Source organism: Clupea harengus, chromosome 18 (genome assembly GCF_900700415.2).
Source record: "Clupea harengus chromosome 18, Ch_v2.0.2, whole genome shotgun sequence".
NCBI lineage: Eukaryota > Metazoa > Chordata > Actinopteri > Clupeiformes > Clupeidae > Clupea > Clupea harengus.
Window position 1 is genome coordinate 26413959 of NC_045169.1, and position 72089 is coordinate 26486047.

A 72089-nucleotide genomic window follows, 5' to 3' on the forward strand; every position below is an offset into this window, starting at 1 on the left:
TCACAGATTCTTTTAAATGATACACCACACGACCTGTCATTCCACTCTCCTCTTGTAATCATAACACAGTTTTCTCCATCTGGATCATATCCCTTGTAGTTATCTGGCTGGCGTGGTCCCCAAAAGCTGGAAGAAGAGCAGAGTCCAGAGAGCACATAAACATAATAAATGGTGCTCATAATCTGTAGAATTAAACCATGCCAGGTATCAGATTTCAGCTCTTTACTTTAGTTTTAGATCTGCATATATCTAACCAATAAAATTGCGTTAAATGTGAATTGTTCTGAGCAGACACAAAGGTAAATATGTTTGGATTGTACCAACTTTGGGTCTGTGAGGGGTGTGTTGTCCACCCAGCGCCATTTGCCCTCTTCCTGAGCATCAGTTAAACCAATCCAGTGATCTTCTCCCTTGGCCTTCAGGAAATCCTAATGTAAGAAACATCACTCAAGATCTTGATAAGCAACATAATGATGACTACTGCAATAACCATTTCATCATGCTGATTTCAATCACATTAGTCTTTAAAGCTTGTCTACTCTTAGTTCAAAGCTCTGCTGCATTTCGTTAATTTGTAGATTGTGAATAACATTGACCAATTCATCTTTTGGCATCTGATGAGTCTAGTTTTCATTTCCAGGTAAACTGGGATATGCAATTAGTATCATGTGAGGTTATAACTGCTGTAATACATTCATGTAGAAAATGTATTAGTCAACCAAAGATGACCTTTATTGATCCCACACAGGGAAATGTGCTAAATACCTGATAGTCACAAATAGGTAGTTATAATTGCTTAGAATATTGATGTTTATATGCGTATTACTACATAGAGTACCTGATGTTTATATGTGTATTACTACATACAGTACCTGATGTTTAATTGCGTATTACTACATACAGTACCTGATGTTTATATGCGTATTACTACATAGAGTACCTGATGTTTATATGCGTATTACTACATAGAGTACCTGATGTTTATATGCGTATTACTACATAGAGTACCTGATGTTTATATGCGTATTACTACATACAGTACCTGATGTTTATATGTGTATTACTACATACAGTACCTGATGTTTATCCAGGACTGTGGACCATAGTGTCCCTGCCACACCCCCTACTCCTCTACTCCTGCCACGCCCCCTCCTGCCACGCCCCTACTCCTCTACTCCTGCCACGCCCCCTACTCCTCTACTCCTGCCACGCCCCCTCCTGTCACGCCCCCTCCTGATTCAACTCACCTGCCTCAGTCAGCTTCCCAGTCCCCTGATTGCCTGATTACCTGCACCTGTCATGAACTCATCACTCCCCTCACTTCCCTGTCTGGCCTTCTTGTGAAAAGGACTAAAACCCCATGATCTTCCAGTTCCTGATTCTATGGATGGATACTTTATTAATCCCGAGGGAAATTTTAGGTCATCCAGTAGCTTATACAACTTACACCACTCACAGACACAACAAACTATGTCTTCAACTCACAGACTGTAGGATGGCCGGCCTCGCGGCAAGGTAAACAGAAATGGAGGCAGTGTCTCAGATGGTTGTTGGTAACTGGCAAAGGTTTTAATGCCGGTTGCAGCAGGCAAACACGCCAGAATGGAGAAAAGAAAAACGAACAAAAACTCCAAACCATAGAACTCAATCAATAAATAATTCCCTAAACAATTCAGCTTCAACAAGGTAAAAGTAAACTCTCAATTATCCTGAGTTACATAACCAGGTGTAGCACTCCAAACTAAACAATGCACATAGATCCTCTGGAGGGGTTGGAAGTTGTTCCCCTAACTCGTCGCTCCCGAACACTAGTTCTGTACCGGTATTTGTTTACCCCGGCCTGAACCATTACCCATCGCAAATCAATTAACGATAAAATACATATTCCAACTCATTATTCAATCCCTACGTTTCCCTATATAACTACAGACGGGTTTACACACATACAATACTATTATATTACACAGCACTCTAAATCATTTACAAGTTGTCACACCCCCTCTCATCACACCAACTTGGCCTGTGCACGTCTGACGTGGATGCGCCCAACGTTCAAAGGTCATTGCCGACTTTCTGATCTGGTTGTTCCTCTGTCGCATCTGCTTGCAAGCCACACGCTTTCAGTCCCAGTATGTTTTGGTGGATGTATGTCCAATATGAGGTAGGCCTACTGATCGTGGTTAAGTATGATTGTTGTTTGTGTGCCAATAAACAGTGTCCATGTACCCCGCGCTGTCAACTGTGTATGTTTTGGCCACGGAATGTAGTACCCTAGCAGTAACGGGCAGCCGCACCGTTACACAGACACAACAAACTATGTCTTCCGCGATCGTTCCTGGCCTACTCTCCGACTTCCAGGAATTTCGAAATCTCAGCATTCTTTTCCTTGCTCCTGAATTCTAGTTTTCTTGTGTACTTCTCAGGAATTGTGTTTTGTTAGACATTGAACTTCTGAGCTTCATCCCCTGTTTAGCTTTTGTGTTCATCCAGTTTTTCATCCTATTTACCCCTATACTATCCAATAAACTCCCCTATTTACCCCTGTACTATCCAATAAACTCCCCTATTTACCCCTGTACTATCCCATATGTTGTATGTTGTATTTGAGTTTAGGGTACAGTATGTTTTTACATAACCTTGGCTCAACACAAGCATAAGGTTATTATGTTGGCAAGAACTTGGAATTGAGTTGATAGGGAATGTTTGCATTAAAGTCATGTGTTTAAAAAGAGGATACAATCAGTGTAGAAAAAAAGTAGTTTTAGTACTCCAAGGCCACATTCCCTTATTAGTCTTTACATACGTAACTAAATATGTATGTTCCCAGTAAGGCCTAAAATATTCATCACTCATAATTATCACTGACCATTTCTGAAAAATGTCTGCTTCATACTTAAACCTAGATCTCACATTAAGTAAACTGATATATTAAATGGCATTAGAGAATGATGACTACATAATTTGCTTTGACAGAGATCTGACTGGTTACTGGTACAGATTTCTGCTACTGGTCAGTCATGTCAGCCAATTGAAAGAGCAGGGATTGCTGAATGATTTCCTACAAATTACATGTAAATAATGTACAATTTTAAAACAGAATGCTGTTGCTGATGTTATATCAGGTAAGGAAATGATCCGAGTGGCCCTCGGAAACACGTATCATTAACCTGGTGTTTAACACATAATATAAATAATGCTGTATATATGTGCAATAGCCATCCTAGCATTCACACAAATGGTCTGCACACTTGTAAACAAGTAAACAGTTGCTCTCAGGTATGTTGGAGGTATAGGACAGGGGGCTAGTGCACCAAAAATGAGTTCACCAGCCACTACTGATTAGAGTTTAGTACATTAGAGTTAGATAGTAGACCATGAAATATTTTAAGGGGTGAATATGTCATACCATTTCTTGTTGACTGGTAATGATGACCAGATGTCCTCCCATAGTCACACAGGCATCTCTGCTCTCAGTCCAGGTCTTCTTATCAGTGGAGAAGTGGTAACATGCTCCATCGAAGTACTCCCAGTCATCAGCACACTTTGCTCCTTTTTAAGGGATATAATTCATAATGACCACCAGAACTGACATTTAGTTTCTCATGATTTGTTGACGCACTGTAAGTATATACCGCTACTTTGACTGAAACAAAGATAGCTATTGCTACAGTCAGACTGATAAGTAGTCCTCGTGTTACATGGTCAAAACCTGGTATGGACAGACCTGTTGCTTTTTCAGTACTTTTGTGCACCAGAAGGAAGACAAGGTCGAGAAACCTCCAGTTCACCACAGATGTATTGGAAATCTCACCTTGTAGCTCAGTCTTCAGCTTTGTGTTTTCTGTTTTTCTGCTCCAATAACATCCTTTCAGTTTCTGTTGAAAGAAAAGAAATCAACAGTACACTATGCCATATCAAATGTCCAGAATAAATTATTCTATGGGCATGAAACATTTTAAATAAAAAAAAAACAGGGAACTTTCCTTTTTTTTTTTCTTCCTAGAAGATTATTACTAACTTGGAAACAGAATTTAGTAGGGCTGTGAATCTCTCATGAAAAAGACGATCCGATTCGTATCTCGATACATGGGAACGATACGATACAAGAAAAGATGCATGTTGATAAAAAACGATTCAGTGCGATTCAATGCGATGCGATTCAATGCGATTCGATGCAGTTCAATAATTGAAAACACTGCGTTGTGAGGAAACAATGGACCTCATTCTCAAACGTTTCTTCTTAAAAATCTTCTTACCAACTTCAAAAGACCAACCTAAGAAAAGATCTCCGCCGGATTCATGAACGCCTGGAAATATGTTCTTAAACCGCCAAAGTGTTCTTAGCTGTGCACTGATTCTTAAATTGGACGCGCACTCTCATGCACCTGAAATTGCATACAGAAACGCCCCGCCAGCATGCAATTGCAATTTTTGCACACTCCACAGGCAACTCAACTTCAGACTGATCAAAATCATGTCAAAGCAGAAAGCGATCACCCGTAAACGGAGACCTAATTTCACCGGTGCAGAGGTGGAGGTACTGTTGCAGAATGTAGATGTGTCCATTCTATTCCATTATGTGTAAGGAATGTGGCAACGTAGGATCCAAATGCTCGACTCGGAGACAGAGATGCAGAATAACAAGCTTTACTGAACGGGTTCGGTACACGGTAAGTCCAAATACAAACAAACAATTCCAATCAGGGACGGGCAGCGGGGATCGTCATTTATCCAGTCCAGGGTCGTCACACGGGTAGTAGTTTGTAGAGGCAGAGGTACCGGCAAGGAGGAGGCAATCACGTAGTCGAGTGAACAGTCCAGGTTCGTTATCCAGGTGTGAGGTTGTGGAGGCAAAGGTACCGGCAAGGAGAAGGCAAACACGGAGTCGATTATACAAGCAAGGGTCGTTATCACTAGAACTTTGGAAATCATGGGAAACGCTGGAACTCTTGAGACAAGGGGGAAACAAAGACGAACTGGCAACGAGACACAGGAAAAGACGGACTAAATACACTAGGTGATGAGGAACAGGTGTAAACAATCAGGGAGGGGCAGACAATCAACAAGGTGGAGCACACATGAGGCAGGGAGTGAGGAGTCTGAAACGAGAGGAGAGGTGAGTAAACAATCACAACACGGAACACAAGAATAAACAATCTATATAAGCAAACTTAACTTAGTATACTGGACTGGACGTAACACTATGGCTGTATACACGCGATTGAGTTTAGTGCTTATTTATTTATTCACTGCCATATGCAGTGTTCGTACAGTGCTTTTATTTATTTTAGGACATCACGATGCCTCGGTCTCGGAATCATGACTATAAATGTTACATTTATTAGTTAATGATACAAATATTCTCCTATTTATTATTATTATAGTTATTTAAATCCGAGGATGTCTGTAGAATTGATGTGAACGCAATCAACAACGATTTATCTTCCTTGGCTGAAGTAGCTAGCATAGCATTGGCCATTGAATTGAATGGGATTTGTAATCTGTCATTCTCCTCCATGTACCTCAGGGCGTTATTTGTGAGAATACAGCCTGATAGGCTTATGCTATGCGGGCTTTGGCCAATGACAGGTGGTTATTTTTCTGACTGAGATCAATGCACCAGGTCAGCAAGTGAGTGTTTTGCGTAGCAACTTAACGGAGAGACAGACGCTTGTGAACCGGTTCATGTACGCATCAATGTAGTTGTATCTTACATGCTAAAAAACGGATATCGATACATATCGGTTATTTTTTACACCCCTAGAATTTAGTCAAGTCAAGTCAAGCTGAATCAAAGTTCATGACTTAGTAATAATAATGTGGTGCTGGAGGGTTAGTGTTAAGTGTGGAGAGGTAAGGAATGGTGGGGTGTTGGGGACGAGTGTGTGGTGGAGGTAAGGAATGGTGGGGTGTTGGGGACGAGTGTGTGGTGCTGTGAGGCTGTGAGCGAACTATAGTTTGTAACTTAAACAAGTCACGCATGGAGCAGGGTTCCAGATGCTTTGCCTAGCGCATTGTCCTATCTATAACTAGCCTACCGATAAAAAAGGAATGCCCACCCGCGAAAATCACGTGCCGCTAACAATTGTCTGGTGCCAGGTCTGGGTAGGAAGCCTGTTGTTCCGGGGATATACTCAGGGCTGTAGTGGAGGGTAAACGCACGTAAACGCCGTTTACGCACCTCTGGAATTTTGGAAATAGCGTTTACGCACCTCTAAATATCGTTTACGCACCTTAAAGTTCCTGAATCATTTTCATCTGCGCTGTATTATGGTCTGTGACCTTGGCTGTGGCAGCGACACCAATCAGGATCCAGGAAGTATGTAAACACATACAAGTTGTGGATTAGCCTGCCTGCCTGCCTGCCTGCCTACCTGTTCGGAATGGATTAATTAGCCGTGGATATCAGGCGATTTTTGAAGAGACCATCAGTGCTCCTACTCCCACAGATGCCCGCAAAAGGCCTCAAGTACAAAGTAAGACTGAAGAAGATCAATTCACGTTTTTAAACGTTGTTTTGGTTCGGACAACATCGCATTAAGACAGGGACAAACTCTATTAATAACGTGCTTTCAAATACGATGATGCAGGTAACAAGCCAGCCTTCCCGGTGCCATCTAAATAGGCCTCATAAAACGTCAATTATTTCAGCAATTGAAGATGCATGAGTAATTATCCTCACGCATATCGCTGTAGATTAGGCTAATTCATTGAAAATTGTAGACAGATTCTTTGCAAACCAGTTAGACATAGCTAAGTGAATTGCTAAGTGAAATGTTTTAGTTTAGCTATAGAATCTTCCATTTTCGCGGTCAAGGTCAAATATAAGTGTAGCAGAAAAGAAACAGCAGAACAAGCATAAACCCGACCGGTGAGGCAGAGGTACTGTTTGCCTCGCCTCCGTGATTATTTTTTTTTATGTCAGATCAGCAATACTAAGAAGGTTCTACGCATGCGCTCAACCCAGTTTGTGAGGGATTGCGCAATCTGAGATGAGGCAGAGCCTCCCCTGCCCGTACGTCTTAATATAGCAATTGTGTTGTTGTGTTGTGTTGACATTGGAGGTTTCTCCAATGGTTAAAGAACAGGGGAAGTGTTTATTTGCAGCATGGTCAGCAGCAGGTCCTTTCTTTTGTCTCCCCCTCCACCCCCTTCATTGTTGTGAGGCCTACACATACTTTTCTTAACTGTTTTCTTGAAATTGAATAAACTACAAACACATTTATTCAATGTCATTGATTTAATATGACTTTAACTGATAACATAATGGAATATAGCCAGGACAGCCTTACAGAGTCGCGACGCTTTGTGTTGCGTTGCTTCGCGTCGAGGTCTGTCTGATCACAAAATTCATAGTTTACCCACCTCTAATTTTACCACTACAGCCCTGGATATACTATTTAGTTAGATGGTCCGCAAGTTTTTTTTTATTGGCTAAGTGGTTTGAGAAACACTGGTGTAGAGGTAAGGAATGGTGGGGTGTTGGGGACGAGTGTGTGCTGGAGGGTTAGTGTTAAGTGTGGAGAGGTAAGGAATGGTGGGGTGTTGGGGACGAGTGTGTGGTGCTGGAGGGGTTTTGGAGCAGCTTTGAGTCGGCCGCGGGTGCCAGAGGTAGTGGGTAGCTAGGGTAGTGAATGTGGGTGCAGCTCAGGTAGTGAGGTTGGGATAGGGGCCTGTGTGAATATGGTTTAAACTCTATCTGGTTTGACTGAAATCAGGGGCAGCTGAAATTTTAATCAGTGGGAGCCTCACACAGGTTTATTACAGTATGTTCACCAGAATAGATGTGAAATACTTAAATAGAATGATCGGTAGAGTAGGGTTAGCTTCAAGTTAGTAGACAGTTAGTTGACAGGTAGTTGAGAGTTAGAGCTAGTACTTGATATTTGACTGACTTCATGTTGGTTATCCATATTAAATCTTGATTAAATATCTCCAGATGTGTGTCTTTTTACCTGTAAGGTTAGCCTCCAAAGTCCTTGTCATGGCAGTGGCATTATCATACTCCTATCATACTATCAGCTATCCATATAAAATATAAATATACCTTTCAGCTAAGAATCCATGATAAACACGTCTATTGAAGTACAGTGCTTGTGCATTTCTCCCCACCTGACATATTAGCTTGTGAAGCCAGAGTAACATTGGCGTGCTCCACCCTCAGTAAGTCTAACTGTTCTTTAACACCTGTTGGAAAGTAAAGAACATGTGGCAGATCTTCTGTTCTACTTGTATAGTTAAGGACAAATGTCCTACATATGCAAACATGTTACTTGGACAACACGGTCATGAGTATAACACGGTTGACAGTTAGTTGACAGTTAGTTGGGAGCTCAGCTAAAGTCAGTTGACATTTGTCCTTTACTACACAAGTAGAACAGAAGATCTGCCTCATGTTCTTTACTTTCCATGCTAAAGAGGTGTAATGGGTAATGTAGTCTTTGCCACGTAGGACTGGATTTTCATGCAAACATAGAGTAAATGAAACACATTGTTGAGTTTCCGTGGTCGTTACTCAGAGAGAGAAAGTATTCCAAATGAGAGTCTCTCTGTCTTTTAATTTGACTATTTACTCAAATACTCACAAACATTTTCACTCATTCATTGTCAGATTGACTTATTCTGTCCTGGTATATCGCTGTCTTTCATCCTCTCACACCATGACTCACTCTCTCACTCATGCTCTCAGCTCACGGCAACTCACCTGCATTCTCCACCCTCAAAAAATCTGTAAATAGAATAAGGGTTATTTTGTTATATGTATCACAGTAATCTATTTCTATATAATTAACAAGACGAATAAATGTTGTTATCCTGTCATTTTCAGAATAACATATCACAGAAATACTAACATGGTATATGGTGGTAGTAGTTATTTATTGTTGACACATTTTGTAGATTTTTAAGCCAAGAACGGACTATAAAATACAGACTTTCCCACTTGCTAGCACACTAATGAACCCACTAGTTAGCCCTCACTTTTTAAAAACACACTCACATAGCACTTGAAAAGCCACAAGAAAAAATCCAAGGATGACACAGAGGACGGCCAGGATGGTTAACTTCAGTTTCTGGAGACCCATCTCATCCACGGTTACCTGGCAACAATTTGCTTCCTCAGAACTCTGATCTGGAGAAGAATAAAGACCTTTTAAATGAGTCTGCAGTTATCCCAGTGGTGCTTAACATATGTATTACAAATCTTTAAAATGATTTTTGTCAGTTACACTTGATTTACACTATCTAGTCATTAAGATGGATATACAAGCATTAAAGAGGATTAGATATTCACTGTGCACTTGTGGTGTATTCCCATGGTGTGCTGGTAAAACTAGTAGAATAGTTCCCCTTCATCCTCAGGGATGGACTAAGAACTATTTTAGAATGTATATCCATTCAAAGTGGGATTAAAGCAGCATTAAGGAGTTTTGGTCCAAAACAGGTGAGATTACCTCTTACAATGTATGCAAAAACCAAGGAAACGCTGAGAACAGCAAAGCTGAAATTGATAGAAACTTGCTAGCATGCTAACTGGTGTCTTTTGATGATATAATTGCCGATGTCATTCTGTAAAGTTTGTATCTTTTTCTTCACAGGGTGGTTTACATAGAACTGTATAGTGCTAGCCAGAACAAAAGGGGTCTCTATCTGTCCTTCACATGACCATATACCTTCAAAATGAATTTGAAGATGAAACTTAAGGTAGTTGTTTAGAAAAGAATAAAAGTGTTAAATTCTTGCATTAAAGAGTTTCTGTCATTAACCATTGAGTTGGTGTCTCAGCCTGAAGCCTTGAAACCTGGCACTGGTGAAAAACCAACAAATCATTTTTAAAATCCGATGTGGAACTAACCATTCCCTTTTGCCTGATCTTCACCGGACATCTTTTCTGACACGTTTGTACCTGTAGAGGGCAGCAGAGAGAGGGGGTATTTCAGAGTTGACAATAGTAGGAGATAGAATTTGGAAATAAATGATTATAACTAAATGATGGAGCTCAATGTCCACCTGTTAAAATGGGCCTCCAGTGTAACTCTATAGCTGTACAGGTTTTTTTAAGAGCCACATTCAGGCCATTTACCATGAGGGCTGATACATTACCCTTTTTATTTTTCAAACGTTCTCCAAAGTACACATAAATCTTTTTTCACCCTTTTAAAAAAAATCCTGGGGTGTGTAATTTAGACAAAAAAAGAAAAGGAGTTTAGGATTTAGCCTTCAAAATATCTGTGTGCCTTCATTCAACCTTCCTGAAATGTTGCCACATGAATGTAGGGACCACAGACTTTCGAGGCTAACCCAAGGCACCACCACCAGGTGGCCCCTCAAAACAGTACGTTTAGTTTTTTGGTGCCTCAGTCAGATGCCTCTAACGGCTTGCAACACCATAGAGCCGTGTTCAAACACAGTGACACACACAGTTACTGCGCTCACAGCACTTACTACACACGCAAGTTTCGGGAAGATTGAACAAAGGCCCACAGAGATATTACAAGGGGAAGTCCTTATTTTCCACTTTCTTCAAGATTACTTCTGAGCCAAATGACACTTTAAGGAAGTGTCATTTCCTTTTTTTAGGAAAAGTTGAAAAAATCAAATTTAATTTAGCAAATGTTTGGCATTTGTCTACTTTGGTAAAACAAAATTAGAATGAAAACCAAAGAAATCTTGTATCAGCCGCTATGGTAAACTTCCTGAATTTTACAGAAAGTGCCTCTTAATAGGCAATAATTCCACTAGACATTAACGTTACAATAAACTTTAAATAGCTTCATCTTTCGACACTGTTTATGATTTCAGGTGTTGAGGGTAACCATCATTGCACAGGCTCATATCCAGCTGATTAGGAGAAGATTATCTGAAGTAAGAGTCACTCAAAATGAATGAGTAAACTGTTTTTCTCTGCTGAAGTGATGATTAACTTGTAAATGAGTAACTTCATTGGCACTTGTAAGAATGTTTAAGCATAAGCACCTAGTAAAGTTAACAAATTTGTTTACTTTTAAGTTACAACTAGTATTTACAGTGTAAACATATACCAAACACGACACAAGCACTGAGAGACTTTGGCATGAAGGTTGACTAGACCAGAAGAGGAGGACAGCACTGGTAATAACATTACACCATCTGGTGATGTGGAACAAATGACCATGGACTGAACCAAAGAGAAGTGATAGGCCCATAGATCAACACATATACTGAAATGTAATCCACATCTCTATCAAGTAGCAATGCGGACATGAACTAAGACCATCTGCCCAGAAGTGTCTTCCTGTTGATATTGTGAGAGCTGTACCCACTGTGTCAAATATAAAATATGGCATCTTTTGGTTTTTAGAGAAGTATACATGCTTCAACACATGACACAGTCCAAATTAGGAGAACTACTGCAGTTGTCAAAAAGCCATTAATGTCAAGTAGAAGTAGAAGCATTTTGCCTTTCAAGTAAAATAAGAAATAAGACACAAACAAACAATTTCTAGGTAGGTTCAGTACAGCTTACAAACAATATGATGTGCAATATATAAAAATCAATTGGGCCGTTCAAAACCATTGAATGTACATAAAGTTACAGTTTTTTACGACTGGATAAACACTAAAATCAAAAGTATTACGCAATTATCAAAACCTTCACTCAAGGAGCAAAACAACGGCTCGGATTTGCACCACTATAAGCACATGTCAACATCACACTTTTTGCGAAACAATACACACAAGTGATTTGCAAAACACTAAACACACTTTTATGCTTTAGACACAGACGTATATCAAGATGTCACTTCCTTGCAATTCCAAAGCACTGCAAGTCAAATTACCACACTTTGTGCTTTCTCTGTGTACTTCACTTGCACTACTCTAATCACTGAGAAGTAGAATTGCTAAAAGTGTTTTAGGTTTATAACAGCAGTGTGTAAGTGGTACAAACAGAATTCCGTCATATGCAACGTGTGTGTTTCATATGGTAACAAAATATGGTTTTGTTAAATTAGTGTATAGTTTTTACAAGAGTGTTTCATTTTGCAATGGATCTGAGGTGTTTTGCTCATTGGGTGTGTGGTTGTGCTAATTGTGTGAGTGAAATGAAAAACAAAACAAAGCAGTCAAAATTGTGTTTAAGCAATCGAGAAAAACTGTAAAGCTCACTCGCTTTTTTAGTTACCTGTGGTAGAGTCCTTTGATGTGTCCTTCGGTGTTAAATTCAAGTAGATTTTTTCTTCTGACATCCTTGTGATCTGTAAGATTCAGTCAAGAGGTGATTGTGAGCTATAAGACAGAAGTCTGACTCCTGAAGTTCAGCTGTCAAACAGAGTTATTTGCAATTTGAGTGAGAGTTCCCCTACAAGCCCTCTTTCATAACCTCACAGGAAGTAAGCACTATTCTCGCAAGTTCCTCAAATAGAACTGAGGTTTTGAAATGTGGATCAGGATGTTGCCAAATATCTTAAGACATTTAATGTAGAAATGACATACCGCAACTGTTATCCGCGGTTTATATATTGATTTTGAAAAACTTTCTGCAGCCCTGCAGTTAATGCTCATGTGTGACCTATTGTATAACATGAATTATTTTAACAGATCCTTTTATCCAAAACATACTACAGATTGTCCTAATTGTAATGAAACAGTTCACCGATAGATGGCGCTTCCTATGCAAACAATATGCGAGGGCCTCGGGCCTTGTCCTTCAGCGAGGAAGAGAGACAGAGCCATGCATTGCAGTGCAAAGACATAACTTGATCAAGAGAATCTTTTTTAGGCGAGATGTGAAGCAGATTATTATCATGAGTATGTATGCTTCCTCGGTATGAAACCGCTGTTTCTCATTTTTATGTCCAAGACAATGCATGTTTTCACCTAACTATATCATGAATTGCATAACTGAGAAAATGTGTCACACATGGATTTGGCTAATGTGGTGAGTGCATCAGCATCTCTCTCAAATTGCAGAGTAAGTTTGCACTCAGATCTTCATTGTCACGTCCTGACAGCCACAGCTAAAGCCATGAAGGGTGCCTCAGTACATATGATACAAACGTGGGGAATTGTGTGTTTCTGTGTATTGTGCATGTAGTATACTGTCCTAAACTCTCCATGTGAGAATGAAAATTTGAGTGCAAACTTACACTGCAATTTGAAAAGCACCACATACCCTCCCAGGTACATGGCTCGATGTGGAGATAACATAAAATGGGGAGACCACACAGAGTTAAGATTAAAGAAAAAGGTAATTTATTAACTGATTAAAGGAAAATACTTACAAAAAGTCAGTAGATGGGCGGCAAGAGAAAGTAAAGCTCAATGTAGTGCAGATCAGCATAGTGTCTGTGTAGTGGTAAAATGACAAAAGAGGGAGCTGAGGAAAAGGTCTTGCAGCCCTGTGCAAGCAAAGAAGATCCGAGAAGAGCCCACTCCCAACTCACATCAGGAACTCTTTTTAAATGTCCCCGCCAATCAGCTGCCATCTAGCCACGTTGGCCAGACCAGACGGCTCCCCCTGTAGACTGGAGGGAGAGGGACAGCCCAAAGTCTTATTTACCAGGGTTTGAGTGAGACAGACCCAGCACGGCAAAGCCAGGCGTGACAATGACGCAGATAATCGCCATGATAACCAGCTTCAATCTCAGGAAAGGAAACTTGACACAGAGATGCTGATGCTGATTTCCTAACCACATTAGACACGTCTATGTGTGACACATTTTTTCACCATCTCTCTTGAGATATTCATGATATACTTAGGTGAAAACATGCATGGTTTAGGACATAAAAATGAGAAACAGACATACACATTGTATTCTAATTCTGATTTATAGGAAAGTGCATTACAAAGATATCAAAATAGGTTGATTTTTGTTATCTGTGCTGATATAAGACAGTTTAATTATCCAAAAGCCTCTCTGTTCAAGACAGAAATAGTTTGATAAGTAATACAAATTTCAATGTTAAAACAGGGATGTGTATGCAGGTATTTTTGGCTACTTATTTAAAATGGTAGCTTTCTCATATCGATTAGCGGAAGTGTGCGGTTCTATGCAGCCCTCTGGTAGCGATGAAGAAAAACTGTGGCCCTCTCCATCATTAAAGTTGCCCATCCCTGAACTGTATGGTGACTCACAGTTGGGTGGAATGTAGCAAACAGACAAACAAACACATGCATTTCCTCTAGGTTAGAATGTCCTAACAGACATGGCTCCTGCTTTCTCATTGGCTGTGCACACACTTACTTGTGGTGCAGCACACAGCGGTCGAGGATATTTGGACTTTTATGACACTGGACAATACTGATCTGACTAACGCAGTGAACTGAACCCTACTGTTGAGTGCAGCATTGAACTTGAAGGAAGTCGGGAGGGAATAGGCGAGGAAGTGGTATAAGAATGCATGCATACAAACACAAACACACCCACGCACACACACACAAACACAACACACAGACGCACACACGCAAACACACACAAAAACACACGCCCACGCCCACAAACACACACACACACACACACACACACAAAAGCACGCACACACTTACAAACACTAGGGAAAAATGTGTATCTGACTAATGAATGAATGAATACATACGTATGTTCATATATTGGACTAGTGTTCAGGTGCTGTTGGAGAACCTGGCACTAGTATACACATACCTACATAGTATACAATATATACGTATCCGTACATATAATGCTGCAAACTCAGACAACAGCAGCAGAGCACTAGTCCAACTGGCTTATTTACAGTTGATATGGAAAGCTACGGTGACTCACAGTTGAGTGCAATGTAGCAAACAGACAGACAGGCATTTCCTCTAGGTTAAAATGTCATAACAGACATGGCTCCTGCTTTCTCATTGGCTGTGCACACACTTACTTGTTGTGCAGCACACAGCAGTTGTGGATATTTGGACTTGTATGACACTGCACAATGCTGAGCTGACTAACACAGTGAACGCCTGTGCAGGTTTCTGAACGCCTGTGCAGGTTTCACCCTGAGGGAAAGGCGTGTTGGTGCACTGGTTCATCCAGGGTCAGCTGCTATGTTTCACCCTGAGGGAAAGCCGTGTTGGTGCACTGGTACATCCAGGGTCAGCTGCTATGTGAGCCGAGACTCCTTAGAGGTGATTGTTTGACATCCTTTAGTAACCAGTATGGTAACACTTAATGTATTTATTGACAGTTTTCTTTCTTAATGTGCAGTCTGCTATCTGAATAATACTGGCCTATACATGAAATTGAAATAAAACATTTCTATCCAACTAAAATGCTCTAAAAAGGTGGGTTATTTGTTAACCTAATTCCAAATGTATTTACTGTATGTTGGAGGCCAGAAATGTTCTATTCTCTCTCTCTCTCTCTCTCTCTCTCTCTCTCTCTCTCTCATTTTTGCAAATCACATACAATCCCTTACACACACCGCCTGTATTAACTTCCAGTAGCACTAACCACAAAACAAGGAAGTGATTTGTGTGTGTGTGTGTGTGTGTGTGTGTGTGTGTGTGTGTGTGTGTGTGTGTGTGTGTGTGTGTGTGTGTGTGTGTGTGTGTGTGTGAAAGAGAAAACAGTCATCACTAGAGTGAAATACCTGCAATGGAAAATTGTTCTGACAGTACATTTACTGTAAGTACTTTTCAATATATGAAACAATACGTTGACATTAAAATGTGTTTTCCATGTTGGAGATACACCAGCCTCAAATAAACTTCTTTTTAACTCTCACCTTGCCTCTTAACCTCGTATTGATCCTCTAACTCCACACTCGGCATTTTCTACATTCTGTTGTTAGAAAGTATACAAAATTATATAAACTCATTCCAACATTCAAAACGTGGCTGGCTTCGAGGCACTCAAATCATTCTTCCTCATTATTTGTCAGAATACATGGAACGGAAACCTATTCTCCTGGCACTAATGATCTGTCCTTGATTTAGCTATATTTGCTAGCATTGTACCTCACATTAGGCCATCTCTGGATTGAACAACTGTCAAATAACTAAATGTAACTGGGGCCATGTATCCAGATGGCGCTGTCCTCACAAATGTCCTCCTACTGCTAAGCATCATTAAGCTGTTATGTAAAGTTCATTGACAGGTTCCAAAAGCTGTGTTAAGAGACAAAGCATATTTGGCTATGAGTGTTTCCGGGGAATTGAAACGTCTACTGGATGACAAGAACAGTGGATCACATGTCCACTAACACTCCTACCTAACTCCCACTGAGAAGACCTGTAGTATCAATGCAACCACTAGGACAAAATATTTACACATGGATACACATTATAGATTATACTGTACTCTTGTGGGTAAAGAACTGCACAGTATGTCTTGTAAATATTATTCTGATTTAACATATTCCATGACATATTGTAGACTCTTTGATTTAGATCTAAAATGACAAGTCAGAATACTTGTGATGGTCAAAGCTGTCACATAAACGTCTCGGTTACTTACGTAACCTCGGTTCCTTAAGCAGGAACCAGACATAACAGTATGGTACATGACAATAGTCATGAGCCCAAATCGAAGCATTTATCCATTCACGCCTGAAAGGCCGCGAGATCTGTCAGCGCGAGCTCCTGAGCCCGCCCCTCAGGAGTCCTTATCTTACGACGACACAGATCTCCCTTGGAAAGAAAACTGAGCAAGACAATCAATCCAAGGTAACACTGTACACGCCAACTTTGTTATGTCTGGTTCCTGCTTAAGGAACCGAGGTTACGTAAGTAACCAAGACGTTCCTTTTCGCAGTTCACTGCGACATAACAGTATGGGACCCTATACATTCCCGTGTGATAATACAGTGGCAACCAATCACACACACCAGCTTTATTGAAGCCTTTGCCCTCATAGAGGTTCATACGGCTGCTGGCGGTGAACATATTAACAGGTTAACCTTTATCATAGGCGGCAAGGATCGCGATCCTGCGCCTGTAGGAAACCACCCTGGAATGTTTCATGTGCAACATAACATGTAGACACCAATGAACACACTTATCATATACATCGTTCTCAGACTAGGGGATTCAGAGATCGCTTGCCTGCAGAACGCTATGAAGAAAACTAAGTTCAGCCACATCTAACATATAGAATCTAATGAAAGTGTGGCGAGAACTCCAGCTTGCAGCTTTGCAAATATCTTCCACTGAGACGCCCTTTAGCAAGGCCCAGGAAGACAAGGCCCCCCGCGTAGAGTGCGCATGCAACTTCTCCGGGGGATCTAAAGACAAGCTCTTATAAGACAACACGATAGCCTCTACTATCCAACGGGAGAGGCTCGGTTTCGGCCCGAGTAGGGGGTCCCCCATGTCGCCTGCAGTTCCTCGTGCACCTCCTCGAAGAAGGGGATGCAGCTGGGAACTGGCGTGGCGGGGCCAGCATAAAACTCCCCGTCCAGCGGCGAGGACCGCACACTGGGAGGGGGAGGGAGAGGGAGCCCGAGGCAGCTGGCTGCTCTCACGCAACCTCGTGGAGTTGCTGGCCCAGAATCCGAGACGAGGTAGGGGGTTGGGACGGGTGTGCCCGCAGTCGGGGTAGTGTCTGGCCATCTTTTTTCAATCTGAAAGTAGAGAAGAGTGTTAAAACACAAGCACACTATCTGCAACGAACACGTTGTTAGCAAGGTAGCAGGCTAGTCAGAAACTTAGCCAGCCAGGCAGCCAGGATAGCAGCCACTACTTTCAAAATTAAGTTGAGCCAACGAATTTTGTAGCGCCCTGAGCTAGTGAGGCTTAAGGAACCCAGATAACTCACCAACCCGTAGAGAGCAAAAAGCACACAAAACTCTTTGACTGTGGTTTAGCGTTGAGGATATACTCGGAGCTGTGCACTTCGTCTTGCAAAGTTTTCAAAAGAGGGAGATCTGTGGGCACGTCGTAAGATAAGGACTCCTGAGGGGCGGGCTCAGGAGCTCGCGCTGACAGATCTCGCGGCCTTTCAGGCGTGAATGGATAAATGCTTCGATTTGGGCTCATGACTATTGTCATGTACCATACTGTTATGTCGCAGTGAACTGCGAAAAGGAACCCATTTGGTTAGCTTGTTTCTCAAATGATAACAAATTGCAGGAGGGTTTTCCCTTACAGCCAATTCTACCTGCTGTGTTCCTCTGTTGTGTGCTGTGTTCCTCTGTGCCAAGTGTTCTCCTGGAAGTGGCAGAGGAGCGTAAGTGAACATGTAGGGCACCCCTCAGTGTTCCTTTGACTTATCCCACACAGATGAATCATGAGGACCTCATACGGCTGTCTGATATTACCATTGAAAGTAGAGTCAGCTTTTGAAAAATAAAACCAGCTTTATTCAGATCAGAACATAGGTCTTTACACATATTATTACGCATATATGGGGGAGTATACAGTACATCACTCAGACTACAATGTGTGTATTTTACACATGGATGCATATATGGGGGGGTATATACCACTGAGACAACAATGTGTGTATTTTTCAAGACAGCATCCTAGACAATACTGGTGCAGATTATCCTAAAGTAGTCAAGGGTGACATCCTGAGTTCCTATAGGCAAGCTTGTCCACTCATCAGCTTGGGATGAGCACTGGCAGATATCCATTCATTATAACTCAGGCTTCAAAGTTCTTTGGACAGAAAGTCCTGATCATCAGAATTCACAAGCGGATATGGAGCTACGTTTCTTCTTGCATCATTTAAAGAAATACAATCAATGACAGATAATTTATTTACAGATAAAACCATTGATACATTTTCAACAAACTGTAGGAAGTGGATGCATAACCAGTACTAATCTCTAAAATCTGATCATGATTTGGCACAGTCTTAACTCATAGCTAATTCTATTAAAATATGTTTATGTATGTAAAGAAAATCTGAGCAAAAGAGATTCAAATCCATTGTCTATAATCGCCACTATCCCTCACCATTTTCACCTTTAAATCTCTTGAAATATGTTTTTTTCAACAATAGATTTAAGTTGACTTAATATAAATTAAATTCAGGTCCTACAGTTTCTAATCTCACAGATGCGCTTATATTCATTTTGACATGGGGCATTATTCCACTTCTGTACCAAAATCCTAACACAGTCCTCTGAATCTGGGTTATCTGGCTGGTTAGTTCCCCAAAACCTGAATGAGGAGCAAATAGAGTTCAGTAAACAAATACATGTGATGAATGGTAATCATACTCTATAAATACATTTTAAACCAGAAATCCCATTAGGTAACAGGTATCAGTTCATTATTGTGTTAAGCCAGGGGTTTTCAACTGGTTTTGTCCCAGGGACCACCATTCTGACTAGAAAGTCATTTGCGGCCCACTGATGTGCCTGCACGCGGGTGCGTGTTTGTAACCGCCGCCGCCACACCCCCTCCCCCTGCACAGATATTCTGCCTATAACACGATATTTTCACGGTATTTAAGAGTAATCTGGAAATGTGTTAAAAGATCAAAGCTAATTTATAAAAATAAAAAAATTCAATGGTGAACTGATCAACATAGGCTCATGTCGCGGACCCCCTGCAATGCTGTCGCGGACCACCAGGGGGCCACGGACCCCTGGTTGAAAACCCCTGTGTTAAGCAATCAGTAAATGGATAACTTAAGAGATGGCACAGTTTATTGTAGAGTACTGGTCTGTAAATTGCATTATGCAGTGACAAAGGTAAATATGTTTGGATTGTACCAACTTTGTGTCTGTGAGGGGTGTGTTGTCCACCCAGCGCCATTTGTCATCTTCCTGAACATCAGTTAAACCAATCCAGTGTTCTTCTCCCTTGGTCTTCACAAAATCCTAATGTAAGAAATATCACTCATGATCTTGATCAGCAACATAATGATGATGAATGCAATAACCACTTCATCATGCTGATTTCAATCACATTAGTCTTTAAAGCTTGTCTACTCTTTTTACTCATGCATAGTTTATTGCCTCTTAAAACTGTCTGCTTCATACTTAAACCTAGACCTCAACTTAAGTAAATTGAAATATTCAATGACTTTAGTGAATGATGAGAATATGGCACAAATCTGGCACAGATGGCACAAATGGCACAAATCTGCAGCACTGGAAGATCTTGCAAGCTACCAGACACTGCTGGCCTCCTTCTCATCCAGCATCACTGCTGCTAAGAAGACTTTTTTCAATGACAAGATCAACGGTGCAACTGACGCTCAACATTGACCTCCACTGGCTGCCTGTAGCTGCTCGCATTAAGTTCAAGTCACTTATGCTTGCCTACAGAGTGCTTGATGGTTCTGCTCCCACCTACCTAAATGCCTTGTAAGGGCAAATGTTACACCCAGGATACTGAGCTCTTCTAGTGAGCGTCGTTTAGCACTGTCGTCTGTGCAAGTACGGCAGTCCTTTGTTATATTTCTTATGTAAAGTAGTATTTATTGTTACACCAGGTTCTATTGCTCGTAGCTTGACTATTCTCTCCCTTGTGCGTCGCTTTGGACAAAAGCGTCTGCTAAATGACTAAATGTAATGTAATGATGAACGGACCTGTAAGTAATGAACACATCATTTCTTTGTATACAGATCTGACTGGTTACTGGTACAGATTTCTGCTACCTGCTTACTCAGCCATGTCAGTCAATGGAAGAGCAGGAATTGCTGAATGACTTCTGAATAATTTCCTACAAATTGGATGTAAATAATGTACTATTTTAAAACAGGATGCTGTTGCTGATGTTATATCAGGTAATGAAATGATCTTGAGTGGCCCTCTGAGACATGTATCAGTAACCTGGTGTTTAACACATGATGCAAATAATGCTGTATAAATATACAATAGTCATCCTAACATTCACACAAATGGTCTGCACACTTGTAAACAAGTAAACAGTTGCTGCTCTCAGGTATGTTGGAGGTATAGGACAGGGGGCTACTGCACCAAAAATGAGTTCACCAGCCACTACTGATTACAGTTTAGTACATTAGAGTTAGATAGTTTTAAGGAATTAATATGTCATACCATTTCTTGTTGACTGTTTATGATGACCAGGTGTCCTCCCAAAGTCACACAGGCATCTCTGCTCTCAGTCCAGTTCTTCTCATCAGTGGAGAAGTGGTAAAATGTTCCTTTGAAGTACTTCCAGTCATCAGCACACTTCCTCACTCCTTTTAAAGGAAGGCAATTCATAATGACCACCAAAACTAACTTTAAGTTTGTCATGATTTTTAGCATACTGTATGTATATACCGCTTCTTTGACTAAAACAAAAACAGCTATTACTACAGTCATACTGATAAGCAGTCTTTTTGTTACATGGTCAAAACCTGATATGGACAGACCTGTTACTAACCTATAGTCCACCACAGATGTATGGAAGCTCTCACCTTTCAGCTCGGTGATTTCCTTGGTGAGATTATCATTTCTGTTTTTCTGCTCAATTAACATCCTTTCAGTTTCTGTTGAAAGAGAAGAAATCAACAGTAGACTATGCCATTAAAGGATGAATCAGGTGAGTTAGGTGTAAACAAATCTGGGACACCTCAGTCAAAGAAATGGCCATTACGTAATGGCCCTGGAATGTCTTTGTGGCCCACTACCCCCACAGGTTTTCTCACCACACCATGACCCAATATAGATCACTGAATCACCATCCCCTTATCATATGAATAGCTGTCATTTGCTAATGGGTGGGTCTTTAGGAGCAGAAACCTCACTCAGAGACTGAAATGTGCAAGAGATCAGTTCTATTCTCCTGACAAAGTGCTTATTTATTTTTTATTTTCAAACTGTATATATTTTAAAAGAAAAGGGTTCAATGTTTCCGTGGGTGTTCTTTTTATGTCTCTAGGACAAAAACTCGTGGAGCTTTACATTTATTTTGACAAAATGTACTAACCTATAACTAACTTGAAGCTAACCCTACTCTCACCACTCATACTCCAACTCTAAGTGTGTCAACAGAGTCAACTTTTTTTTAGACATAAAAAAAACTATCAATCGGAAAATTGCAGTCAGCCAAGTATTCTATTTAAGTATTGCATATTTATTCTGGTGAACATACTGTAATAAACCTGCGTAAGGCTGCCACTGATTGAATTTTCAGCTGCCCCTGATTCCAGTCAAACCAGAGGGAGTTGCACCCATATTCACACAGGCTCCTATCCCAACCTCACTACCTGAGCTGCACCCATATTCACACAGGCTCCTATCCCAACCTCACTACCTGAGCTGCACCCATATTCACACAGGCCCCTATCCCAACCTCACTACCTGATCTGCACCCATATTCATCCAGATGTGTGTCTTTTTACCTGTAAGGTTAGCCTCCAAAGTCCTTGTCATGGCAGTGGCATTATCATACTCCTCCCGCAGCAACATTGTAAACAGCGTAACATTGGCCTGCTCCACCCTCAGTAAGTCTAACTGTTCTTTAACACCTGTTGGAAAGTAAAGAACATGTGGCAGATCTTCTGTTCTACTTGTGTCTCTAAGGACAAATGTCCTAAATATGCAAACATGTTACTTGGACAACACGGCCATGAGAATAGAAATGGTAGAAAAGGTTAGATTTTGGGTTAGTGTTGGGGTCATGGTTAGTTGACAGACTCTTCAAATCAATTGTATGTAAAAAAAATGTAAATATGACAAAAATATATGTAAAATATAATTCAATTGTCAGTCACTTGTGCACACTTTCAGACCCTGACCCCAATTTAATTTATTTTAGCAATTTCCTCTGAAAAGTTTCCTCCCTTTTCATATTTGTATTTTCAAATGTGATGATGTCTGTCACCGCTTTTAGCACAAAGTTGAGTCTCCACAGTCATTTTCTCATTGCTAATGTTATTATACTCAACCTTTAATGTTTCCAATAAGTGCACTGGGGGGTATTCTTTTTACCTGTAAGGTTAGCCTCCAAAGTCCTTGTCATGGCAGTGGCATTATCATACTCCTTCTGCAGCATTCCCAACTTCTGTGTAATGTCTTGGGTAAAGAAATTAAAGAAAAAGAAAATTGGTGGCATGATAAACACGTCTATTGAAGTACAGTGCTTGTGCATTTCTCCCCACCTGACATATTAGCTTGTATAGCCATAGTATCATTGGCGTGCTCCACCCTCAGTAAGTCTAACTGTTCTTTAACACTTAAAGTAAAGAACATGTGGCAGATCTTCTGCTCTACTTGTGTAGTTAAGGACAAATGTCCTAAATATGCAAACATGTTACTTGGACAACACGGTCATAACAATATAAATGGTAGAAAAGGTTCGATTTGGGGCTGGGAAAGTATTAAATTGTCTGTCGCTTGTGCATACTTTCAGATCCTGACCCTAACCTAACTCATAGTCACAATTTGTTAATGTTTCTTCCTTGGAAGTTGAGTCTCCACAGCCCTTTTCTCATTGCTAGTATTATTATTCTCAACCTTTAATGTTTCTAAATGGTGTTCTATAACTGTTACAGAAGTCAGACAAGGGCGTTTACATTTATTAATGTGCAAATGAATCTGTTCTATAATCCTATGTAAGTTGCCTTCAACTAAAGTGTTACCAAATGTTTTTGTTCACCATTTCACATTCAGTCTGTTCTCTACTCTCACATTCCCTTGCACACATATTTACTCTCTCTTGGTATGTCATTCTTACACTCACTCACCTGAATATGTATCCATGTTCACAGCATCTACAAAAGAAAGGAATCAGCATCATATATTATCAATATCATCCACATACACTGATTAACTCATTGAAATTGAAAAAGATTTAGTTTTATTTTTTCCACCTGTTTAAATAAAATTTTACAACTTTACTCCGCTTCAGGAACCTATTTTACCCAACTGATTTCAAAAGGCTGAGCTAATCATGGTACATGCTGTGTAGGACAGTACAGTCATACTCACAGAGCCCTCTCATAGTAACAGTACAGTCATACTCACAGAGCGCTACCATAGTAACAGTACAGTCATACTCACAGAGCCCTCCCATAGCAACAATACAGTCATACTCACAGAGCCTTCCCATAGTAACAGTACAGTCATACTCACAGAGCGCTACCATAGTAACAGCAATGGCCAACAGGAGAACACACACAGAGAGTAAGAGTACTGTGCATCTCTGGGAGATACCAGAACGGCTCTCTTTCTCTGGATGTTGCTGTGGTGAGGAGTTGGCAGGGTCAGGTTTGGCCGGGGTCGAGATTTTACTGGAATCAGATGGAGGTGGTGGGTCCAGTTCATTTCCTGGGACTGAATAAGATACAAAAATAAGTATATTCAACTCACTCGATTTCTGTTGGAACCTTTTCAATTCTTTCCACTATTTGTGTTAAATCTCATCTCACTGGTTCGCCCATCAGAATGATTGATTAAGAGTGCTGATAATAAGCATGACTGCCCATCGGAATGATTGATTTAGAGAGCCGATAATAAGCATGTTTGCCCATCAGAATGATTGATTTAGAGAGCCGATAATAAGCATGTTTGCCCATCAGAATGATTGATTTAGAGAGCCGATAATAAGCATGTTTGCCCATCAGAATGATTGATTTAGAGAGCCGATAATAAGCATGTTCCATGGGCTGAATAGCGATCTGCAGGGAATTTCAGGAGTGACTGGAATCAGTTGAAATTGGCCGGGGATCCTTCGTCTGTGACAAGTGGCTGTGTCTGTGACGAAGACTGGGCTGAATGGAGGAGACTATGTGGAACGGTATGAGGTGTACTGGGCTAGGCATTGAAAAGGCTGAAGATGAGAAGCCAGGTTAATAATGAAATTGAAAATCATCATTTGCTCTGTTTGACATTAATCTGTTGAGTAGTTTAGTGAGGCAGGTGGTGAGAATATCTACGGTAATTAGTAGGGGTGAGTCTGGGATAGCAGGCTGTTGTCTGCAAATACTTTGGTTAATAAGCCTATCCTGTGGCCAACAGCTTGGAGCTAAAGTTTAATTTATGGTGGTCCGTTTTCGGAGACACAGAGACACGGACAGCCCTCTCCAACGTTGCAAACCCTCTCCAAGCACCTCTCCGTGGCTTGACGTGCACTTCCCAAATTTTGTAACTATCTGACTCCGTCAATACATCACTGTTTACCTTGTGGGTAGTAGTATACCAACATTAGATAGCTGGCTCAGACACCACGCAAATCCCCTCAGATGCATTTTCAGTTACAATAACGGGTTTTTTACATTGCACAGTGTCTATTTCTCGGTAACTTAAAAAAAATCTAACTTTTATGTACAAATACGACCATCTACGGAGTTTGACACCCACAACCGTCGGAGAACCATAAATGAAAACGAGTCCGTCGAGGCAACTGCGTGACCACGTAGTAACGGAGTAGAAGTATATTTCGGCCTTAAGTCAACAGCAGAGGCCTGGAGAAAGCTGAGAGGGGGGTTTACTTTCTCTGAGAAACTCTGCAGTGGCGTGGGGTGATTGTCTGCTCCTGATGAAATTAAAGCCAGAAAGACTGCAGCCATTTTTAAATGGTTATTTGGTCGCGTGAATGATATTTTATATTGACTTGTAAACTTCCTTTGGCACTGAACCTGTCTTACCTGAGCACGTCTCAAGCACCAGTTAGCCCTGCTTGGTCAAGTCCTGGAAGTGACAACGGGGACACCGCTGGCCTTGGCAGGCACTAGCTCACCCAGGTTTGGACCGATAATGGAAACACGGCTATTGACTCACATACAGACATAGGGCTATGTGGGCTAGGGATGATTGCTGTGTTGGAGCTGCTGTGGTTGCTGTGTCAAACACAAATACTGCAGCGCGTGACATGGGGGACAGATAAGGAGGGTCTAAATCTCCTAGAAATCAGAAGTGGGGTGAGAGAAGGCTGTCAATCATTCCTATGGGCTCCTGCTGAACTTTGTTTAGAAATCATCATATAGTATGTGTTGTGTCATGGCATGTGTTATCGTTCATACATACCCTTTTTAGGCCGATTGACCTGAGAGTAGATGGCAGTTACACCGTCTCCATCTTCATTTCAGTTCAGCATAGGAAACAATGAGTTCAGAAAACCATTGTTGGTGATTATAGTTCAGTAAAATCATCAATTGTCTTTCTACATATAGTCATTGAAAAAAAGAAACAAAATTCTACAAATATATCGTATATTTTTACTCTACTCTAAACATCAGTAACAATAGAATAAACTTAATCTGAAGCAGTTTCCTTGTATCCTTAGCAACCCTGAAGCCATTGCCTTTTAGACCGAGGATAACTCACCACTGTCGGTTTGCTTCTGGTGGCTATGTCCTGTTTTGATGAAGGTGACGTCAGAGTATGTCACCTCATCTGGCTGTGTGGCTAAGATCAATCAAAAACACAAAAGAGAAGTGTCACATAACCTGTCTGTGCTCCAAAAGATAGTTCTAACACTTGTCTCACTTATCTCTGAACTGTTGAAGGTTGTGAAAGGTGTTATTTTAATTCTTGGGTCACCAGCAGATGGAGTGATTATGCAATAGAAACAATACTCTTCAGAAGAACTGAAGAATGCCAAGGACAACATCACAGTGATCACAGTGGAACACAGTGGATCATCTAATTATCTGAAATAATCATATTATGCATCAGACTGCTTATCAACAGAAATAATGAATTAGGTGATGGAGTCTTTGGATTGTTAACTCAAAAGCAGCATGGTGTTGTAGTCATAGGAACAGGGACACAGCTTTGTGCCAGTATGGCGTTAAACCTGAAGAACTGCACTTTACGCTGTCTGGCCTGATAAATCTCATGCCAAAGTTGCCACCTTGTGGCTAATGCTGGGGACTGTATAGACGTGTTTTTACTTTATCGATGATCCACTGCTGGATGGATTTTTCATTTATGTTTTCACCGTTTTCACTCATCCTCTTGGTTGACGGTGGAAAAAAATGGCGGCGAAAATTTCTGTTTCTGGTGTTGTAGCTCCGCCCATAACCTCGGGACGAACCCGACGTCACCGGTTCTTGTTTCTGGCCCACCTAAAAGCTGGTGCTGACTTCGAACCTGTTTTTTGGAACCGGAGCCAGCTTTTTTTGTGTGGAAAACGGAAGAACTGGTTCCAGAGTTGGAACCAGCCCGGAACCAGCACCGGCCCGGCTTTGGTGGAAAAGGGGTAAAATAGGCTTTTTTAAGGGCCACACAAGATTCAGGCAATTTAAAGTGTCAAGGTACTACAGTGTAATTTAGACAAAAAAAGGAAATTATTGATTTTGCCTTCACAATAAACATCTTTCAACACTGTTTATGATGTCAGGTGTTGAGGGTAGCCATCATTGCACAGGCTCATATCCATCTCATGTCCTTCAAAGATTATCTCCCTCAAAATGAATGAGTAGATAGTTTGTATGACAGTACTAGTATTTACAGTGTAATATCAAAGTCAATTAGTTAATATTACACCAAACATGACACAAGCACGACACAAGCACTGAGAACCTTTGGCATGAAGGCTGACTAGACCAGAAGAGGAGGACAGCACTGGTAATAGCATTACACCATCTGGTGATGTGGAACAAATGATATGGACTGCACCAAAGAGAAGTGGTAGGCCCATAGATCACCACATATACTGAAATGTAATCCACATCTCTATCAAGAAGCAATGCAGACAGGAACTAAGACCATCTGCCCAGAAGTGTCAAATTTCAAAATGGTGTCTTTTGTGCTTTAGGGAAGTGAACATGTTTCAGCATACTTTAGCACAGTCCAAATTAGCAGAAGTACTTTAAACAGGTATTGTCAAACAGGTATTAATATCAAAGGAAAGTATTCAGGTAGTGTTGGTTATTTAGCTTGGTCTTCTACATGCGTGTTGCAGAGGTGTAAAGTAACGAATTACTTTTACTCACGTTACTGTAATTGAGTAGTTTTTTTGTGTACTTTGTAAATTTTTAAGTAGTTTTTTAAATCGGTAATTTTACTTTTACTTAAGTAGATTTTGACTGAAGTATTGTACTTCGCTACATTGGAAATTACATCCGTTACTGAGTAAAAAAAAAAACATAGTTCAAGGCAGGAATCGCGCACCACAATGCTCACTGCAGTGGTGGATGCTGCATAGAGTGGATGATGGAGTCGATGCAAGGCGCCAGTACGGTGCCGAGTCACGAGAGATAGATATGGAGGAAGATGATAGTGCGGACTACCAACAAGCTGCGGACCACCAACAAGCTGAAGCACCGAACTTTCCGCCAGTTGAAATTAAAGAAGATGAAGAAAACCCGTGGCCACATCTCAGCAAGCAGTTTGCCTTCCAACGTAAAAGAGGCAACAGCTATATGCTGTGTAAACTGTGCCTAATCCGTCAGTCAGAACTTTCTGCTTATACAAATTCATCTTCAAATCTGCGCAAGCATGTGTTGGTAAGTACAGTATTTGTCCCTTTCCATTAGTAGTTCAGACAGCGTTTTTGTCATTTAGTTAGCTTTGCTCCATTAAGCAAAATATGCGTTTCATGGCACTAGTAGGTAGTAGCCTAATTTTGGCTAGCACTTGCAACCGACCTGAGTATGCTAACGTCGACAGCTTTCATCCAATAGACTAATAATACCATTCCTGTCTTCCATTCGTTTCAGGTCATAGAATTATTATGTTCAGTCTCTCATATTGTGTTAAAAACTGCAGATCAGTCATCAGCAATGAAATACACCACATAAACTGATATTAGGCTAATCATTTGGCTGCCTCCCATGCCTTGAAACAGAACAATGTGAATGCACACACCATCGTTTTCAGACTGTTGGACAAGTCAATGTGTATGTCGTTATCTGCAATTTATCACGATGTTTAGTCAGATATTGATAACGATAAGTGGTGGCTTTGCAACGTGCACGTCTTTCATGTTCATGCTAAGGGGTCCCGGTTAGCAAGAATTGAGGATTATGAATTGTGATGCATGTAGAAATAAAACATAATGCTATAATTCTGTATACTGTAGGTCTGTCATCTCAAGTAGCTATTTATAGCTATTTCTGTGTTATGATGCACTCTTGAATCTTGATGGCAGCTCAATACTTAATTGTCAGAAATGTTGTTTGTCATTCTACAGGTCTAGTCTATGTCAGACAACACCTTGACCGGATGTTGGAGGCTGGAGCAAGTTGGACAACATTCATCAGATGAAGATGATTTATTTTCCTCAATGAAGTCCAGAAGGTCAGAAGGTACAGGGGAGTTAGAAGGGTACCTAGCCTGTGTCTCAGTCAATATGGATCTGCTGAACGCCTTTCAGAATATCAAAAAACTGTCCCTGAAACTCAATACTGGCCTACCTGCCTCGGCCACCTGCGAGCGACTCTTCTGCTGTGCTGGATTGCTGTTCAATGCAAAGCTAGCCCGGATGAACTCTACTCATCTTGAAAATCAGCTGCTGCTCAAACTCAACAAGAAGTTTGTAGACTAATGCTCTAAAGGTGGACACAAGTAAAGTAACCAAAGTTTAAGTGGGACAGCGGTGTTTTAACTTTTTATTTTAGCTGTCATGTCTTGACATGTCCTCCCAAGAGTTCTTAAATGTTGTGTTGACATGTTTAATGTTTGACATGTTTAATGTCATTGCACTTATATTTCTAAAGATTCTCCTTTAATAAAAAATAACTAGTTTTTGTATTGGATTTATGACCCCTTGTCCTTTTTTGCACTATATAGGAGCGGCCCCCATCAAGTTGTTGAAAGTAACTAAGTAACTTTTACTTAAAGTACATTTTAAATGAACTACTTTTTACTTTTACTTGAGTAGATTTTTAGATGGGTACTTTTACTTGTACTTAAGTAAAATTTCATCAAAGTAATTGTACTTTTACTTGAGTACAACATTTCAGTACTTTTTACACCTCTGGTGTGTTGGTGAATACCTGCACCTTAGATCAGTGTTTCCCAAACTTTTTTTCTGGGGACCCATATTTTAAAAGTCACAAGCCTTCGCGACCCAAGCCAATAGACATTATTCGTAAATCACAAAATAAAGGTGGATTTGACCATTATTGAACATTAATGAGGATATTTTATTGTTATTTTTTTTCTAAATTATATTTTATTGTTATTTCAGAACTTGTAGGCCTACTGCCATTGCTAATAAGCTATCTCAGACTGAGTGATCACTTCTCTCTGAACAATTATTACTAAGTTTTAAACAATGAAAAGTAATGCAATTGAACCAGCAATATTAAAATAAGGTATCCAATACGTGCCTATTTGGACATTAAATGTAGGCTATTGAAGAAAAAAAACATATAGCCCATTTCTTCTTCTTTTCAACATTCAATTGAACCAGCAATATTGGAACAAAATAATTACAAAAAGATTAAAAATGATACAAAACATATCTTAACATTTCAACATTGCTAATGGGATAGGTGGGCCTGTCTGCGTTTTTGTAGCGTTCCAGTCCGGGGTGCAGGAGGAGAGAGCACAACGCATATCAGGCGCAGCATTCAGTCTGTGCCTGTGCTTTGTCTTCATTTTTGTGAGCACAGAAAATCACAATTCGCACATATGTAGTAGTGAAAGGAATAAGCATAGAAATACTGGCCCTACTGAGGACAGGAGATTCTGACGAAATGCTTATCCAGAATGATAAGGTCACAGATCCATAGCGTCTTTGAGTGCAATTGCAGCTGAGCTGCAACAACTCGGTTTCTTCTGCAGGACTAACGTCAACTCAAGCAAAGACTCAGGACTCTCAAATTCGAAGGGATTTTGGATCCACCTTATATCATTCAGAATGGCATACCTCTCTGAAAATAGCGATCAAAGTTCTCAATAAGCGCAGCGAGATGAGTTTGAATAAGCGCAGAGAGGTGTTTCACTTGTGTGGCCGCAACATCATGTTCTTCTACGTGCTGCAACACAGTGGGAAACATGTAGTGACTTGGGTCTGGCCTTCTGAGTCGTGCAAGCCACAGCTTCAATGTCTTTTGGAAAGCCTGAACATTTTTCCAATTAAGGAAAACATTGTCGTGCCGTCCCTGTAATTTTAAGTTCAGTTCGTTGAGGGATGAAAAGATATCGGCCATAGAAGACAAATTGAGAAGCCAATCATCAGTGAATAATTCGGCAAGAGCGGACTTTTTCTGGATAAGGAACGCATGAATTTCATGTCTAAGTAAGTTCATAGAATCTGGTCAAAACTCTGCCTTTGGACAACCAGCGCACTTCAGTGTGAAACAGTAAGTGCGTGTGTTCTGCTCCAATGTCAGTGCACAGTTGATCAAACAGCCGGTTGGCGCTGCCCTTAATGAAGTTTACAACGCGAATAACTTCGCTCAGTGTTTTGTCGAAAATACCCAAATTAAACTAAAATAACACTAGTCAGATTAACGTTTGCTTGTCAAAACATAATGTGACAATGTCATTTGTACAGAAATTAGACCGGTATATGTAAAAGCAGGAGGAAAGCATATTGTTATCTCGAAAACCAACGCGATGAGTGGAACGAAGTGGGAGTGTCCGATAATTGACGCAGGCGAAAACGTACTCATGTAACGTGTCACCGTAAACAATAATAGAAATATGTAGAAATACGTTTTCTTGCGGTGCTAAACGGGTCGTACAAGTTAAAAAGGACAAATATCTCTTTCGAAAACCGTTAGTTTGGGTAAGTTTATACATAAGGTTAATCTATAAATAGACTTAGCATATCGATTTTTTTTAACAAACTGTCAGATAACTGACTCAGCTACAGATGCAGATCTTGACAAGGCGACCCCCAAAAAATCTCTTGCGACCCAGCTGAGGGTCGCGACCCAGTCTTTGGGAAACAATGCCTTAGATGATTAGGAGATTTAAACTTCATAGGCAATATATTTTCAGAGGTATTTTGCCACTCGAGTTAAATAACAACAAAAAAGTATAACATGTGAATGAATCATTTAGAGACACAAACACATAAATACAATTGCTAGGTAGTTTCAGTGTTGCTGACAAACAATATGATGTGCAATATATACAAATCTATTGCCCCCAACATCCTACACGACTTTGAAACACTGCATTTCCATAAAGTTAAAGCTCACTCGCTTTTCAGTTACCTGTGGTAGAGTCCTTTGATGTGTCCTTTGGTGTTAAATTCAAATAGATTTTGTCTTCTGACATCCTTGTGACCTCCAAGTTTCACTCAAGAGATGATGGGGAGCTGTGAGAAAGACGTCTGTCTCCTGTCAGTCTCTTTAATTTAGGAAGTTCAGCTCATTTGTCATACCAGCCTATTTGCATTTGTGGGACAGTTCTCTTACAATTCCTCTTTTATGCCCTCACAGGAAGTAACAACAATATTCATGCAAGTTGCCGAATCATGATTCCCGAGACATTTCCTGTATAAATGACACATACTGTTAAGTATTAATTGGCCAACTGTGAGTGGAAAAGTTGTTAAAACCACTATTACTGTTCAACAGCACTACAAAGAGTTTTATCTGATGTGCTGTAGTCTTTCCAAATCTGTAAGAAATCCCCACGTTTGTTTATACTCCTGATGTTTAGTTGAAACAGAGGACAAACATTTTTTTTATTTTTTTTTATTAACTCATGAATCCATCAACACATACACACACATTTGAGTAATTTCAGAGCTATATCACCAGCAACATTCTAAATACTTTATTTATGAAAACTATATTAAGATATAATTCGATTCTAAAATCAGAATTAAAGTTGTACATATACAAAAAAAGGCACCCTTGACCTACTCCCCAGTTTGTCTCTCTCTCCTGTGACGAGAGCAGCGGGTTCACTAACTTCCTCTTGGTGTCTGTTTACCGTGAAATTTGATACTCTCATGTCAACACAGTGATTTAGCAGACTCTATTCATAATATACTGCACTCCCGTGTTTACCCATGTAACACAGTGATTTAACAGACAAGGTGTCATATGCAATGCACATAGGGTGTACATTTAGCTCGGTCAGTATTGAGAACACAAACCCTATTTGTTAAAGAGATCTTGGCAGCTGGTCTCTTAAAGTCATTTTGTTAATTATCAGAGGATGAAGCACGACCGTGCTGTGAATCTCTAAACTAAACTGCATTCTCTTCTGTAACCTGTAACCTCTCTGCTTGTGGCTCAGTGCTGTGAATCTCTAAACTAAACTGCATTCTCTTCTGTAACCTGTACCCTGTCTGCTTGTGGCTCAGTGCTGTGAATCTCTAAACTAAACTGCATTCTCTTCTGTAACATGTCTGCTTGTGGCTCAGTGCTGTGAATCTCTAAACTTAACTGCATTCTCTTCTGTAACCTGTAACCTGTCTGCTTGTGGCTCAGTGCTGTGAATCTCTAAACTAAACTGCATTCTCTTCTGTAACCCGTACTCTGTCTGCTTGTGGCTCAGTGCTGTGAATCTCTAAACTAAACTGCATTCTCTTCTGTAACCTGTACCCTGTCTGCTTGTGGCTCAGTGCTGTGAATCTCTAAACTAAACTGCATTCTCTTCTGTAACCTGTACCCTGTCTGCTTGTGGCTCAGTTTAAAGTGACGTAACTGAAGGCTTGAGTACATTGAGAGATGGCGGGAGCAGAAATGTACAAACTTGTTCTCTTCAGGAACGGTTGTGTAATAAGTGCACTGGTCTCACATGGGTGTTGAATGGACTGTTTTACAGGAACTGAATGGGGGGAAGACCCAGGTCATGTATCAAGGGGAACTGGTTTGGCCAGGTGTGTGGTGGCACCTTTATGCAGAAACTGCAGGTGATATTTCTGATGATTCATGAGCCACCACATCACTTTACATACCGTACTGATAACATACTGAACAAACTGTGTCTCCTATAAGAGCACTCACACCACCTTACATACCGTACTGATAACATACTGATAACATACTGAACATACTGTGTCTCCCCTATGAGCCACCACACCACTAAACATACAGTACTGATAACATACTGATAACATACTGAACATACTGTGTATCTTATAACAGCACCCTCACCACCTTACATACCGTACTGATAACATACTGAACATACTGTGTCTCCCCAATGAGCACCCTGCAACCATTATCCCTTATGGACAGACACCTATGATTTAGAAAGGTTTTTTAGAAACATTTGAAAATTCACATTCTATATGGTATCAAAGTGTTCAATGTATACCAGAGTTCTCAATCAGATAAGATAAACAGGAATGACCATTAGGTGTTTGTGTGTATGTGTATGTGTGTTTATGTCTACCAGACTTCTCAAACAGATAAGATAAACAGGAATGACCACTAGGCCGGTCACACACACGCACACATGCACACACACACACAAACACTAGGGAAAAATGTGTATCTGACTAATGAATGAATGAATACATACGTATGTTCATATATTGGACTAGTGTTCAGATGCTGTTGGCTGACTTGGCACTAGTATACACATACCTACATAGTATACAATATATACGTATCCATACATATAATGCTGCAAACTCAGACAACAGCAGCAGAGCACTAGTCCAACTGGCTTATTTACACAGTTGATATGGAAATCTACGGTGACTCTCAGTTGGGTGGAATGAAGCAAACAGACAAACAAACAGATGCATTTCCTCTAGGTTAGAATGTCATAACAGACATGGCTCCTGCTTTCTCATTGGCTGTGCACACACTTACTTGTTGTGCAGCACACAGCGGTTGAGGATATTTGGACTTTTATGACACTGCACAATGCTGAGCTGACTAACACACTGAACTGAACCCTACTGTTGAGTGCAGCATTGAACTTTGCATGAGTCTCTGAACGCCTGTGCAGGTTTCACCCTGAGGGAAAGCCTTAATGGTGCACTGGTACATCCAGGGTCAGCTGCTATGTTTCACCCTGAGGGAAAGCCGTGTTGGTGCACTGGTTCATCCAGGGTCAGCTGCTATGTTTCACCCTGAGGGAAAGGCGTGTTGGTGCACTCAGGGCCGGCTCTAGCCCTTTGGTTGCCCTAGGCGAGATTGAGTTTTGCGCCCCCCCCCCCCCCCCCCCCCCACACACACAATACTTAACATCACTGAAGAGACATATATTAACTTAACTGCTTTACTTTGCATAGCAGTTTTTTCACCCACTTATAATTCTACTATTCTACATTGCAGTTCAACAATAAATGTTGCATGGACAACAAACACCAGAATAGTTTCAGAACATTTTCTTTTTTATTATTTTAAATAATGTATTACACACTCAAAGTTAGGATTAAATTAACTCCATAAACTGTGCAAAACCATAAACTGTGCAAAACACTCTTAAGCACCTGTAAGGAAATTTAAGGAAATTATGACCCTCTACACCCTAACTATACCCTCTACAAACAAAAGTGCTTTTATGCCCTGAGTGCTTGATGTGGTCCTGGATGTCCCTTCACCTTCACCTGTATTCAAGCATATTGTATAGCCAAACAAGCGGTGTTTAATATAATAAGTGAAATGATCATGAATGTGGTTGAACTTCTTTAAGAAAACAAGCTATTGTATTTAATACATGCTAACATGTTTCTATTGTACTTTAGTACTACTGGATGTCCCTTCTCCTGCAGCTGTATTTAAACACAGAGTTAATCCATGCTGTTCGTTACACAATTGCATTTGGTCATTTCTATCATCCTACCACATAGCTGCATTGTACAAATACATTTTATCTGACCATGTAACTTGTAGATAAATTACAATTACTGCCACCACTGCTACAAGGCTAAATAATATTAGGCTACTGATTACAATTAGTAGTATTAATGTGATGTGATTATGAAAGTAATAATTGCTAATAATAATAACAATACCAAAAACAGCAACAATAGTACTAGTTGTGTAGGCTACTTACAAAGTTCAGAGGGAGGAGAATCAGGCGTCCTTTCTCCAGCAGGTGCCGGCCTCTGCAAAAAGTGCCTGAGTGCATCTGGCCAATTTAAAACAAAAATAAAAACAAAACAAAACAAAAAACACATATACATTTTAGTATATTCCTGGGGAGGAACTGTACAGAAGGGTGAACACCACCACTATCCCCAAAATGGTTACTGTGTGTGTATGCACCTGCTAGTTGTGAATTCACTAAACAGAACTTATGCCATTTATAATGAATGTAGACAGCAACTGTACTTTTCATAACTAGCATACGTTATCCAGATACTGGTCTTTTGACATTTACATCCATGTAGGTTATCAGTGAAGTTACGTTTGCTAGTAATAGCCTACGTAGCAAATTAGCAAAGTAACAGTTGCTAGCTAGCTATAGCTAGCCTAAGTGACAGCAATGAAACGTCCAATATTAGGTGATGCAAAATACTAAATTTATTTCGTTTGACACCTTAATGGCTGAGATGAGAAGACTTACCTCTATACTTGGCTTTCTTTTCCTCTTCTTCCTTTCTTCGTTTTCATCCCTGTGCTCCAGATGGTATTGACCGCTTCATTTTTGCGAATGTGACACGCTCACCCACCTTGGCAGTGTGCAGGAGCCCTCACGTAACTAACGTAACGTAACTAACGTAACGTAACTTAACGCAACCGCCCCCCCCCTTTGGAAATTATCGACAATAACCATCAATTCAATCTAAAAATGAGGTTGACAAGTAAACGTGTAGCTGAAGGGGTGCCCTAGGATGATCATGATTAATAAACATGTTTTAATTTGCTTGTTATTCTAACTATGACTAATGGGAAGAAGGTCCAAGGGCGACACTAGAGAGCGCCCCCAACCCATTTGTCGCCCTAGGCAGTCGCCTAGTTCTTAACCTGGTATTAATCCTATAACTCCACACTAGGCAGTTTCTAAATTCTGTAGTTAGAAAGTATAAAAAATAATATAAACTCTAGTTGCTAACATTCAAAACACAACTCTTCTACAACCTCTCAGGCACTCAAATCATTCTTCTTCATTATTTGTCAGAATACATGAAACTGAAACATATTCTCCTGTCACTTTGAGTTTTAATGATCTGATCTTGATTTAGCTATATTTGATAGCATTGTACCTCACATTAGGCCACCTCTGGATAGAACAACTGTCAAATAACTAAATCTAAATGGTGCCATGTATCCAGATCAAAAGAGATTTAAATCCATTTTCTATAATTGCCACTATCCCTCACCATTATTTCACCAATGTCTTTAAATATATTTTTCAACAATAGATTTAAGTTGACTTAATATACATTTAATTCAGGTCCTACAGCTTCTACTCTCACAGATTCGCGTATACGCACGATCATTTCCAGCCATCATTCCACTTCTGTGACACAATCCTAACAAAGTGCTCATAGGAGTTATCTGGCTGTCCATCTGCCCAAAACCTGAATGATGAGCAAATAGAGTTCAGTGAACGAATACATGTGATGAATGGTAATCATACTCTATAAAGGGCTATTCCATTTTAAACCAGAAATCCCATCAGGCAACAGGTATCAGTTCATTACTGTGTTAAGCAATCAGTAAATGGATAACTTAAGAGATGGAACAGTTCATTGTAGAGTACCGGTCTGTAAATTGTATTATGTAGAGACAAAGATGAATATGTTTGGATTGTACGATTACTACTCAAAAGCCAGATTCCCTCATTATTCCATATATCATGTACATATATAAATATGTTTGTACCCAGTAAGATCTAAAATATTCATCACTCATAATTATAACTTCCCAATGATGCATAGTTTATTTCCACACAAAAAATGTCTGCTTCATACTTAAACCTAGACCTCTACTTGAGTAACCAATTCTACATGCTATGTTCTGTTGCAATAAAAAAATGCTACTCATTCCATATTTCGCAATCAGAAGACGAGAAGGCCAAACACGTGTATCTGCGGTTTCTTCATTGAAAGGATCTAAGCTTTCAACAGTAGATGTTCCATGGATGATCTCACATTCTCTCTCCGAACTCATTGTATGAATGGCGCGTTCATCTTTTAAAAGTAATTTGGTCACACCCATCTTTCTTTTGTTTGTTGTTGCGTCTTGGCCTCAACCGGAGCCTGTTACCTGTTTGGCACCACGCCCACTTTATCACAGACTGCCTAAATAATGTCATTTATACTCTCATAATATAATCCATGTTCACCAACTATTACAAATATTCCTTCAGTTCCTCTGTTCTGTGCTGTGTTCATCTGTGCCAAGTGTTCTCCTGGAGGTGGCAGAGGAGCGTAAGTGAACATGTAGGGCACCCCTCAGTGTTCCTTTGACTTATCCCACACAGATGAATCATGAGGACCTCATACAGCTGCCTGATATTACCATTGAAACTAGAGTCAGCTTTTGAAAAATAAAACCAGCTTTATTCAGATCAGAACAAAACTTATTACACATATTATTACGCATATATGGTGGAGTATATACCACTGAGACAACAATGTGTGTATTTTTCAAGACAGCATCCTAGACAATACTGGTGCAGATTATGCTAAAGTAGTCAAGGGTGACATCCTGAGTTCCTATAGGCAAGCTTGTCCACTCATCAGTTTAGGATAAGCACTGGCAGATATCCATTCATTTGGACAGAAAGACCTGATCATCAAAATTCACATGGAGCTAAATTTCTTCTTGCATCATTTGAAGAAATACAATCAATGGCAGATCATTTATTTACAGCTAAAGCCATTGATACATTTTCAAAAAACTGTAGGAAGTGGATGCATACCCAGTACTAATCTCTAAAATCTTGTCATGATTAAACACACAGTCTTCACTCATTTAGCTAATTCTATTAAACTATGTTGATGTAAAGAAAATCTATTGTCTATAATCGCCACTATCCCTAATTTTCACCTGTTAATGTCTTTAAATATATTTTTCAATACATTGAAGTTGACTGAATATAAATTAAATTCAGGTCCTACAGCTTCTACTCTCACAGATTTGCTTAAATCGCGTTTGACATGGAGAATCATTCCACTTCAGGTTTAAATCAATCCTAGCACAGTGCTCTCCATCACCTGCGTTATCTGGCTGGTTTTTTCCCCAAAACCTGAATGAGGAGCAAATAGAGTTCAGTGAACGAATACATGTGATGAATGGTAATCATACGCTATTACATTTTAAACCAGAAATCCCATCAGGTAACACGTTACAGTTCATTAATGCGTTAAGCAATCAGTAAATGGATAACTTAAGAGATGGAACAGTTCATTGTAGAGTATCGGTATGTTAATTGCATTATGCAGAGACAAAGGTAAATATGTATGGATTGTACCAACCCTTGGCCTGTGAGGGGTGTGTTGTCCACCCAGCTCCAGCTGCGATCTTTCTTTACATCAGTTAAACCAATCCAGTGTCCTCTTCTATTGGTCTTCAGGAAATCCTAATGTAAGAAATATCACTGTCATGATCTTAAAAAGGACCATAGTGATGATGATTACCGCAATAACCATTTCATCATGCTGATTTCAATCACATTAGTCTTTAAAGCTTGTCTACCCTTATTTGAAAGCTCTGCTGCATTTTTTTAAATTCATAGATTGTGAACAATCAGATTTAGCATCTGTTGCATAGTTTGCATTTCCGGGTAGAGTGGGATATCCAGTTAGTATCACATGAGAGGGTATGAGGTTGAAACTGTTGTAATATATTTATGTAGAAAATGTATTAGTCAACCAAAGATAAGATGACCTTTATTGATCCCTCACAGGGAAATGTGATGAATACCTGATAGTCACAAATAGGTAGTTGTAACTGCGTATTACTAAATAACTGGTGTATATCCAGGACTGTAGACCATATTGCTTTTCAGTGTTTTAGTTTTTGAAATTATCATATTTTATAGTTTTTGCATAATAATGTATTTATTTATGATTAAGGTAAAGTACCCTGGCTCGACACAAACCTAAGGTTATGTTGGCATTAACCTGGTGTTTAACACATGATGTAAATAATGCTGTATATATATATGCAATAGCCATCCTGGCATTCACACAAATGGTCTGCACACTTGTAAACAAGTAAACAGTTGCTGCTCTCAGGTATGTTAGAGGTATTGGACAGGGGGCTACTGCACCAAAAATGAGTTCACCAGCCACTACTGATTAGAGTTTAGTATATTAGAGTTAGATAGTAGACCATGAAATATATTTAAGGAATTAATATGTCATACCCATTCTTGTTGACTGTTTATGATGACCAGGTGTCCTCCCATAGTCACACAGGCATCTCTGCTCTCAGTCCAGGTCTTCTTATCAGTGGAGAAGTGGTAACATGATCCATCGAAGAACTCCCAGTCATCAGCACACTTCACTCCTTTTAAAGGAATGCAATTAATAATAACCACCAAAACTGACATTTAGTTTGTCATGATTTGTTGACATACTGTATGTGTATACCGCTGCTTTGACTGAAACAAAGACAGCTATTACTACAGTCATTCTGATAAGTAGTCCTCTTGTTACATGATAAAAACCTGATATGGACAGACCTGTTGCTTTTTCAGTACTTTTGTGCACCAGAAGGAAGACAAGGTCGAGGAACCTACAGTTCACCACAGATGTATGGAAATCTCACCTTGTAGCTTTGTGTTCTCCTTGGTGAGATTTTCATTTCTGTTTTTCTGCTCAATTAACATCCTTTTAGTTTCTGTTGAAAGAAAGAAATGAACATTAGACTATCCCATTAAAAGATGAATCTATGGGCATGAAACAGATTTTAAACATCATGTATTTTCATAGTTAGTGGATTACTAGGTGGGTAACAGTCTTTGACTGGATTTGGAAAAAGTAAGATTAACCTAATTTACATTAGCAATTTGACCCTGAATCTAATCTAATTTATACTGGCAATTTGACCCTGAACCTAACCTAAAAGCCTACTGTCTTCACACTATACCAATATTAATGAATATACATCTGTCAAAACATGTGAAAATGATAAAAGGTATGTTCACACAATGACAACACAGTAAAAACAACCACAGATGACAACGGTACATTTTGCTTGTTAGTGTAAGGCAGAAGCTCACAGCCCACTCCCATCAGGAGGCATGGCAGATTTTAAGCACTGCCTCTATACCAAATATTATGAATAATGAAATATTTTCATGTGGGAGGCTTTGTACCTGCAAGTTCAGACTCCACATCTGTTTTGTCAGTAGTACAGTTGGCATACTGTTGTTCCATACCTGTGGAGACAAAGAGAAAGGCTCCTTAGGCTCATGGAGTTTTATTACTGCAAGCATGTGGCCAGAGTTGTGTGTTTCAGGGTCATGTTGACTCTGAAGAGTGACATTTTGACTTCACTGTCAGCCATTTTTATGTGACAAGCATATCTGATATTGTTGGTTTCCACCATTTTTTATCAATTCAAAACCATTATGGCTATGATTATGAATGATATTTGGCAGACACTTTTGTCCAAAGCAAACTAAATGCTTCTTCATTACACCAAATGCTTCCTCATTACAACAAGGCTGGTCATCCCACAGCAGAGTTACCACTAAGGAAAAGAGCCATAACTGTGATCTGTTGCTCTAGAAAGAAGGCACATAACCAACATTCATTAAATTAGCATTAGCATCACACCAGATTCATTATCTTTTTAACGTTTCTTACCTGAAAGTTCAATCTCTAGAGCCTCTTTCTCAGTTGTTATGTTGTCATATCCTGCCTTCAGTGTTTCAAACTCATGTTCAACATCTGTGGCAGAAAATGGAAGATACCTTTTGTCAATTTGTATGCAACTTCATTGTTACAAATTTGCGCCATCTGTCATTAGCACACTTTTACTCTGATGAGGAATTTATACGAGTCATTTCTATTCTTTTTTATATCTATTACTATTAAATTATTTATGTTGTGGGTTTCCATTTTTATTTCATCATCTATCTTTATTATCATTTATTATCAATTCTACTGCTGACATATTTTTTATGGTTTTTTTTAGATTTATTTTGGGCTTTTTATTTGGACAGGACGGTGAAGTGTTATGACAGGAAGCGAGGCAGAGAAGACCAGGAAACGACAGGAGGCCAGACTTGAACCCCGCAAAATAGTTCCCCTCCGCTTTTGTGTAGTACTGCTTTTTGCGATCTTTCGCTGTTATTTTGATGGACAAATGCAAATTGGACTCACACATGTCTGCTGCAGCTCTCGAACATAATACGGAAGTAAGGCAGAATGATTGGTCAAATTTGTGGGAAAGTTGCAGTACTTTGCTAAAATTGCAACGCCGGACTGAATTCATGTGGATTGGTTGAATTTGCGTTAATAGCTGCGATCGGGTCGGGTTAAGAACATGGGTGCTCTAGAATCTGGCCTATCTACGACTGCTTTTCCACATTCTTAAATCTTATTCTTAGCTGAGAATGAATCCCAGATAAGACAACTTTCATGCCAGAATTGTCCTGGGAACTTTGTGAGTGGAGTTAGGAAGACATTTCTTTTTAACCTTTTCTTAACTGCGTTTGAGAATGAGATCCATTATTATTAACTTGGAAACAGAAATAGTCAGGGAAGTCAAGCGTAATCAGAGTTAATAATTTAGTAAACAATAATGCAGTGCTAAATCATTTTCTCATGATTTGCTTCCAGTTTTTCTTGTTTTATTTTTAAGAAAAACTAGTAAATCTCCCTGACTGTGAGAGAGGAAAAAACATCATGTCCAGTGGAGTGTGGGATAACCTAATGAGGTGCACCTGAGAGGTGGCTTTAAGTGTGGAGAGGTAAGGAATGGTGGGGTGTTGGGGACGAGTGTGTGGTGCTGGAGCGGTTTTACAGCAGCTTTGAGTCGGTCGCGGGTGCTAGAGCTGCAGCCATTGAGGATAGTCAGCTAGGGTAGAAAATGTGATTGCAGCTCAGGTAGTGAGGTTGGGATAGGGGCCTGTGTGAATATGGATGCAGCTCAGGTAGTGAGGTTGGGATAGGGGCCTGTGTGAATATGGTGAAACTCCCTCTGGTTTGACTGGAATCAGGGGCAGCTGAAAATTCAATCAGTGGTAGCCTTGTACAGGTTTATTACAGTATATTCACCAGAATAGATAGATGTGTAATGCTAAAGTAGAATGATCGGTAGAGTAGGGTTAGCTTCAAATTAGTTATAAGTTAGTAGACAGTTAGTTGAGTTAGAGCTAGTACCTGATATTTGACATTTTGTAGGGCTATCCATATTAAATCTTGTTGAAATATCTCCAGATGTGTGACTTTTTACCTGTAAGGTTAGCCTCCAAAGTCCTTGTCATGGCAGTGGCATTATCATACTCCTCCTGCAGCATTCCCAACTTCTGTGTAATGTCTTGGGTAAGGAAATTAAAGAAAAAGAAAATTGGTGACAGCTCTCCATATAAAATGTAAATATACCTTTCAGCTAAGAATCCATGATAAACACGTCTATTGAAGTACAGTGCTTGTGCATTTCTCCACACCTGACATATTAGCTCGGAAAGCCAGAGTAACATTGGCGTGCTCCACCCTCAGTAAGTCTAACTGTTCTTTAACACCTGTTGGAAAGTAAAGAACATGTGGCAGATCTTCTGTTCTACTTGTGTCTCTAAGGACAAATGTCCTAAATATGCAAACATGTTACTTGGAAAGGTCATGAGAATAGAAATGGTAGAAAAGGTTACATTTTGGGTAAGTGTTGGGGTCATGGTTAGTTGACAGACTCTTCAAATCATTTGTATGTAAAAATGTTTTAAATATGACAAAAATATAAGTAAGTATATGTAAAATATAATTCAATTGTCAGTCACTTGTGCATACTTTCAGACCCTGACCCCAATTTAATTTATTTGAGCAGTTTCCTCCCTTTTCATATTTGTATTTTCAAATGTGATGATGTCTGTCACCGCTTTTAGCACAAAGTTGAAAGTTGAGTCTCCACAGTCATTTTCTCATTGCTAATGTTATTATACTCAACCTTTAACGTTTCCAATAAGTGCACTGGGGGGTATTCTTTTTACCTGTAAGGTTAGCCTCCAAAGTCCTTGTCATGGCAGTGGCATTATCATACTCCTCCTGCAGCATTCCCAACTTCTGTGTAATGTCTTGGGTAAAGAAATTAAAGAAAAAGAAAATTGGTGGCAGCTATCCATATAAAATGTAAATATACCTTTCAGCTAAGAGTCCATGATAAACACGTCTATTGAAGTACAGTGCTTGTGCATTTCTCCCCACCTGACATATTAGCTTGTGAAGCCAGAGTATCTTTGGCGTGCTCCACCCTCAGTAAGTCTAACTGTTCTTTAACACCTGTTGGAAAGTAAAGAACATGTGGCAGATCTTCTGCTCTACTTGTGTAGTTAAGGACAAATGTCCTAAATATGCAAACATGTTACTTGGACAACACGGTCATAACAATATCAATGGTAGAAAAGGTTCGATTTGGGGCTGGGAAAGTATTAAATTGTCTGTCGCTTGTGCATACTTTCAGATCCTGACCCTAACCTAACTCATAGTCACAATTTGTTAATGTTTCTTACGTTAAAGTTAGGTCTCCACAGCCCTTTTCTCATTGCTAGTATTATTATACTCAACCTTTAATGTTTCCAAATGGTGTTCAACGACTGTTACAGAAATCAGACAAGAGCTTTGAGCAATATTTATCCAGTTTTTCTTGGATAAAAAGTCTTATTTGTTTGGTACAGATTATAGGGTCTTCATAAGCACACATGTATGGCCTGTCTAATGTGCAAATTAATCTGTTCTATAATCTTATGTAAGTACTCTTCAACTAAAGTGTTACCAAATGTTTTTGTTGAGCATTTCACATTCAGTCTGTTCTCTACTCTCACATTCCTTTGCCCACTCATTTACTCACTCTTGGTATGTCATCTATGTCACTCACTCACCTGAATATGTCTCCATGTTCACAGCATCTACAAAAGAATGGAATCAGCATCATATATTGTCAATGTCATCCTCATACACTGATTACTCATTCAAATAAAAAATGTAATGTTTTCCACCTGTTTTAATGAGATTGCAAAACTTTAATCCGCTTCAAGAACCTATTACACCCAACCGATTTCAAAAGGCTCACCTACTCATGATACATAGTCTGAGTCATACTCACAGAGCGCTACCATAGCAACAGTACAGTCACACTCACAGAGCCCTCCCATAGTAACAATACAGTCATACTCACAGAGCACTACCATAGTAACAGTACAGTCACACTCACAAAGCACTACCATAGTAACAGTACAGTCATACTCACAGAGCACTCCCATAGTAACAGTACAGTCACTCACAGAGCGCTCCCATAGTAACAGTACAGTCATACTCACAGAGCGCTACCATAGTAACAGCAATGGCCAACAGGAGAACACACACAGAGAGTAAGAGGACTGTGCATCTCTGGGAGATACCAGAACGGCTCTCTTTCTCTGAATGTTGCAGTGGTGAGGAGTTGGCAGGGTCAGGTTTGGCCAGGGTCGAGATGTTACTGGAATCAGATGGAGGTGGTGGGTCCAGTTCATTTCCTGAGACTGAATAAGATAAAAACAGAGCTTATATACTCACTCGATTTCTGTTGGAACCTTTTCAATTCTTGCCACTATTTGTGTTAAATCTCATCTCACTGGTTTGCCCATCATAATGATTGATTTAGAGAGCCGATACAAAAGCATGTTTGCCCATCAGAATGATTGATTTAGAGAGCCGATAATAAGCTTGACTGCCCATCAGAATGATTGATTTAGAGAGCCGATAATAAGCATGTTTGCCCATCAGAATGATTGATTTAGAGAGCCGATACGAAAGCATGTTTGCCCATCAGAATGATTGATTTAGAGAGCCGATAATAAGCATGTTTGCCCATCAAAATGATTGATTTAGAAAGCTGATAAAAAGGATGTTCCATGGGCTGAATAGCGATCTGCAGGGAATTTCAGGAGTGACTGGAACCAGTGGAAATTGGCAGGGGATCCTTCGTTTGTGACAAGTGGCTCTGTCTGTGACGAAGACTGGGCTGGATGGAGGAGACTCAAGTGGCTGTGTCTGTGACGAAGAATGGGCTGGATGGAGGAGACTCAAGTGGCTGTGTTTGTGACGAAGACTGGGCTGGATGGAGGAGACTCAAGGGGCTGTGTCTGTGACGAAGACTGGGCTGGATGGAGGAGACTCAAGTGGCTGTGTCTGTGACTAAGATTGGGCTGAATAGAGGAGACTCAAGTGGCTGTGTCTGTGACGAAGACTGGGCCGGGGATCCTTCGTCTGTGACAAGTGGCTGTGTCTGTGATGAAGACTGGGCTGGATGGAGGAGACTGTGTGGAACGGTATGAGGTGTACTGGGCTACGCATTGAAAAGGCTGAAGATGAGAAGCCAGGTTAATAATGAAATTGCAATTCATCATTTGCTTACTGTGTCGTGAACGTCTGTAAGTCTGATACACAGGGATGTGTGGCGGGATAGAAACTAGAAGTAGGGCAGGTAAACACACTACATCTTAGCAGCCCCAAAGGCTGATAAACATGGCAGTAAGAATGACATCAGTGTGCTTGGACGGGAGTCAGTTGGGTTTTAATGTCTGCTCAGATTTATTGCCCCCGCAGTCACAGCTGCTATGCTAAATTAACTGGCAGAATAGAGTTCTACTGTGGAACCATGGAATGGAACGCTGAGTGTGGACATTAATCTGTTGAGTAGTTTAGTGAGGCAGGTGGTGAGAATATCCACGGTAATTGGTAGGAGTGAGTCTGGGATAGCAGGCTGTTGTCTGCAAATACTTTGGCTAACAAGCCTTTACTGTGCCCGACAGCTTGGAGCTAAGTTTTAATTTATGGTCGTCCGTTTTCGGAGACACAGAGACACGGAGAGCCCTCTCCAACGTTGCAAACCCTCTCCGAGCACCTCTTCATGGCCTGACGTGCACCTCCCAATTTTTTTAACTATCTGACTCCGTCAATACATCGCTGTTTACCTTGTGGGTAGAAGTATGCCAACATTAGATAGCTGGCTCAGACACCACGCAAATCCCCTCAGATGTATTTTTCAGTTACAATAACGTTTTTTTTTACATTGCACAGTGTCTATTTCTCGGTAACTTAAAAAAAATCTAAGCAAAATAAAGTCAAACAAACAACTTTTATGTACAAATTTGACCATCTACGGAGTTTGACACCCACAACCGTCGGAGAACCATAAATGAAAACGAGTCCGTCGAGGCACCTGCGTGACCACGGAGTAACGGAGTCGTAAAAGTATATTTCTGCTTCTGGTGCCATTTCTGGAAATTAAAGCCAGAAAGAGTTCAGCCATTTTTAAATGGTCTGTTAAGGTTATTTGGTCGCGTGAATGATATTTTATATTGACTTATATAGGGCTATGTGGGCTAGGCATGATTGCTGTGTTGGAGCTGCTGTGGTTGCTGTGTCAAACACAAAATACTGCAGCGCGTGACATGGTGGACAGATAAGGAGGGTCTAAATCTCCTAGAAATTGGAAGTGGGGTGAGAGAAGGCTGTCAATCATTCCTATGGGCTCCTCCTGAACTTTGTTCAGAAAACATCATATAGTATGTGTTGTGTCATGGCATGTGGTATCATTAATACGTACCCTTTTTAGGCCGATTGACCTGAGAGTAGATGGCAGTTACACCGTCTCCATCTTCATTTCAGTTCAGCAGAGAAAACCATTGTTGGTAATTATAGTTCAGTAAAATCATCAATTGTCTTTCTACATATAGTCATTGAAAAAAAGAAACAAAGGTCTACTAATATACCGTATATTTTTACTCTACCTCTTGTTTTTAATAATTTTACAATAGTAAAAAATCAGTAACAATAGAATTAACTTAATCTGAAGCAGTTTCCTTGTTTCCTTAGCAACCCTGTAGCCATTGCCTTTTAGACCGAGGATAACTCACCACTGTCGGTTTGCTTCTGGTGGCTATGTCCTGTTTTGATGAAGGTGACGTCAGAGTATGTCACCTCATCTGGCTGTGTGGCTAAGATCAATCAAAAACACAAAAGAGAAGTGTCACATGACCTGTCTGTGCTCCAAAAGATAGTTCTAACACTTGTCTCACTTGTATCTCTGAACTGTTGAAGGTTGTGAAAGGTATTATTTTAATTCTTGGGTCACCAGCAGATGCAGTGACTATGCAATAGAAACAATACTCTAAAACTGAAGAACGCCAAGGACAACATCCTTTGACTTGAACACAGTGGATCATCTAATTATCTGAAATAATCATATTATGCATCAGACTGCTTATCAACAGAAATAATGAATTAGTTGATGGGGTCTTTGGATTGTTAACTCAAAAGCAGCATGGTGTTGTAGTCATAGGAACAGGGACACAGTTTTGTGCCAGTATGGCCTTCAACCTGAAGAACTGCACTCTACGCTGTCTGGCCTGATAAATCTCATGCCAAAGTTGCCACCTTGTGGCTAATGCTGGGGACTGTATAGGCTGCTATTCGTGTGAGATAATAATGTGAAAATGATTATTTACATTTGACAAATGATAAAATCACATGAGGTACCTGACTGCACTCTGAATAGCAGGGCTTCACAAACTTGCCAGTATTCACAGGTAATAGGATTTTAATGCGTTGCTCGCTATGAGATTTCATATAAATTTGCATAGTCCTGCACCGCTTGGGATTGTTATGCGTCACGCTGAATGTGAACTACCAACTGTGGGGATAATCCTTAGGACACATCAAACACATACCAAACACGACACAAGCACTGATAAACTTTGGCATGAAGGCTGATGGCATGATGGCTGACTTGACCACATGATGAAAACATAACAATCTAAAATAAAAACAATCTCAAATTCAATGTGGAACTAACCATTCCCCTTTCCTTGATCTTCACCGGACATCTTTTCTGACACGTTTGTACCTGTAGAGGGCAGCAGAGAGAGGGGGTGATTCAGAGTTGATAATAGAAAGAGATAGAGAAGGATAACACAGTATGAACAAATACAAAAATAAGAAATAAATAATACAAACTAAATAAAACTAAATGATAATATTCATTGTCCAGCCTTTAAAATAGGCCTCAAATAGGCTTTTTTAAGGGCCACACAAGATTCAGGCAGTTTAAAGTGTCAAGGGACTACAGTGTAATTTAGACAAACAAAGGAAATTATTGATTTTGCCTTCAACATATCTGTGTGCCTTCATTCAACCCTCCTGAAATGTTGCCACATGAATGTAGGGACCACAGACTTTTGAAGCTGCCAACTTGATCGAGGCTAACCCAAGGCACCACCACTAGGTGGCCCTTCAAAACAGTACATTTAGTTTTTGGTGCCTCAGTCAGATGCCTCTAACGGCTTGCAACACCATAGAGCGATGTTCATTAATTTATGAATTGACACATTGGAACCTCCTCTGCTAAAATATACAGGAGGAATTCTGGTGTAATGTTGGCATCCTGATATAGGGGGCATTTTTAGGCAAGAATGAAATTGTAGGCCATCTTTACAAAGCCATAGCTCAGTGTGCCCTCAGTTCATGAACACTTCTTTTCTTTTATCTGTGCTGTGATCATCTAGGTGGCATTTTATATAATTGAACCTGAAATGTTGATTATCCAGTGCACACTTGCCCCTCAAGAACTCTATCCAGTGCACACTTGCCCCTCAAGAACTGTAACACCAGTGAACAGAAAAATATCACTAGTGTATGAATGACTTGATAAATCACATAAGGCTGACTATTATAACAATAGTATAGTTACCTGCCTGAACCTCAAAGACACTTCACTGTTTTAGTGGCTTTCTTTTAGCCTTAGTGATATCAGACAGTGTAGAGAGACGGAAAATCAATGCAAGAGAGATTGGGTGTAGAATCAAGAGACTACTGAAGTCAGACTCGATCCCAAACCCCCAAGGCACAAAGAGATATTTGAAAGCGAAATCCGGAATTTACTTCAAAATTATGCTTGAGTCAAACTGCGCTTTAAGAGCCCGCGGATTTCTTTAGGAAATATTGAAGAAATAAAACTGATTTATACCCATGTTAGGCATATGTTTACTTACATATGTTTATATGTCTAACTAAAGTTAGACTGGAACTAAAGAGGTCTTGTATCAGCCCCTATTGTAAACTGGCTGAATCTTTCAGAAACTGGCTGTTAAACATTAAGGTCACAATAAACAATAAACATCTTTCAACACTGTTTATGATGTCAGGTGTTGAGGGTAGCCATCATTGCACAAGCTCATATCCATCTTATGTCCTTACAAGATTATCTGAAGCAAGAGTCCCTCAAAATGAATGAGTAGATAGTTTGTACGACATTACTAGTATTTGAAGTGTAATATCAAAGTCAATTAGTTAATAATACACCAAACATGACACAAGCACGACACAAGCACTGAGAACCTTTGGCATGAAGGCTGACTAGACCAGAAGAGGAGGACAGCACTGGTAATAACATTACACCATCTGGTGATGTGGAACAAATGACCATGGACTGAACCAAAGAGAAGTGGTAGGCCCATAGATCACAACATATATTGAAATGTAGTCCACATCTCTATCGAGTAGCAATGCAGACATGAACTAAGGCCATCTGCCCAGAAGTGTCAAATTTCAAAAAGGTTACTTTTGTGCTTTAGGGAAGTGAACATGTTCCAGCATACTTCAGCACAGTACAAATTAGCAGAAATACTGCAGCTGTCAAAAAGGTATTAATGTCAAAGGGACGTATTCAGTTAGTGTTGGTTATTTAGCTTGGTCTTCTACATGCATGTTGGTGAATACCTGCACCTTAGATGATTGTGAGATTTAAACTTCATAGGCAATATATTTTCAGAGGTATTTTGCCACTCAAGTTAAATAACAACAAAAAAGTATAACATGTGAATGAATCAATCAGAGACACAAACACATAAATAAAATTGCTAGGTAGTTTCAGTGTTGCTGACAAACAATATGATGTGCAATATATACAAATCTATTGCCCCCAACATCCTACACGACTTTGAAACACTGCATTTCCATAAAGTTAAAGCTCACTCGCTTTTCAGTTACCTGTGGTAGAGTCCTTCGATGTGTCCTTTGGTGTTAAATTCAAATAGATTTTGTCTTCTGACATCCTTGTGACCTCCAAGTTTCACTCAAGAGATGATGGGGAGCTGTGAGAAAGACGTCTGTCTCCTGTCAGTCTCTTTAATTTTGGAAGTTCAGCTCATTTGTCATACCAGCCTATTTGCATTTGTGGGACAGTTCTCTTACAATTCCTCTTTTATGCCCTCACAGGAAGTAACAACAATATTCATGCAAGTTGCCGAATCATGATTCCCGAGACATTTCCTGTATAAATTACACATACTGTTAAGTATTTATTGGCCAACTGTGAGTCGAAAAGTTGTTAAAACCACTATTACTGTTCAACAGCACTACAAAGAGTTTTATCTGATGTGCTGTAGTCTTTCCAAATCTGTAAGAAATCCCCACGTTTGTTTATACTCCTGATGTTTAGTTGAAACAGAGGACAAACATTTTTTTTTTTTTTTTTTAATGAACTCATGAATCCATCAACAGATACACACACATTTGAGTAATTTCAGAGCTATATCACCAGCAACATTCTAAATACTTTATTTATGAAAACTATATTAAGATATAATTCGATTCTAAAATCAGAATTAAAGTTGTACATATACAAAAAAAGGCACCCTTGACCTACTCCCCAGTTTGTCTCTCTCTCCTGTGACGAGAGCAGCAGGTTCACTAACTTCCTCTTGGTGTCTGTTTACCGTGAAATTTGATACTCTCATGTCAACACAGTGATTTAACAGACTCTATACAAAATATGGTGCACTCCCGTCTTTACCCATTTAACACAGTGATTTAACAGACTCTATTCATAATATACTGCACTGGTGTCTTTACCCATTTAACACAGTGATTTAGCAGACTCTATTCATAATATACTGCACTGGTGTCTTTACCCATTTAGCACAGTGATTTAGCAGACTCTATTCATAATATACTGCACTGGTGTCTTTACCGAAGGTGTCATATGCAATGCACATAGGGTGTACATTTAGATGGGTCAGTATTGAGAACACAAACCCTATTTGTTAAAGAGATCTTGGCAGCTGGTCTCTTAAAGGCATTTTGTTCATTAACAGAGGATGAAGCACAACCGTGCTGTGAATCTCTAAACTAAACTGCATTCTCTTCTGTAACCCGTACCCTGTCTGCCTGTGGCTCAGTGCTGTGAATCTCTAAACTAAACTGCATTCTCTTCTGTAACATGTCTGCTTGTGGCTCAGTGCTGTGAATCTCTAAACTAAACTGCATTCTCTTCTGTAACCTGTACTCTGTCTGCTTGTGGCTCAGTGCTGTGAATCTCTAAACTAAACTGCATTCTCTTCTGTAACCTGTACCCTGTCTGACGTAACTGAAGGCTTGAGTACATTGAGAGATGGCGGGAGCAGAAATGTACAAACTTGTTCTCTTCAGGAACGGTTGTGTAATAAGTGCACTGGTCTCACATGGGAGTTGAATGGACTGTTTTACAGGAACTGAATGGGGGGAAGACCCAGGTCATATATCAAGGGGAACTGGTTTGGCCAGGTGTGTGGTGGCACCTTTATGCAGAAACTGCAGGTGATATTTCTGATGACTCATGAGCCACCACATTTACTTACCACTTTACATACCGTACTGATAACATACTGAATATACTGTGTCTCCCCAATGAGCACCACATCACTTAACATACAGTACTGATAACATACTGAACATACTGTGTATCTTTTAAGAGCACCCACACCACTTTACATACCGTACTGATAACATACTGAACATACTGAACATACTGAACATACTGTGTATCTTTTAAGAGCACCCTCACCACCTTACATACCATACTGATAACATACTGAACATACTGTGTATCTTATAAGAGCACTCACACCACCTTACATACCGTACTGATAACATACTGAACATACTGAACATACTGTGTATCTTATAAGAGCACCACACCACCTTACATACCGTACTGATAACATACTGAACATACTGTGTATCCTATAAGAGCACCCTCACCACCTTACATACCGTACTGATAACATACTGAACATACTGTGTATCTTATAACAACACTCACACCACCTTACATACCGTACTGATAACATACTGATAACATACTGCAACCATTATTCCTTATGGACAGACGCCTATGATTTAGAAAGTTATTTTAGAAACATTTGCTACTTCACATTTTATATGGTATCAATGTATTCAATGTATACCAGAGTTCTCAATCAGATAAGATAAACAGGAATGACCATTAGGTGTTTGTGTGTGTGTGTATGTGTGTGTATGTCTACCAGACTTCTCAAACAGATAAGATAAACAGGAATGACCACTTGGCCGATCACACACACACACACAAACACAAACACGCGTACACGCGCACACGCGCACACACGCACACACACACACACACACACACAAGGGAAAAATGTGTATCTGATTAATTAATGAATACATACGTATGTTCATATGTTGGACTAGTGTTCAGATGCTGTTGGCTGACTTGGCACTAGTATACACATACAGTGCCCTACACAATTATTGGCACCCCTAGTGAATATGAGCAAAACAGGCTATAAAAAAATATGTCTTTGCTGTTTATTCTCTTGGTCTTTCACTCAAAATATTCACAAAAATCTTACTTTTTGATTGAAGTAAAACTATTGAAAGAAAAAAAAACTGTTGACATTAAATACATATTTTTCCCAAAAACATGTGTGCCACAATTAATGCTGCAAACTCAGGCAACAGCAGCAGAGCACTAGTCCAACTGGCTTATTTACAGTTGATATGGAAATCTACGGTGACTCACAGTTGGGTGGAATGAAGCAAACAGACAAACAAACACATCCATTTCCTCAAGGTTAGAATGTCATAACAGACATGGCTCCTGCTTTCTCATTGGCTGTGCACACACTTACTTGTTGTGCAGCACACAGCGGTTGTGGATATTTGGACTCTTATGACACTGCACAAAAAAAAGTAAAAAGTAAAGTAGAAAGTTAAAAGTCGAGTCATTTTTTTAAAAATAAAACCAGCTTTATTAAAATACCTTTTTACACATGGTTGCATATATGGGGGAGTATACACCACTGAAAGCTGTTTGCAACAATGTGTGTATTTTCAAGACTGGTGCAGATTATGCTAAAGTAGTCAAGGGTGACATCCTGAGTTCCTATAGGCAAGCTTGTCCACTCATCAGCTTGGGATGAGCACTGGCAGATATCCAGTCATCTGAATTTAGGCTTCAAAGGTTGTGGCGGCCTTTCTAAGATTTCTAATTTTCCAAATCCAAGATCCAGTCAAGGCCGTAGGTCTGGTCAGCAGGTAGTGGATTACGCACGCTCCATACTCCAAAACTTGAAAGAATATATCCATTTATTTTGGCTCCAAAAAGGTGAACATAAACGAGTAGTAAATTCAAACAATAAAGCAAAGTTAACAACAGTAAACTAAAAAAGGCTAAACTAGTATCGAAAAGTGGTCAATAAAACGTATCTTTTACGCGCCTCTAGACCCAACATTTGCTACCCAGTTCTCCTAATGAGCTGTCCAGGTGACACTACTAATAATCCGTCCAGGTGAGATCTACTGATGAGCCGTCCAGGTGACAATTATTAATGGGCGGTTCAGGTGACAAATTAATAATCATCCTAAAGTTCAATGAAATGGTAGTCCAATATAAAGATAAAGAAACAATATGCAAATATAGAAACAATATAATCATATAACAGTCAAAGTAACCCAGGGCAATTGCAAACTTTATATCTGAACAAAAATGTCCAAAACGGCTACAACAAAGGTCTTTGGACAGAAAGACCTGATCATCAGTGTAAGAGCCAAATTCATGAATTCATGTGTTATAATAATTTAGTTTAAAAAGATTAAAAAAGGTATCTGAAGATAAATAATTTCATTAGGATTTGAAATCATGTTTAGGTTCAAATATATAATTTAGTATTGTATTTAAAAGCTGAAGAACTTCAGAATGTAAGCTTCCAATCAGATGACGTTACGTCAGTGTAATACCTGCGTATGGGACTTTTAGTTCAGATTTGAGCTCAGAGATGTTGGAAGCGACATCGTTTTTTGACCGTGTGAACTTGTAACTCTACGTTTTCTAGTAAACATTTTTTATGGAAGATTTACTTGTCTCACTCGCGTGTCAATTAATAGTTTCTAAGACTGATCTCAAAATTGTGGTACAGAAGACTTTGAAACAAACGGAGTGCCACTACAATCAGAATTCACGAGCGAACATGGAGCTACACTTCTTCCTGCATTACTTAAAGAAATACAATCAATAGCAGATCATTTATTTACAGCTAAAGCCATTGATACATTTTTCATCAAACTGCAGGAAGTGGACGTTTACCCAGTACTAATCTCTAAAATCTTCATACGTTTAGCCAATTCTATTAAAAATATGTTTAAGTAAAACAAGAGTGATCAAAAGAGATTAAAATCCATTGTCTATAATTGCCACTATCTTTAACCATTTTCACTATTAAATGTCTTTTAACAAATTTTGACAAAAGATTTAAGTTGAATTACTGAAAAACTCAGATCTTACAGCTTCTACCTTCACAGATTCGCTGAAATGTACAAATACATTTGATATCATTCAACTTCTATAGCATAATGATCACACAGTACTCTTCATTTGTGTAGTTATCTGGCTGCTTATTTCCCCAACATCGCCACTATCTCTCACCATTTTTACCTGTCAATGTCTTTAAACATATTTAAGTTGACGTTTATAAATTATATTGAGGTCCTACAGCTTCTACTCTCACAGATTTGCTTAAATGCACTTTGACATGCAGCATCATTCAACTTCTGTTGCAGAATCCTAACACAGTCCTCTCCATCACCGTAGTTATCTGGCTGGTTAGTTCCCCAAAACCTGAATGAGGAGCAAATAGAGTTCAGTGAACGAATACATGTGATGAATGGTAATCATACTCTATTAAAGGCTGTTACATTTTAAAACAGAAATCCCATCAGGTAACAGATATCAGTTCATTACTGTGTTAAGCAATCAGTAAAAGGATAACTTGAGATATAGAACAGTTTATTGTAGAGTACTGGTCTGTTAATTACATTATGCAGTGACAAAGATAAAAATGTTTGGATTGTACCAACTTTGGGTATGTGAGGGGTGTGTTGTCCACCCAGCGCCAGCTGTCCTCTTCATGAACATCAGTTAAACCAATCCAGTGTCCTTCTCCCTTCGTCTTCAGGAACTCCTAATGTAAGAAATATCACTCATGATCTTGATCAGCAACACAATGATGACTACTGCATTACCCATTTCATCATGATGATTTCAATCACATTAGTCTTTAAAGCTTGTCTACTCTTTTCAAAGCTCTGCTGCATTTTTTAATTTGTAGATTGTGAACGATCAGATTTGGCATCTGTTGAATAATTTCCGGGTAGAGTGGGATATCCAGTTAGTATCACATTTTAATTTGTAGATTGTGAATAGGACTGATCGATTAATATTTTTGCATCTGTTGAATAGTTTTCATTTCCAGGTAGAGTGGGTGTGTGCACCCCCCCCCCCCCCCCCCGTTAAGAGAGAGCGTCCATGTCATGGCGCGAAAGGAAGTCCGCAATAACATTGTCTTTGCCAGCCTTGTACCTCACAGTAAACATGTAGGGCTGCAACGACAGGTGCCAATGGATAATCCTTGAATTAAAATCCCTCATGCGATGGAGCCACTGCAGGGCCCTGTGGTCCGTCTCCAGGACAAAGTCTTTGCCCACCAGATAATACTTAAGAGAGGGCCAATGGCCCACTTAATAGCCAGAGCCTCTTTCTCCACAGTGGAGTAGCGAGTCTCGCGAGGGAACAGTTTACGGCTCACATACTGCACTGGTCTTTTGTCTTCCCCCTCACCCTGCAACAACACTGCCCCAAGGCCAAGGCCTGAGGCGTCTGTCTGCACCGTAAAGGGCAGGGAAAAGTCAGGGCTCTGGAGCACTGGTTCAAGACACATGCTTTCCTTCAAGTCATGAAAAGCTGCCTCACACTCAGCTGTCAAAACCACCATGTTGGGGCTGGCCGGGTGCAGCCCTGCTGGAGAAGTTAGGGATGAAACGTTGGTACCAGCAGACTAACCCCAGGAATGACCTCACCCCCTTTTTAGTAGATGGCGGCTGAAAATTGCGGAAGGCGTCCACCTTGCCGATCTGAGGTCAAATAGCTGTAGCCTAAGTAGCAGACCTCAGACCTGGCGAGCTGGCACTTGCTGGCGTTCACCACCAGCCCTGCTCGATGGATCCGCTGGAAGAATACAGCTCCTCTGGTTCTTCCTTCTGTTCCACGGTCCGTGCCCACAGCTGGTTTTGGATGGCCGACGGACGGTCGTTGACATGGTAGAGCTGCCTCGAGCGACATCTGGCATAGCAATTTCATAAGTTACCTCGCTGGCCTTGCGAAGCACCTCGTACCTTGCCACTTAGCCAACAGACTGCTCTCAGATGACGGCAGCAGCAGCAGCAGCAGCAGCACTTTCTCTCCAGGATTGAAGGAGCGGCTGCGCGCAGTCTGGTCATACCATGTCTTTTGCCGTGTCTGAGCCTTGGTCAGGTGGTCATGGGCCATGGAGCTCAGCTGTTCCAGCTTCTCCTGCATCCTTAAGACATAGCTCGCGATGTTTACCGGCTGGTGAGGAGTGTCCACGGAGGATGTCAAGCGGGCCTCTCACCTCCCGCCCGTACAAGAGCTTGAAGTGGAAGAACCCGGTGGATGCCTGCGGTACTTCTCTGTAAGAGAGAAGCAGATAGGGGAGCCACTGATCCCAGTCAGCTCCCGAGTCAGACACGAATTTTTGCAGCATGGATTTCAGAGTTTGATTGAACCTCTCAACCAAGCCGTCAGTCTGCGGATGGTAGGGTGTGGTTTTGATACCCCGGATACCTAACAGGGAGTACACCTGTTTTAATGTCTTACTGGTGAAGTTGGTGCCCTGGTCTGTCAAGACCTCTTTGGGGATCCCCACACGGGAAAATAGCAGTTGGCTACTTGCCTAGCTTTTGTATTTCTGAGGGGGAAAGCCTCGGGGTAACGTGTTGTATAATCACATATCACTAGGATATACCGGTGGCCCGCCCTACTCCTTTCTAGGGGACCAACTACATCCATGGCTATGCGACTGAAGGGCATGTCAATAATGGGGAGACTGATGAGAGGAGCTTTCAAGCCTCTATGCGAGCAAGCAGACAATTGGCACTCCGGACATGACCTGCAGTATTCCGTTATGTCAGTATGAAAACCAGGCCAATAAAACCTGTTCACAATTCTTCTCTCAGACTTTTCCTTGCCTAGATGTCCTGCCCACGGAATGCTGTGCCCAAGATGTAGCACTTTGGCCAACTGTTCCTTGTATGCACTTTCCCATTATGCATCACAAAACAAACACCCACCTCCTTGATGGCTTCCCTAGCCTCATCTGGGGTTTTAACAGACGCAAAGCTAGAGCTAAGGGTAGGGTCTTCCTGCTGTAATTTGCCAAAATCCGCCACAAGGACTTCACTGCCCTCTAGTGGTGGTAAGGAAAAGCTCTCTGGCACAGCTGTACCTGCCACTTTAGCACTACGCTTCTCTGCCTTCGACTTTTTAGGTTTGCCACCTTGGCAACCATATGGTAACTCTGACAAATAATCAGGTTCTGTTTTCTTACTGGCCTGCGCCCTAGTTAAAACATAGCCAGAAGCTGTTTTAACATTCTGAAGCAACTCTGTTAAGACTGGCACATCCTGGCCTAGAATCACTGGGTAGGACACTTATCCAAGAGCCCCTACGGTAAGCAAATACTTTTGACCACTAATAACAATGGGGACCTCGCTAGTCTGGTGCACAGACTCATCACCATGGATGCAGCGGACCCTAACGTTACCCACTGTCTGATAATTAGACTTCATACAGGACTTAAGAACAAAAAAATGGCTACTACCGGAGTCAACCAGAGCCTGCAGCGTCTTGCCTCCTATCCTGACGGGGACAGTTACATCAGCAGGGGTGAATGCTATGTGTTTACTAGGGCCAGAGAGATAACACAGTCTTGAGCCAGTGGCTTTCATCACAGGGCACTGGGGTCTAATGTGGCCTTGCTGACCACAGTGGTGACAGATCAGGACCGGAGAAGTACTAGCGGGAGTGGGCTTCACACTGGGGCTGGGCCTATAGGGGCTGTTAGAGGGCCTGAACACACAACCACTACTACCCACAGACTTACCGACAGGTGTCTTCATCGGCTCATGCTGGGCTGTGTGCTGAGGTCTTCTCCAGGAGTCATGTGGGCACCAACTGGTAGCACCGTCTGGACTGTCTGGCGGCCACGAAGGTCTCCACCAGTTCCCCCGCTTCAGCCAAGGAGTCTGGGGTGCGTTCTTTCACCCATACCTGTAGCTCCTGGTTCAGCATCCCCAGGAACTGCTCCAGTATGACCTGGTCGCAGATCTGGTCCTTGGGCTTCGTCTCTGGGTCCAGCCACTTCTCCAGGAGGTCTTTGAGTTGATCGTGGAGCTCCTTCGCCGTCGCTCCTTCGCCGTCTCTACCTCCAGGATAGTCTTGGAGCGGAAACGCTGGCGATAGGTCTCTGCATTGATCTCAAATTTCCTTGAGAACGGCTTGCTTCACTTTGAGATAGTCATGACTGTCCTCAATGTTCATTGCTACGAAAGCAGCTCTGGCTTTCCCTTTTAACAAGGGCACTAAACACAATGCCCATGTATCCAAGGGCCACTGACTGGCTGCCGCGAGCCCTTCGAACGTCGTTAGATAGTGCTCATTATCTTCGTCCTCTTCATATGGGGACATTTTGGGGGTTTTCCACCCCGGATGGAGGTTTGGAGATGTGGCTAGGCCGATAGCAGTGGAGTTCAGGGAGCTCTGTAGTCCGGACGCTGGTACTAGACCTGGACGTGGCTGTGGAGCTGGTACATCCTGGGGAGAACCTTGGGGAAGTAGACCTTGAGTTGAAGAGGGGCGGGAGTTGGGCGGGTTGCAGCTCGGCGAGTGACTGTCGCGCCGTCTGCACTGGAGCCGTCTCACCTCTCACCAGCAGTAGTTGGTGAAATTGATGCTCCATGGCTTTCCACCTCTGGTCATGCCGCTGTGCCTCTACGTCAATCTGGTCCTGCTGTCTCCGCTGACAGTCCACCACTGACTTCATAATATGCTCCAGCCGATCGGTCCGGTCTACGACCACCGGAGTGTGAGACCTGGACGACGCTGAAGATCTCTGCCTTGTTCCCGTGTCTCTTGCCGAGGCAGCTCTAGGGGCCGTACCTCCACTTCTTGTCTCCATACTCACTGAGAGCTGCTCACAGTCTCTCTGGAGGTGTGGGTTCGAATCCCACTTCTGACACCATTTGTAGCGAAGGGAGAGCGTGGTCACCCCACCCGGACTAGAACCCGGGTCTACAGGGTGCCAAACATGCGCTCTGACCGCCACACCAAAGAGCCTGGCTCAATGGCATGGCAGCCAGTAGCCATTCATCTGTAGGGACGATCACATCGTCACACTGCCCTCACCTTCGGGAAGCGCAACCGTGCGCTTCACGCACACAGGCATCCCTCACGCATACACCAACAATGCTTCTCCCATCCAGAGCACCCCACACACAAGTGCTTCACCCAACCATGGGGTCCTTCACACGGGGTCAACATTCCTGGGGGTCCCTCACACAGTGTTCACAGGTGCACCTCCGATGACCTCACAGCGGGTCATCCAACCACTGCCACCAAATGTTAAGGGTAGAGTAGAAGAGCGGTTGAGCTAGGTAGAAAAACTCTCTATTTTCCCAAAAAGAAGGCCCAAAAGGGCAGAAATAATAATGAAAATATTAAAAGAGCGAAAAACAAATACTTTGTAATAAGACAAATAAATTGGCATAATAGCCAAAACAATGAATTATAATAACACTCAACTTTACCACGTTTGCTGGTTTAGAAACAATTTCTCAAGAGAGCTTTAAGACTTACGTCTATACAGTAGCAGTTCTCCAGACAGAATGAAAATCCACCCTTAAATCAGGCCTAAGCACGCCCCTCCAATTGGCACAAACCAAAATTCATCCATAAACAGGGGTGTCTCAGGCACGTAAAACCATAAAGCTTTAACAGCTACTAAACTAAATTCCACATTCCTTGAAAAATGCACGTTAATATATTATCACATTTGCTACATGAAGGCATAGCCAACTACTCATATATCAGCCTAAAAAATATTAAAACGAATACCGGTTCACTTCCGGTCAACCCGGAAGTCGAGCATCTTTTTAGTTCAGCGTTTATGCGCAAAACAAACGACACTGAACAACTGTAAGACAAACGATATGCAATATGAAATTGATGAGATTTTAAACTAAATGAATGAAACATTTAACACAGACATTGTATGGTATGGTTATTTAAATGATGGGTACAAATGTAGTTAAACTGTAGAGGTGTAATGGTTGTAGAAAGCAGTTGCAACATTCACAGAAGTTTGGATGATGAATGATCGGGTTAACAAACATAACGGTATATGGACACGGATAACAGACATGCAACCCATGAAGACAAACATTTGCACCAGTTTACATGTCCGTAAATGGAGGCAGTGTATTACTGCCATGACAGTCACATTTCCAGGTAGAGTGGGATATCCAATTGGTATCACATGAAAGGGCGTGAGGTTGAAACTGCTGTAATATACTCATGTAGAAAATGTATTAGTCAACCAAAGCTAAGATGACCTTTATTGATCCCACACAGGGAAATGTGCTAAATACCTGATAGTCACAAATGCTGTAATTGCTTCAAATATTGAATAATATTCTTATAACTTCATACCTGATGTATATCCAGGATTGAAGGCCGTATTGCTTTTAAGTGTCATCATGTTATTTCTGACTTAGTTTTTGAAATGAACATATTTTATAGTTTTTACATTAGGTTGTAAAGGTTAAAGCATGTTTTTACATAACCTTGGCTCAACACAGGCCTAAGGTTATGTTGGCAATGAATGGTGTTGAAAAGGGAATTTTGGCAAAGAAGTCATGAGTTTAAAAAGAAGATACAATCTGTGTAGGTACAAAGGAGTTTTACTACTCATAAGCCATATTCCCTCATACTTTCATGCATACATACATACTGAAGGGACTAGGAATTAAGAGTTAGCTTATTAAATATATTCCATAGTCAATAATTCAATATATCTCATTCCTAGTGGTAATTTTTAGTGGTATTTGGAGAATGTGAGAAGTGGAAAGATTATCATGTGTAGTCTGAATCTGACCACATGTCTTTCCTCAACCTCATGCAGAGATCTTGAATCTTTGATCATTGCTGGAGCCCTGACACCTCCGTGTTCTCTGTGAACAAATGGGGTCTCAGACCCGGTGATTCCCAGTTAATAATTAGCATTAGCCCTTTGCTTTCCAACAGTTAAAAGTCTGTGGCTTTCCAAAGGACAGAGAGTGAAAGAGATATAGGTGAAACTATTTCAGTGAAATCTAACTCTCTTTTCCTCCAGTGTACATAATTTAAAGAATAAACCTGGATCCTTGGTTATTCATCACTTTGACTGAGTCTCCGATATTTGGGATACATACACTTCCTTTCAATACATACATACATATGTATGTGCCAGTGAGGTCTAAATATTCACTCATAAATATTAATGACCATTTCCCAATGATGCATAGTTTACTACCTCTTAAACATGTCTCCTTCATAGTTAAACTTACACCTCTACTTAAGTAAACTGATATATTCAATGACTTTAGTGAATGATGACTACAGACTTGTAGTGAACACATCATTTGCTTTTATACAGATCTGACTGGTTACTGGTACAGATTTCTGCTACCTGCTTCTTTAAATAATGCTGTATATATATGCAATAGCCATCCTGGCATTTACACAAATGGTCTGCACACTTGTAAACAAGTAAACAGTTGCTGCTCTCAGGTATGTTGGAGGTTTAGGACAGGGGGCTACTGCACCAAAAATGAGTTCACCAGCCACTACTGATTAGAGTTTAGTACATCAGAGTAAGATAGTAGACCATGAAATATTTTTAAGGAAATAATATGTCATACCCATTCTTGTTGACTGTTTATGATGACCAGGTGTCCTCCCATAGTCACACAGGCATCTCTGCTCTCAGTCCAGTTCATCACATCAGTGGAGAAGTGGTAACATGATCCATCGAAGTACTCCCAGTCATCAGCACACTTTGCTCCTTTTTAAGGGATATAATTCATAATGACCACCAGAACTGACATTTAGTTTCTCATGATTTGTTGACATAATGTATGTGTATACCGCTGCTTTGACTGAAACAAAGACAGCTATTACTACAGTCATACTGATAAGTAGTCCTCTTGTTACATCATAAAAACCTGATATGGACAGACCTGTTGCTTTCAGTACTTTTGTGCACCAGAAGGAAGACAAGGTCTAGGAACCTCCAGTCCACCACAGATGTATGGAAATCTCACCTTGTAGCTCAGTCTTCAGCTTTGTGTTTTCCTTGGTGAGATTATCAACTCTGTTTTTTTGCTCAATCAACATGCTTTTAGTTTCTGTTGAAAGAAAGAAATGAACAGTAGACTATGCCATTAAAAGATGAATCTATGGGCATGAAACAGATTTTAAACATCATATATTTTCATAGTTAGTGGATTAGTAGGTGAGTAACAGTCTTTGACTGGATTTTGAAAAAGTAAGATTAACCTAATTTACACTAGCAATTTGACTCTGAACCTAATCTAATTTATACTAGCAATTTGACCCTGACCCTAATCTAATTTGTAATAGCAATTTGGACAGACCTGTTGCTTTTTCAGTACTTTTGTGCACCAGAAGCAAAAGTAATACATTTACATTCAGTAGCCTTAGACAAGAACACTTGACAAGACCCTGGGATTTCTTTAGATAGTATTACACATGACAGTACAACTGTTCAGGCATTCTTACCATTACTGGGGAACCCTCGATACACTGCTAAGATGAGTGATAAGTGTGTTTCTTTAGCTAATGTTACTAGCCTACTGTTTTTCCCATAGATTTCCCAGAATCAGGACATTTACATAAAAAAAAGAAAATCGTGTGCAGATGGTCTTCACAGTAGACCAATATTAATGCATATACCTCTGTCGAAATTGTAAAAATTATGTAATGTACAACGGTACATTGTGCTTGTTAGTGTAAGGCAGAAGCTCACAGCCTATTCCCATCAGGAGGCATGGCAGATTTAAAGCACTGCCTCTATACCAAAAATTATGAACGATGAAATATGTTCATGTAGAAGACTTTGTACCTGACAGTTCAGACTCCACATCTGTTTTGTCAGTAGTACAGTTGTCATACTGTTGTTCCATACCTGTGGAGACAAAGAGAAAGGCTCCTTAGACTCATGGAGTTTCATTACTGCAAGCATGTGGCCAGAGTTGTGTGTTTCAGGGTCATGTTGGAGTTTCATTACTGCAAGCATGTGGCCAGAGTTGTGTGTTTCAGGCTCATGGAGTTTCATTACTGCAAGCATGTGGCCAGAGTTGAGTGTTTCAGGGTCATGTTGGAGCTTCATTACTGCAAGCATGTGGCCAGAGTTGTGTGTTTCAGGCTCATGTTGACTCTGAAGATGTGACAAGCATGTCTGATATTATTGGTTTCCACCATTTTATATCAATTCAAATCCATTATGGCTATGATTATGAATGATATTTGGCAGACACTTTTGTCCAAAGCAAACTAAATGCTTCTTCTTTACACCAAATGCTTCCTCATTACAACAAGGCTGGTCATCCCACAGCAGAGTTACCACTAAGGAAAAGAGCCATAACTGTGATCTGTTGCTCCAGAAAGAACCAACATTCATTAAATTAGCGTTAGCATCACAACAGATTCATTATCTTTTTAACGTTTCTTACCTGAAAGTTCAATCTCTAGAGCCTCTTTCTCAGTTGTTATGTTGTCATATCCTGCCTTCAGTGTTTCAAACTCTGTGGCAGAAAATGGAAGATACCTTTTGTCAATTTTTATGCAACGTCATTGTTACAAATGTGCACACTCTGTCATTAGGGCACTTTTACTCTGATGAGGAATTTATACAAGTCATTTCTATTCTTATTCTATTTCTATTACTATTAAATTATTTATGTTGCAGTTTTTTTTTTCATTATATATCTATTATCTATCTTTATTATCATTTATTATCAATTCTACTGCATACATATTTTTGATGTTTCTTTTTTTTTAGATGTATTTTGGGCTTTTTATGCCTTTATTTGGACAAGACAGTGAAGTGTTATGACAGGAAGCGAGGCGGAGAAGAGGTGGGGAGAGGACCGGGAAACGACAGCAGGCCAGACTTGAACCCCGTGGGCAATGAAGCCTGTAAATGGGGGGCTTATCGGCTTGCGCCACAGTGCCCCCCTTTTTGATGTTTCTTACCTGAAAGTTTGATCTCCACCCTAATTTAATTTTTTCAGTGTTGTTCAAAATGTGTGGCAGAAATAGAAAAAAAACTTAAGGTCTGGTTTATTGTATCTCAACACCATGGCCTACTCCTTGCAGTTTGGTATGCATGATTGTGCTATCGCTGTCTTTACCATGATGAAGAGGTCATGCCAATAGCAAAAACTTAATTTTCATCACGCGTAATAATTTAATATTTTATCTGTCACTGCATTGTTTAAAGTGTTTTTAAGCAGAACTAGTCAATCACCACTAAGTCACATTGCCCTGATTCTGAGAGAGGAATTCGAACAAGAAGTGTCTTCTTAAATATCTTCTTAAGGACTTCGAAAGACCAACCTAAGAAAAGATCTCTAAGAAGATATTTAAGAAGACACTTCTTGTTCGAGTTCCTCTCACAGTCAGGGCAATGTGACTTAGTGGTGATTGACTAGTTCTGTGTCATGTCAAAGCAGAAAGCGAGCATCGATCGAGTAAGCGCAGACCTAACTTCACCGGTGCAGAGGTCGAGGTACTGTTGCAAAATGTAGATGTGTCCATTGTATTCAACTATGGCTATATCAACGCGATTGAGTTTGGTGCTTATTTATTTATTCACTACCATTTGCATTGTTCGTGTAGTGCTTTTATTTATTTAAGGACATCACAATGCCTCATAGAGTCATGACTATAAATGTGAAACGTGATTGTTAATGATACAAATATTTATTATTATTATTATTATTATTATTATTATTTAAATCCGAGGATATCTGTAGAATTGATGTGAATGCAATTACCAACGATTCCCCCCTTTTGGGGGGCTTTTTTTAGATAGTTGTGGCCTAAAATTCATAATTTCGTGGGAGCTTTTCCAGAAAATTGCGATGAAAGTTGCAGTGGTTTTTTAGGTGTTTGTTTTGATGAAATTGCAGGAGCAAGTGAAAGTTGCGATTAAAAAGTTGCGAACTTCCCTCTTTGTAATTACAATTGAGTTATTTGTTGAATAATAAGTAATTAATTAACAAACATTAATTAACAAACAAAACCACTGAGAAATTGTCACGTCTGCGCTGAACTTCGCTCCAGCCACGCCCCCCTGTTCAACGGTTGATGCACACATTTATTAAACAATAATGCAGTGCTAAAGCATTTTCTCATGATTTGCTTCCAGTTTTTCTTGCCTTATTTTTAAGGAAAACTAGTCAATCTCCCTGACTGTGAGAGAGGAAAAAACATCATGGCCAATGGAGTGTGGGGATAACCTAATGAGGTGCACCTGAGAGATGGCTTTAAGTGTGGAGAGGTAAGGGAATGGTGGGGTGTTGGGGACAAGTGTGTGGTGGAGGGTTAGTGTTAAGTGTGGAGAGGTAAGGGAATGGTGGGGTGTTGGGGACGAGTGTGTGGTGGAGGGTTGGTGTTAAGTGTGGAGAGGTAAGGGAATGGTGGGGTGTTGGGGACGAGTGTGGTGGTGGATGGGGTTTTATATAAATATTAGTTCATTCTCTTGACAGTTACAGCTTCTCATCCAGGTGTCTCTAAACGTATTTACCGATATATACCACTTTCCACAGAAATAATCAATTTTGATCACAGACCAGGTCTGTTAAATAGCATGATTCTTTTTTCAATCAATACTAGTACTAATACTACAACTACCACCAGTACTACTAACAAATATAGACAAAATATGTATTTCACAATGCTGTCAACCACAGGGCTAGATCTGCAGGAACATGTGTAAGCTAAATACTTTTAGATAGGAAACAAGTTCGAAGAAGGACAAAAGCATAAAAAGCTGAGCAAAACCCTCAAAACGAACCTTGCCTGGAACCACATTACCAAATGTATGCATTTGTGTAAAGTTCATGAGAGGCTTGCATGAGTGCTAAACCATTTTTTATATTTAACACAAGACATAATTGAACATAAATGTGCATAAATATTAATGAAGTTCTGTTTCTCACTGATCCACACCTTGCTGACTGAGGCTGAAATGGTCGACAAATTTGTTTTTCACCCAAGTGAGACAAGCTTTCAACTGTCATACGTGTGTGTGTGTCTATATGTATACATAGGCGCCATATTTAGGTGGCATATATGGGCTACTAAAGAAATGTTATATCTGTAAGTTGTTTTTGGAGATTGTTTTTGAAGTGTCAGCTAAATGAAAAAAAATTGAAATGAACAATCAAGAATTCATACACTAAAGTTACTTTCCGTCTCTCACCTGTGAGGTTGCATTCTGTGCAAACATGTGAGCACTCACACAGACACAGACACACACACACACTCACACACACACACACACACACACACACACACACACACACACACTCACCTGTGAGGTTACATTCTGAGGACTGGTGCGAATTCAAACTGTTCACGTCTGGAAATGACAACCACCATATTGTTATTATTAATACTAACTACATTATATTCATATTGTTATTATAATACTAACTACATTATATTAATATTGTTATTATTAATACTAACTGCATTATATTCATATTGTTAGTATTAATACTAACTATATTATATTTAGTTTCCTCTAGGGTTAGAATTAAATCAGAATCCTCCTAATGTACATCACACTCAGCATCATCAGACCAAGAAAAACTAAGCGGAAATTAAAATAACTTAAATTATACTTCCTTTCCTTACAGATCCATTTTGTTTGGACTTTGAGATATCATTGTATTTCCTTTGAAAGGACTTCAAAGTCACTTTGAGGAGTTTCTGCTTCATAGTTGTTGAAAGGCAGTCATCATGGAATGCAATATCATTCCTACTCACAGAGGGCTCCAGTGGTGATGGTGGTGCCCAGCAGAAGAACACAGAGAAACGCCAGGAGCCCGAATCCCACAGCTCCAGATCCTTTCTTTCTGATAGGGCGACTGGAATCATCTGCAGAGAAAGTCAATTCCCGTTGTCCAGAATATCTCTTACTTTGTTGATTTGTGAATGCCAACCCCTCGATTATCCTCAGATTCATGCGCAAATGTAATAAATACAGTTTATGCAAAAGTTTGGGTACCCCTCTGAGGTTGCATGTTAATTTGCTCCGTCTTTATAAGAAAACATCATAGCAATATGTCATTCATTTTCTAGAGAAAGCTGGATAATGGGATGTTTTTCAGACAAAACATATTAATGTAGCAGTATTGAGTTGTATGAAATCAAATCGAATGTGAATTTTATGTCCGTACTCTATGCAGCAGCAAGTATGGAAGTTCGGCCCAAACCTCAGACATGTTGATAGTGTGAGGCTGTAGTTTAAGCTAGATGTACCGCCTAGCAGTACATAACATCACCACTGCATGAAGTGAGAGAATGAAACTCGGAAATAAAAACAGTATGGAACAATCTATAAAAAGAACAAAATATATATGGTTATGATTAGGATATTAAGCAGATGCGCTTGTCCAAAGCGACTTACAAAAACATAATAAAAAGAACATTACACACAATTAATACTCAATTAACCTATCAATTTGAAAATAAATTAAAAGTAAATAAATAAAGAACAATCAATTAATAATTAAAAAATAATAATAATGATAATATTATGGCAACAAATGTGTAACTAGAACCCGGGTCTACAGGGTACCAAACCTGCACTCCGACCGCAACGCCAAAGAGCCAGGCTCGATGGAATGGCAGTCAGAGCACATACTCATCGGCACTCCGTCACAATTTCCCTGCCAAATACTTGAATTACTACATGAAGGTAGCCATTTTGAATGTAGCATTCAAAGGCCCCACTACTGCCTAAAGTGCACCTACAGTGCAAAAAGCGTGTCCATGCCTAACCAGGAACGATCTACATCTACATCTGGATCTACATTATGCAAAATCAAAACTAACCCTTTCATGTTTGTTTAAATACCTGGTTGCGGTAAACCAAATGAGATTACCTTTGATTTTAGCAGTGACGCACTCAATCGCCATATCGTCAAATTAAGTTGCTTATCAAGACAAGGCAAGTGAGATTTACTTTAAATACATTAAAGCATTGTCCCTAGAAAGCACTAGATAATCTATTTACACTGAAAACAAGATCAACTTGATTTTGAATCTGAATATAAGATTATTAACACTTGGTTTGATCTGTTGCAAAACAAAAGCAAAACAAGCCCACAAACCTGCCTGGACCAGGGCCCCATTCGTCGTAAGGGTTGAAGCTAAGTTAATCAATTGTCCTTTTAGCCCGTTAAAATTAGCGAGCTGATTGAGAACAGCAAATATTGGTTCGTCAACGGCTCATCCGCCTCCAAATCATGCGGTTATTTTCAACCAGGCTAAACTTATCAGGGCAATGCGTGTGCACGTCCTACTTCAAAAGGCAGGAAAGGTCGATCACCAAAACAATTATTTTCTAACGATATAATGGTTCTAAACTCAAAGAAAAGGGCTCTTTTTTTCTCCGTTGGCGAGCAGGAGATGAACATGAACGCTTATGAAGAATACAAGACCATAATTATGGCAAAATTCAACACCGCCACCGCTGTGAGAGCAAGGTGTGTTGGGATGTTTATAGGGTGATATCTATGTTTGCATACCTGACAGCAAGTGTGAACTGGTACAGAGTATAACCCATACCGGTTCGTAACTGCGAGGTTGCTAGTTCGAATCCCCTCACCTCCTTCCTCGCTGTAGTTTTACATTTCCTTGTAAGTCGCTTTGAATAAAAGCGTCTGTTAAATGACTAAATGTATTAATAACAAATGCAATACATTGAAGCAGTGAAAATAAATTGTCTGTATTTCTCTCTATTCTTATCATGAGTCCACCTTAATCATTTTCTACAATAATGATATGCTATGGTGTACTAATAACACTCATATAATTATGAGTGCTTTGTTCTCCGCATCACCGACACTACAAAAATGTACCACTCGCAAAAAAGCGCAAGACAGTCAATGTTCGACTGTGGTGTTTGCAATAAATGACTGAGAAGGTCTTGTAAATGAATGAGTCCTTGTCGGCTGAATCGGTAGCGCTCATACAAGAACTCATCATGATGGAATAATGGATCTTGGCTATCGCAAAGAACGCTCTCCCTACGCTAATCTAACTATCTAATATCAGTCCTTGGTCAATGGGATCCCTCCTTTTTCCGGGGGTGTGGCAAGCTTATCCAGCTACAGTTAAGTTAGCCTGCGCTGGAGCAGGTTAGTGCAATTGATATGTTACTATGGTGATTTATCGAAAAGTTGCTTCCACGAACCAAAAAGAGGGGCGTTTTTTATCTTAGCCTGAAAATTAGCTCGCTAAACCGCTTAGCGAGCTACGACGAATACCCCCCAGGAAGTCCATGTCGATCTACATCTGGATCTACATTTAGCACTCCAGCTAGATGGCTCCAGCAATGCAGAGCTAGCTGACTATGGAGGATGACGCCGTTAAGCAGTGCACCCGTGGAACCAAGATCTCCAGCAAGGACACACACTGGGTTTGCTCTACGTGCCTCAGGCTGCAACACGCCCAGGAAGCGATACAAACCCTGTGTTTACCCTGAAAAGCCTACGCTGCAGACTAGCACACCAAGCTAGTCTATCTGAGCAAAACCCTCTTGTGTCAGCTAATGCAAGGACAGCTAGCATTTCACAAGCAGCAACGCTTACTGAGCCGCTCACCACAGCTTCTCAGTCCTGGCGTGAGCAGCTACGCTTACTGAGCCGCTCACCACAGCTTCTCAGTCCTGGCGTGAGCAGCTACGCTTACTGAGCCGCTCACCACAGCTTCTCAGTCCTGGCATAAGCAGCTAGATGGCTGCGCTCCTCTACACTCCCTCCCCTAGACAGAAGAGGAAGTGGAGTTGGAGGACTGCGAGGACCAGGGAGTCTCGGACTTCCTCATACAGTATCTGATTTCGACGACTCCTTCACTACTTTACTAGTTACTAAAACACAAGTGAATGTATCTTTACTAGTTACTAAAAACACAAGTGAATGTATCTTTACTAGTTACTAAAAACACAAGTGAATGTACCTTTTGCTTCTCCACCATGACCACTGTTTCTTGATCGCATAATGTTTACTGCAGAATAGGTGACAGCTTCGTCAGCTGAGGATCAATAAGAAAGTTACTCCAACAATATTTTCGAAAACTATAAACCTCTCAAACTATTTACCAGAGAAAATCTACTTCTACATAATAAAAGTACCTTGAATCAGTTTACAGCCTGATATCTGAGAGTAATTATCCTGTCAAAATGCTTTACATGAAATTAATTCAACACAGATATACAGTATGAATAGTGATCTAGAGCCGTGGACTGCAATAGGGTATTGTAGCGGAACCCGAAGCAGTAACTGCCTACTAGAAAGATGACTGGAAAACTGATGATACCTTTTTGCTCCCTCTTGAAGAATATGTTAAATACACCAACCTGTGCCAGCAGGAGAGGAGGCCGGCTGGGACTGGAAACTAACACTGGCGTAAAAGACGTCCTTAGACATTCTCACCGTTACAATTCCGCAGACGAAATGTGACAACCTTAACCTTAAATATTAGCACTTTGTAAGGAGAATAGAACTAAAATCTTGCACATTTAAGTCTCTGAGTTGGGAAGCAGCTGCTAACGACCCACCCATTAGTAAATAAGGGCTATTCCTATAATGAGTGCATGGTAAATCAACAATCACTACTGGGTCATGACGTAGCAACAACAGGCATGGCAGACTACCTACAAGAGTCTAACAGGCCTCTGAGGACCAAAGATTAAGCCTAGTTCTGCTATTAGGTTTGAAACTGTGTGCGTGTGTAGCAGGGTCTGTGAGTGCAGTGACCGTGTGTGCTGTGGT

The 72089-nt window shown here is 40.4% G+C and overlaps 3 protein-coding genes and 1 long non-coding RNA gene across 4 annotated transcripts in view; all 4 read right to left on the reverse strand.

Annotated features, from left to right (window-relative positions):
* Positions 1–3837, reverse strand: part of LOC116224549 (C-type lectin domain family 4 member F-like) — a 4043-nt gene extending 206 nt beyond the window's left edge. Inside the window, exons 1-4 of the mRNA XM_031584569.1 lie at positions 3812–3837; positions 3407–3549; positions 325–428; positions 1–126 (exon numbers count right to left, since the gene is read on the reverse strand). The exon at positions 1–126 is cut by the window's left edge and continues 206 nt beyond it. Of these exons, the coding sequence (XP_031440429.1) occupies positions 1–126; positions 325–428; positions 3407–3448 (272 nt within the window). The 5' untranslated portion in view covers positions 3449–3549; positions 3812–3837. The remainder of the gene's footprint in view (positions 127–324; positions 429–3406; positions 3550–3811) is intronic.
* A 17095-nt stretch (positions 3838–20932) lies between these two features.
* Positions 20933–22335, reverse strand: LOC116224587 (CD209 antigen-like protein A). Its single transcript, XM_031584769.2, has 3 exons — positions 22231–22335; positions 21304–21375; positions 20933–21084 (listed from the first exon to the last, which is right to left on the reverse strand). Exons 1-3 carry the CDS (start codon positions 22295–22297, stop codon positions 20933–20935), a joined length of 291 nt encoding a protein of 96 aa, XP_031440629.2. The 5' UTR covers positions 22298–22335.
* A 203-nt stretch (positions 22336–22538) lies between these two features.
* LOC122133706 lies at positions 22539–26252 on the reverse strand. Its single transcript, XR_006152937.1, has 5 exons — positions 26156–26252; positions 25856–25906; positions 23963–24163; positions 23575–23601; positions 22539–22903 (listed from the first exon to the last, which is right to left on the reverse strand). It is a non-coding gene; the product is annotated as an uncharacterized LOC122133706 (long non-coding RNA).
* Positions 26253–53736: 27484 nt separating this feature from the next.
* LOC116224588 (C-type lectin domain family 4 member E-like) lies at positions 53737–63186 on the reverse strand. The gene is made up of 5 exons (XM_031584770.1): positions 63145–63186; positions 62919–63053; positions 55965–56068; positions 55677–55725; positions 53737–53787 (listed from the first exon to the last, which is right to left on the reverse strand). The coding sequence occupies exons 1-5, from the start codon at positions 63184–63186 to the stop codon at positions 53737–53739; spliced, it is 381 nt and encodes a 126-aa protein (XP_031440630.1).
* Between the last annotated feature and the right edge of the window lie 8903 nt (positions 63187–72089).

Bases quoted from the DNA above. Each gene is read 5' to 3' on its own strand.
- LOC116224587 (XM_031584769.2), bottom strand. From the start codon at position 22,297: ATGTTGCTGCGGGAGGAGTATGATAATGCCACTGCCATGACAAGGACT. The intron at 21,376-22,230 runs GTAAAAAGACAC...CTCTTTCAACAG, and splicing joins TTTGGAGGCTAACCTTACAG to AAACTGAAAGGATGTTAATT. The intron at 21,085-21,303 runs GTGAGAGCTTCC...TTCCTTTAAAAG, and splicing joins GGAAATCACCGAGCTGAAAG to GAGTGAGGAAGTGTGCTGAT.
- LOC116224588 (XM_031584770.1), bottom strand. From the start codon at position 63,186: ATGACTGTAGTAATAGCTGTCTTTGTTTCAGTCAAAGCAGCG. The intron at 63,054-63,144 runs GTATACACATAC...AAAGGAGCAAAG, and splicing joins TTGTTTCAGTCAAAGCAGCG to TGTGCTGATGACTGGGAGTA. The intron at 53,788-55,676 runs GTTAGGATTCTG...TTTTTTGTGCAG, and splicing joins ACGGTGATGGAGAGGACTGT to TGTCATAAGAGTCCAAATAT.